We start from the raw sequence: 71352 nt of genomic DNA on the forward strand, positions 1-71352 counted from the left end.
TGCACAATAAAGAAAGTACTGATGCTTTAGAGTGCCTTTCTCTCAAACATTCATTGTTAAGGCTGTTTACATCATAGTACTCAGAGTAGGAGAACAAGTCCCCATATTCATCATTATACAGACTAACTGAATATGATCATCAATGATCCAGTCTTTTATCATGGGTCACAGAGCAAGGGAGACTATATATGAGGACCTGTTTCTGTGTCAGTTGTTGTTCTGGAGAACACAAGTGACAAATAGCAGATGCAACTGCACATTTGTTTAGGAGTAAATGAGAACTCGTGTAGCACAAAGCAACCGCTGCATGGTGTCAGTGTAGAGGTGGTGGGCTTGTCGAACCCTGTTCTGGGCTTCAGCGCTCATGTCGTCCTTGAGCAGGTGAAAGAAGGTGGAGTGGAACTCACTGCCAGGGGCAAGTTCAGGAGAGAAACTCTCACTCCTTTCTTTCATCCTCAGCCTCTGGTTTCTCTGAGCTCCCAGCAGGTAGACAGACCACGCCTCCTCAGCCACAGGCCCTGCCTCCATGTGCTCACAGGCCTGGGAGGGACAGTCGAAGGACAATGCTTTCAACAAACTGCATACCTACACTTTATGGTAAGATCTGAAAAACTGCTGCTGCTACTGATAGTTCAGTTCAGTTCAGATTACTTCAGTAATGACTAAGCAAATTCCACTGTGAACTTGTCTTCCTTGATCATGATTGTCATATTTTCTACCTCTTCCTCATTCTCTGTGAGCATATGAACTCTACTGTATGTCTGTGTACCTGCAGTACAAGGTGCTCCTGTGCACACTGAGCGTTCCACTGGCTCCAGGTGAAGGCGACAGCAGTGGACAGCAGGGCCATCTGCTCATACACAGCATGCTCAATCAGAGGATCCTGCAGTGTAACAGGAGAACCCCACCCAAGATGACACACACACAGCACCATGAACAAAAGTATATCAGCAAAACACATCACTTCAGTCAAATGGAACTGTTGCATATCTATGGCCCTTACTTTTGCATTGACACTGACGTACTTTTCCGAGTGCTCATTGACGAACACGTTTAATCCGGCACTGCGCATGGCTTTCTGTATAGCAGAGAGACTCATCCATTTCCCTGTTATGTGTGCCAATTCACTTCTGTGCTCTGTTTGGAGCATACACTGATTATCCTAAAAAATACGCACACAAATACTTTAAGAACATATAACAAAAGCCCTCCTGCTGTGTCACTGGTCATACACAAGTGTCTGTTGGTTTGAATTCTGATCCATGAGTGCTCTGAGTGTGTGTGTGTTATCTTAAGCTCTGATAAATGACTGTGTCTGTGTTGATACTCTTGCCTGGACAGTGATGCTAAGTTCAATTAGGGCCCCTGTAATGGTGAACAGGGCAGAGTCTTTGCCCAGCGGGCGGAGCTCCCAGCTCTGGAAGGGCATGTTAGCGTGAGCTTCCTGTAGCAAAGTGAAGGCACAGAACTCTTTCATCCCAAAGGACACACTTCTTGCTGACGCATCATACGAGATGTCACTGATATTGTCTGTCCTCCAGTGCTGACCTGCAGTCACACCACACATTCATGACATATAATCATCTGATTAACATATACATAGAAAAATATATGTGGGACTCATTGAGTGTTGATTTGAAAGCACTGAAGTATCACCATCAGAGTCCCAGTGAGCCACCAAGGGTTCTTCTAGAAACAACACACACTCAGGCAGGGTAACAGTGACCCCTGCAGGCTGGCTGGAGACAGTGTTTATCTCATCCAGCTTCGCTGATGCAGAATTCATGCCAGACGGATCCGTGGGGTAAGGAAAGATCTGGAGACCTGTTTCCAGCAGCTGTGAAGATAAGACACACATCACAACTCACATTAAATATCTCTCCATTAATTATCTATTCCTAAATGAGAACTGGCCCTTACCTCTCTAATTTCCCAACCATTGATGGTCTGAGACTGGGGTGGCAGCCAGAATACATCAAAGTAGAAGACTCCACCCAGAGGTATATACTGCTGCAGGTCCACTATGTGCAGGTCTGCGCTGCTGTCAAACTCAGGTTCCGCTGCAGAGTGGACGGACTCACCTTCACCTGGTTAAGATTTGGAAATTTCAGAACCATTATATAAACACCTGCCCATTCTATACTGAAATGTTTATCTTCACAGTGAGGAAGCAGAGTCCTCTATGTTTCTAAATCACATGTCACTTTTAAGCCACAAAATACATATTATGTGCTAAACAGGGTTAAAGTATACTGCTTGGCCAAAAAAAAAAAAAAAAAAAGTTGCCATTTGGATTTGGAGCCTCTGGAGGCAGTGTTGTGATTTGGGGTTGTTTCATTTGGTCAGGTCTAGGCTCAGCAATGTTATGTGGCAATAACATAAAGTCAGCTGAGTACCTGAATGTACTGAATGACCAGGTTATCCCATCAATGGATTTTTTCTTCCGTGGTGACACAGACATTTTCCAGAAAGACAATGCCAAGATTCATTGAGCTCAAATTGTGAAAGAGTGGTTCAGGGAGCATGTGGAATCATTTTCACACATAAACTGGCCACCACAGAGTCCTGACCTTAACCCCATTGAAAGTCTTTGGGATGTGCTGGAGAAGAGTTTACGGAGTTGTTCGACTATGTTGTCGACAAGATCTCAGCCAAGATTTAGTGCAACTCTGGACGGAAATAAATGATGCGACGTTGCATAAGGTTGTCGAAACAATGCCATGGCGAATGCACGCCATAATCAAAGCTAAAAGCGCTCCAACGAGACATCAGAGTGTGTGACTTTTTTTTTGGCCAGGTAGTGTATATGCATGGAGAATTTTAAAAGAAACTTTTTCAATGAAATGATTCGACTAAAAATAGGCTTTTGGCTCTAAGATGCCAACAGAGATTTCAGACCTGTTTCCTCCTCAGAAGCAGTTGCTGTCACCATTGTCTCTATCTGACTTTCGCCTCCTTCCTCATTCTTTCCCACAGAACTTTTCCTCTCCTCTTTCCTGGATGACACACTCACAGCACTCTGGCACACACACACACACACACACACATACACACACAAACTGCTCTTATAATACTTCTACAGCACAAACATCTAAAATATCTAACACGCATCTCTATCAGCAAAAACAAGGAGCCACTTTTAATTAAAAAGCCCTCACATCACTTCAGAACATGCTTTCTTATGCCTAGTTCAATGATAGATTTCCTTCTCATCTTATCTTATTTGTCTTTCAACAACATTAGGATGTAGCACGAGAAGTCTTTTATGTAGAATGATTTTATTTGCCTATTCTCCTATGTATTCATTTGGTCAAACCTGATAGGTGAGAGCAAGATAGGAGAGTGAGATGTCATGTAGCTTTCAACATGTCATGATTATATAGTTAAAATATCACTGCTTAAGGAGCAATGAGCAGTTATGATTTCCAGTCTCACCTTCCTGCCCTCTGAATGAGTGGACTCTTCCTCTACCTGTAGATTGCTCTCTCTCCCCTCCTTCTCTACCTCTATCTCTCCTCCCATTTCTCCACCGTCAGTTTCAGATGTTTCTGTCACAGAAGTCCTGTCCTCACAGTCTCTCATGGAACTCTTGCTTTGGGACAGCGTCTGGCGGCTGAGGTGGGAAAGGTGGTCGTAGCGGGTGTGCAAGATGCGCACGGCAATGTCACTCACAGCCAGCTGTTTTGGTAGTTTAAAACCCAAACCCACCTCCTCAAACTGATAGCCCTTAAACCTGTTAAACCAAAAATCAACTGCTAGTAGAGAAACATAAATGAAAGAATCATCTTCCTTGCTGTGTTTTGACAAGAAACAAAATGACACACATACCGCGGGTTCTTTTTGAGGTTAGCCCACAGACACAGGGTGATGTTCTCATCTTGGATCACCATTTGCATGTTGCCAGTCTCAGTGTCTGAATGAGCTTTAGCCCACTGTAAGCACAAACAACAAAAAACAAAACCAAAGTTCAGTATTAGTTCAGCACGCAATTACCATGGCTATGATAATTCATCTACTGAGACAGTTCTGTCTAAAGATGGCGAAATCAGAATGTGGAAGTGTCCTTGCCTTCAGGAGCTCCTCAGTGGCCTGGTTGTGTTTACTGTGGATGAGGTTCTGGAGGGACAGCAGGGTCTCCTGATATCTTTGAGCATCAGGTACAGAAGGCTGGTCAGTCAAAAGGTCATCCAGTTCATCTATTAACTAAGATTAGGAGATCACCTTTGACACCGCACCTCATACACACACTATTTGAGTAAACACACATCTATCATGTATGCAAAGCCCAACACTAACCTGCAATGCCAAGACACACTGCTTCAGGATGGGTTTAATCTCGACTTCTGGGTCATCCATCCACAAGCTGATGAAGGTATTGATCTCTGGCTGCACTGATGGATCTGGGCTACCATCACATCGCATGTACCGGTCCCACTGTGGAGAGAGCCCCTAAAGACAGTGATGTTCTGATTCCATATACAAACCACTTCAGCGCACACTCTGTTTTTTCATTTTTATCTTCATTCATCTTATCAATCTATTTTCAAATGGATTTATTATCTCTGAAACTGAAGATCCATTCAATGCTGGTGGGTAATTTTGCATGTGGGACCTTGGCTTTCACCCTGGTTGCTTCCTCCCATGAGTTTACTGCCGCCTGGTTCTCCTCCAGCAGACGCCGCAATTCGTTCAGCTCATCCTCTCTGCGTTCCTGGTCCTGTGGAATCAGGACTATATTTACACCATCATATTTTGTGTGTGTGAATGATAATGAGAGAGAGAGTGAGGTCAAACCTTAAGCTCAAGTCTCTGCTGCTCCTCCTGCTCCCTCTGCTCCTTCTCCATCCTCTCCTGCTCCTCACGTTCTGCCACCAGTTGGGCCTCCTCTGCCATAGATACACACATTTAAAAAAAGAGACGGGAATCCAAAGATTAGCTCCAAAATCTCCAAAGATGAAATTTCTACCCTAAACAAAATAGTTCTTCATTGTGTATGTGTACAATTACTTGGATCATCTTAAGCTTGGGCACATAACAGCGATAACAGTTACAGTTTCAGGCTTAACATGGTAACATTACATATCTCTGTGAACAGCATTAGACAGGCGGCCTGGTTATCATGATCATACCCTCCTCCTTCCGTCTTTGCTCATCTTCCTCTTTCTGCAGCCTCTCCTTCTCATTCTTATTGATCTTGCTCCCTTTCCTTTTGGCTGACTTAGTTCAAAGAGACAAGTATCATCACAAAACCAGGAGTTCCACACTTCAGTCTTAAGCACTGTTTTGGTTGAATTAACGATTTAAAAAGACTTGTTTCTAGTCCTAATTAGTTAATCAGGCCTGTCTCTTCTCCCTCACTCATTCACCTAAATTAGCAGCCCGCAGCCTCGTACATTAGAATAATTCAGAAGCTGATAGAGGAAGATGTAACATAAAGGTTTAAAGAAACATTAGAGTAAGTCACAGTATGATCAATCAAACGACACCCTAGAAGACAAAATCTGCAATTTTAGCTAAGAGCGAAACAAATTTAAGAGAGTTAACTGTAGCTTGCCATACCGTACTGTCTACCTACACGTCTTGAACAAAGATTATTTCGAACCAACGGTAGGAGATGCATAAAATAAAGCTTATGTTATGTAACTGTATAGGTGCTACGCAGGTTTATGTCGCTTACGCTAAATGAACCAAAAATGTACCTGTACAACATTTACTCACCATCCTGACACCAACAAAAACGTTCGTTTAGGGCGTCAGAAATTACCATAGTAACGACGCGTGCGCACATCTTTCTCAGAGTACAAGCCAAGTTATTGAGTCACGTTAAGGTGTCGAAGGAGGTCTTTCAGTTGAGTGTCATTCGTGAGAGTTTAAAGTATTATTATTATTTATACATTGTGCCGTAAAATTATCTGAGCAGTGTTAATAAGAAAAAAATGCTTGTCCATCTTGTCAATCTTTAGGAAAAACATAATGACAAACCCTCCTCAACAAGTGCTGAGAGTAACGGGCTCTTGTTGTATCGTGTAGGTTGAGTATTGAACATTGAGAAACTGTAAACATAACATCAATATATATGAATGTGCAACAAATGAAGGTAAAATGTACGTTTCGTTTTAACATTTTACACACGTTTAGCATTTTTAACATTGCAGGAATACAACTTAGGTTATTCATGATTACTACTATGAACATTTACATCAGAGAGAATCTGCAAAACTATAAACAAGTTGGGGTAATGGGTGATGGGTGTAACTGGGTAATGGGTGTAGACGTGTTCTCATAGGTGTGCCAATAAATATGAAATAAAGATCTCTCCTAAGTAAGTATAAGTATAGTACCTATCTTTACCCAGCTGGAAACTGTTCGGTCAGTTAATTGTTATCAGCCCCTCAGTTGAAACCTCATTCATTTAAATAACATGCTAATATTAATGAGAACTTATCAATTTATCAAACAGATTTTTCAAAATAATGAATCATTTCAAATATTATGGAAACATTTGGTTTACTGCGCGTTAACTGGAGACCGTCAACAAGGACGAGCACTGCTCAGACTATTATTTTGAAATACGTTCTCGTCGACGATTTCTGACTTCTCGCTGGCTTTGACAGATATTCTTACTGACTCCGGCTTCACGGTGCCTGCTCGCAACAATGTTATTGTTTTCTTCACATGTAGCCATCGGTAGTAAAGATTGATATCTTAACCAGCTGTCAGTAAGTAACTGTGTCGCTCTACGGAATAATATATAAGTGTGCGATATATATCTTAAACTGCAGTCGTGGGTTTTGTTGTGTTGAACAGTGTTCAACCATAAAGTACCTGACTAGCGCTAGTCAACCAGTTGGCTAAAATTGCTAGCTAGCTCGCTAGTGATATAAACGATGGGAAAGCAGCGTTCGTGAATTTGAGAATGGGAATTTCGCATAATGTACATGCGAGTGTAACTCTGATGTTCTTATGATTTCATGTACATTTCCAAAGTTAGCTGCGTTAATTTACACTTCAGTTAAACGTGCAAACTGGTCAAATGCATAGCTAGAAACAGCTTCCTGGCTTGTTTGCAGCGAAAAAAGTTCTGCCATCTGGTCTCTGTGAAGCGAGCATTTTAAAATTATAATGGGCTTTTTTTTCTTCCACGCAGTACGAAAATGTGTCGTGCGAGATGTCATAAATGACCAAAATCTGACAGGTAACTTAACCCGCCTTTTGTCCGTCTTTTATCATAATGCTCTAACAACACGTTCTTAATGATACAGTTTTGAGTCTGAAATGGTCGACATACTGTTTCTCGCCTTATCAGCATGAATGACATGAACCTCAGCCCAGTGGGCATGGACCAGCTTAGTGTGCCCTCAGTGAGTGCCAGTCATCTGGGTCTGCCTACCTCACCAACACACAACCCCATCACCACTCCAGGTCAGAGTATAAATAAAACACATAGCATGTACTTGTTTAAATGTAGTACATTCTTAGGAGCATATAAATCTTCATGTAAACTGAAAGCCTTTATTTTTTTCAGGCATGCCAGTGGCCATTCCCAGCCTTGGTCCATCCCTAGGGCCTCTCCCCTCTGCCCTCTCCCTTATGTTACCAATGGGTCATTTAGGGGACCGAGGGGTGATGTGTGGTCTTCCAGAGAGGAATTACACCCTACCCCCTCCTCCTTACCCACATCTGGAAAGCAGCTACTTCAGACACATCCTCCCAGGTAAAACTAAAATACTCAACTTGCTAACTCTCTCACCCCTGCGCATTAAAAATCCATCAGAGTCTCATGTATGTTTCTTTGCTCTTCTGTGCAGGCATTTTGTCTTACCTGGCAGACCGTCCCCCTCCTCAGTACATCCATCCCAGCAGCCTTAACATGGATGGAACTTTATCAGTATCAAACAACAACCCCTCTGGCCTAGACCCATACACGGGCCCAGGAGGCCCTCTTGAGCAGGGATTCCAGGATTCCAGGCAGGTGGGGGGTCAGGCTGATCTCCATCAGGGTGGTGCACATGAGGTGCAGTTGGATGCCACCACAGGGCTGGCCATGGAGTCCCGTGTCAGCAGCCCAATGTCCCCAAATGGGATGGGTGAGGAACTAGCCACTATGGAGGCAGTGGTGAGTGAGAGCCAGCATCAGCTTGGGGCCAGAGCACAGCAGCCACACGAGGGCCTACCTGGAGTGGACTCTTCTTCTGGGGTGATGCCCTTGCACGGGCCAGGCCTGGAGCTGCCGGTGGTGATGGAGCAAGAGCACTTGGGGGGTGGCCGAGTGGGTAACGCATCTGGAGGAGCTGGGGGAGGGAGCACGTTGGGGGAAACAATGCATTCAGGTGGGGAACTGAACTCTGGGGTGGTCAGTGTGGTGTTAACTGGTTCCATGGCCCCACAGGGCCAGCTTGAACCCGTGTCCCTTCATGGACCTTCAGGCATGGGTTTAGAGCCTGTGAACGTGTCGCCTATCACTGCAGAAGTGTCTTTAGGGCCTGACAGCAGCCTGGTGCTTGTGAACTCCACTCTCCAGCTAGAGGACTCCACGTCTAATAAGGAAAACATGGCCACTGCTTTCACTATCTGTAAGTGCACTGGTCCTACGGCAGTTTTTGCTGGCTTAGTATTACCAGTAGTAGTAGAACTAACATGTTTGGAGTGGTGAATTGTGTTGTTTGATCATGTTTAATTTGAAACTCTGTCTGTTTGAGTAGGGTGCACCCTATGTGAACGCTCATACCCTTCAGACTGCCCCGAACATGGCCCTGTCACCTTCATTCCCGACACACCCATCCAGAGCAGAGCCCGCCTTTCACTGCCCCGCCCTCTCTGCCTTCGAGTGTCTGTCACCGATGAGCCCATTGGTGGGTGAACCACAAGTCATTCTGAATTAAGAGGGATACCCTCACTGAATCAGAATGCGTTCACTGAGCAGATAAGTGAGAGACATCTGAAACCCTGTTCAAGTGAAGGCCTTCTGATCAGTCAGTCTTAAGGATACAATGAGTCTGAGAAGGGATGAGAGATGTGATATAAGTGAACTGTCTGAGGAGGATCAAATGCACTAACTGAATCATCTTCTCGGTTCTTTTCAGGTGTGTTTGCTCGAGAGACCATTCCTGCCCGTACCTGCTTTGGGCCAATGGTTGGGCAGCACTGTAGCAACGTGGACCTCACTGATTGGTCTGACAAAGACACGCCTCAGATATGGAAGGTCTGTGCCTGTAACACAACTCATTCTGTCAATTTCAAATGACACCCTCATTTACCAAAAGCATTAATGTGTCGTTAGGAAAGTCTCCACTTTGTCCTCTAGAGGGTGGTATTTTATTGTAAGTCATTGCTATTGTCCTGCCTACATTTTGGTACTAAGCCTAGCGCTAAATGGTGAGCTTTGTTTGCTGATTTGCCTTAGATGTTCCACAATAACGTGGTGGAATTCTGCATCGTCACCACAGACGAGAATGAGTGCAACTGGATGATGTTTGTTCGGAAGGCAAGGTAATTCCCGCTGTGTGTGGACCCACTAAATAAAATCCACTTCCACTGACTTCTCTTTTCCTCTGCTCTGGTGGTCCAAGTGAATGAACTGTGAATACATCAGCATGGATATCTAAAAACAAAAACAAACTCTGTTTTCAGGAGTGGAGAGGAGCAGAACTTGGTGGCGTATCCAGACAATGGGAAACTTTATTTCTGTACATCCAGAGAGATCCTCCCTGACCAGGAGCTGCTTTTCTACTACAGCAGGGACTACAGCAGGCAGTTAGGTGAGTGTTTACAGGAACATACAGGAGAACGATATTTGCGGAGAGGAGCCACTGGCATGAGAGAGCATTTTCCACTGGCAACTATCGTTCCTATTATAGAGACAGTTAATCTTGACTGGCCACAGTGAAATTGAGGGTCAGTGTGGGGCTGACAGACCGATAGTTATTAGACTCTTCTTGGACACTGTAATATACACAAATGGTCTGGTCTGCACAGATTGAGGGTTTATTGTATTGTGCGTGTCGTTTATTGTTTTTTTTTTGTTTGTTTGTTTTTTTACTTTTTCAGGTGTGCCACAGGTTCCAGAGGTTCAAGTGTGCCATTGTGGGAAAGCGTGTGCTTCTTTCTCCGAGTTTAAATCCCACCTCAGCAGCCACGCCCACTGCCACAGCCCCGCTCAGGAGCATCCCTCCCACCCTACCCACAACTCTGCCAACCAACAGGCCAAACTGAGCAGTGGGACATCCAGCTCCGCCTCCTCCCCATGGCCCTGCCCCTCCCACTCCCATAGCAACAGCCACCCTCACGGCCGGGAAAGGAAGCATAAGTGCAGCATGTGCTCGCGAGCGTTCACCACGTCCACCAAGCTCAACGTTCACTTCATGGGTCACATGGGAGTGAAGCCACATAAGTGCGGCTACTGCAGCAAAGCTTTCAGTGACCCGAGCAACCTGCGCAAACACCTGAAAATCCACACCGGTAGCCCAGCCTTAGATATACAGCACACAAATGGTTGATACAACTGTGTTAATAAGATACTCAGAACAGCTCAGTGAAAGTAAACAGATGTATTGTGATAAAGTGTGATGATGAGGAGGAGGAAGGTAGCAACATTTAAAGTACATACTGCTCTCTGCACCACCCCCATAACCTGTTCCTGTGAGTAATGCCAGTGTTCCTCTTGTAGGTCAGAAGAACTTCCGCTGCACTGTGTGTGAGAAGTCTTTCACTCAGAAAGCTCACATGGCCTCTCATATGGTCATTCACACGGGAGCCAAGAACATCAAATGTGACCACTGTGATAAGATGTTCATCAGGAAACAGGACCTAAAACAGCACATGCATTCACATAATCTGTAAGACTCAAAATATTCATTGTGCTCATTTATTCAGGAATTATTAGCAATGGCCTTTGTGTAATTATAGTTTGTACTGACTGATTTATAAAACTGCGAGATTTAAGGATGATGGCCCTCAAACCAAAACTGTACAAAGGAATGAAGCTCTGATAATTGCTTTATCGTTTTAAAGTTTCTTCTAAATCCATTCTGTACTGATGCAATTTTTCACTTTTTAACGCCTGGTTTTGTTCTATTCTTCCATCCTTTTTCATTTGACTTTGTTCCTCTTTTTTGTGTTTCAGAGAGCGACAGATCCACTGCCCGAAGTGCGATAAGCAGTTCCTCAAGACCAACCACCTGAAGAAACATTTAAACTCGCATGAGGGTAAGAGGGACTACATCTGTGAAAAGTGCCACAAGGCCTTCCTCACCAAATACCACCTCACACGTCATCTCAAGATATGTAAAGGTCCAAAGAACGAAAGGATGGGGCGTCCACGGGGGGAGGAAGAGGGCGATGAGGATGAGGAGGAGGAGGAGGATGAAGAGGAGGAGGAAGAAGAAAGAGGGGAAGAGGGACACATAGACCCAGCTGGCAGAGAGGACTGTGGCATGAGAATAACAGAGTACGCCTCAGACAAAACCCTGTCCCCTTCACTCTGACTGTGACCATGCCACGCCGAGCCTCCCGTCTCCTGATTACGAATCAATGGTTTCTGACAGAAGTTCATTTTTGGTTGTGTTTCTGTCTGCAGATTCATGTCGTCAGTATGTTGTTTTGTATCTGCCCTGCATTAATATGATCATAAGGATGCAGTTGAGGACGCTGCAGACGGATGTTGTGGCGCACCACAGAATGAACTAGTAGTGAGTCTGCAAAGAAAGAGAATCAGTGCAACTCACAAGTGATGATGGCACTTAACGTAACATTTGTCAGTGCAGCTGAGAGCATTTGAGTGAATGAGTGAGTGAGGGATGCCCTCTGTTTCTTGGCCTTTTCTGGATGGTGTGAAATGTATGAATGAGTTTGAGAGTATTACAATTCGGTGGCAGTGATGTAACAATGAAGACAGCAACCATATGTCTTTTGGTTGGCTTTTTATATTTATTTTGTAAATATATGAATATCTTTGAAATGGCTGATAAAATATATGTTGTTCCTCTTGCACTTGTTATGTCTTCTTTCCATGGCGATTCAAACTGACGTTTTCGATACAAAAAAAAAAGTCAATTATTCATTGCTTTTTATTTGTCCCGATTAAACTGAAATCAGTAAAGAGTAATTTGTTACTATTGCTGATTATATATCGGGAATTAGTTATTATTTTAAAGGGTGTGATTTGGGTTTCATCTGTGTGCATACCATGTAGTTTTATTCCAAAACGAATTTTCTATTATCGTCACGTGATGTGATAAATTCAGGCAGAAGCAATCGATATAGAATCAACACGGCGAGTAGCTTTCCATTAGTTTTGCACGCCACTCCGGGAAAACTCGAGAACACTCCACCGGCATACAGCCGAACTGCTTTAACGCTTTACACACGCACGCACACAAAAAAAGAAAGAACAAATTACTCTCGTTCATCATGGCAACTTCTGTTAAACTGAACACGGGAGCGAATATGCCAATCGTTGGACTTGGAACGTGGAAGGTAATGTGCCAATTTAGCCTGCCAGATAATGTGTCAAACCGTGTATGTGCAGAGTTCAGCAAGGACACGCAAGAGCTACGCATATAACCTATTGTAAATAAGAAGTTATTTAAAATATTGCATTTGCATAATGTATGATATTGCGGGAAAACACCGTTGATGAGCAGGGTTGCAGGACAGACCGTAACTTCGCGCTGACAGTCTGCAGCGTAGTCATAACTTGTCACAGAAGTTTAAACTATGTTTGCAACCTACGTAAATCACCACGGATTAACGTCTACATATGAACCGCTGTAGCAGTAAGACCTTTGAGGGATCCTAGCATGACTGTTCACACGAAGTGTTCTGCTCAAGTCACCTCTCTCTCAGTCTCTTTCTTTTTTGCTCTCTCGCGCATTCTCCAGTCCCCACCGGGTAAAGTGGCGGAAGCAGTGAAAGCTGCTATTGCTGCGGGCTACAGGCACATAGATGGCGCCTACGTGTATCAGAACGAGGCAGAGGTCGGGGAAGGAGTAAATGCAATGATTAAAGAGGGAGTGGTCAAAAGAGAGGAGCTCTTTGTAGTTAGCAAGGTAGGATAACCTTGAACCAAATAATCTTGAAGGCTACACTGTTCCTGCGCAAAGTCAAAAACTGACCAAAGTAACTGTGACTCAGCAGGAAAGGTTTATAATCCCAGCCTTCTGTAAGAGAACTATTTTCTATGAGGTCTTGCTGTAAGCATAAATATGCATACAGAATTATAATAATACTTTATAATAATAATACTTTATTTGTATAGCACTTTTCATACAAAGAATGTAGCTCAAAGTGCTTTTACATATCAGTAGAGAGAAAATAAAAATAATAATGATAATAATAAAAAGTAATAAAATAAATAAATAAAATGGTAGTAAATAGACCACACAATAAAAAAAGCAAGGATAAACCACATAATTCAAGGTACATAAAACTTCCTTTTCTCTTCAGCTTTGGTGCACCTTCCATGATAAGTCAGCAGTGAAGGGGGCATGTCAGAAGACCCTTAGTGACCTGAAGCTGGACTATCTAGATCTGTATCTGATCCACTGGCCAATGGGCTTCAAGGTGATCTTATGAACTTGAGAGAACCATGACATTGCAGTGTGTTATCTGTGCTCCATTTTGTTATTCCTAACTGAGTTTATTGTGCAATACAGAAAGTAATAACTACTTCTGCATCACTTTGGTCTGTAATGTGGTCTTTCACTTCTGAATGTCAGGCAGGGACAGAGTTGTTCCCTTTGGACAGTGAAGGGTTAACCATCAATGATGACACCAATTTTTTGGACACTTGGGAGGTGAGTTTATTCTTTGGCGTGATATTCATCATCTGATGTGTCCTGGTTCAAATGTTGATTGTAAAATACGTCATCTTTAATCTTGATCTGACGCTCAGGGCATGGAGCAGCTGGTGGATGAAGGACTGGTCAAAGCCATTGGTGTCTCCAACTTCAACCGCCAGCAGATTGAAGCCATTCTGAACAAGCCAGGCCTCAAATACAAACCAGCCAACAACCAGGTATCAAACTGCACTCAGTCACATCAGGAAATTACATAGAGCAGATATGACCATCTTATCAGAATCACGTTGGGTGATAGGTTATCTGGTATTATGTAACTACTAGCAACTACTATGTAACTACAAGTGCCAGAAAGATTGGCAGTCTGCCTTCGCTGTTATGACTGTTGGCAAGACACAAACACGTTTAAGGTTGGTGACGTTAGCACCCGTAGAAGGCACATGACTTATGACACTCCAGAACTTTCACTGAGCGTCCTCCACACAGATCTGCCCCAGGCTTCTCAAAAGAAAAGTGCATCTTTCTAACTAAATTAATGGGTAACCACTGGCAGTATTTCAATGTTGTTCACCTAGGAATGTTCATAAAGAATACTCCCTTAGTATTTAATAGAATATTCTCCAGTTTAATCTGGATGTTTTGTTATGTTCTTTGTAAGAATCATGGTAGCTTCAGGCCTAGGAGCGCAGAACAATGCTTGAACATCAGAGTTTGGTGTCGTTGGATTGATAAATTAATGACATGAATTGTGAAATAGGTTCTGATCTTATCCATTTCTGTTTATTTCTCATGTCTCATCACTGGACTGTACTTACCTCACTCCACAAATTCCTCCACATCTTAATTATTACCAAATTATATTTGCATTTCTGTCTAAATGGCCTGGTTCCCTGACTAAAAGTAATGATTGAATAGTGATAGTAATAATTGTTTTAGATGAGTTACTGAATTATTTATTATTAATTAACCACAGACTGCTTAACATCATGCAGAATGGAGGATGTGGATGTTCATTTTTAAGTCATGCTGGACAGTTCCACTAGATGACCTTTTCTGCAGGAATCAATTACTGCCCATAGGGCTCCTAGACACTATCTCTCTCATCAAAGGGCAACTTTCAACCATAATATAGTTATTGTGCTCTTAAAGGCTAATGCACAGTGACATATCCGCAGATAATGGCAGTTTTACCTCTATTAAGAAGCCTGTTGCTTCTGGCAGTGTGGGAAAATGGGCAGTGTGGCCCCAGTTTAGCACTGACAAGTGATTACCAGGATTACATATGGAATGAAGATTGCCTTAAGAAACAGCTTCTTCCTTTACTCAAAATACTAGTGGGGCTGGTTACACTATTTCCTCCAATCACTTCCCTATCCTATCCTCCAGTTTTGTTTTCAATATGTGTTATAATAGAGACATAGCAGAGCACTTGACTCTGGGTGTAGAGTGTCTGTCCTCTATGGGTCTTTGTGGGAGAGACGGTTTAGACACTGACAGCTGTCCAGTCAGGAAAATGCACAGCAGCATGTGCAAAACCAAGAGTAATGCAGGGAAATTATTATTATCGAAATTGCTGCAGTAACCTGTAGCTCTTTAATAAAAATATAAACAATTAAAAAGAACTGTTTTAACAAAGCCTGAATGAGGGCTAAATACGTAATGTAGGGAGAGAAAAAGGCAGTCGTTGCATGCTTGTAAAAGACTAATTTAAATACATAAAAGGATGTGTAATAAAGATTACAAACCGTGTTGTGTCTTACTATGACTTAGTTTTTATTTTGCTGCGCTCTGATAGAGCTGTAAGGGCAAAGTTCATATCATAATTAGCATGATATAGACTTTTCATTATATGATGAGGAACAAACAGTTTTGTATCTGTGAAGGAGGGTGAGCTGCCTGGGCGTGTGAGGTAACACGTTTGGATTTGTCACCTGCTCTTACAGGTGCTTATTAATGACGCTTTGAACAAATACCCTGCAGACATCTGGTCCATACAGGCTGTCCACTAAATGAGCAATAGGACTAAACAAGTTCTCAATGAAATGATCTGACGCCTGCGAGTACTTGATCCTGCTGGGAAAGGGAGAGTGGGTATTTATAGATCCCTCCACCCCCTGTCTTTATTGGATATGAATCAGTGGTGTGATAGTCATCGGTAATGGTGAAAGAAAGGGAAATGGTCAAATTTATCGGGGAATGCTGAGGATTGGTTAGATATGCAGACACCTGTCTATGCAGAGTAGGTTGGTGGCTTTTAAGGGAGACTTGAAACTTGTTTTGGCCTCATGTTGGGAGTGATACCTAACCAGACTGACTAACATTTTAATGAGCTGTAGTTCTGTGAAGTAGGTATCTGTGGCAGGGAGGCTCCACTTGGTCTTTTTAGTGTGTGTTCGGTCAGTCAGAATCTCTGTATCTGCAGTTAAATATTTAGCTCTATAATAATTTGCTATATTTTTTGTTTTTTGTTTTTGAGTCTGTAGCTTTAAATAAATGAATACATGTTCAGTGCTGTTTATGTGTTAGAGGCATGTTATTGTTTTAGATCTCACATGTGACACTGCATGATTTCTGTTTTACCAGATTGAGTGCCATCCCTACCTGACTCAGGAGAAGCTGATTAACTTCTGTCACTCTCATGACATCTCAGTGACAGCATACAGTCCTCTGGGCTCCCCAGACAGACCATGGTAGGCAAACTCATAATCCAGACAGACCATGGTACGCAAACTCATAATCCAGACAGACCATGGTAGGCAAACTCATAATCCAGCCAGACCGTGGTATGCAAACTCATAATCCAGATAGACCATGGTAGGCAAACTCATAATCCAGACAGACCATGGTACGCAAACTCATAATCCAGACAGACCATGGTAGGCAAACTCATAATCCAGACAGACCATTGTAGGCAAACTCATAATCCAGACAGACCATTGTAGGCAAACTCATAACCCAGGCAGACCGTAGTAGGCAAACTCATAATCCAGACAGACCATTGTAGGCAAACTCATAATCCAGACAGACCATAGTAGGTAAACTCATAATCCAGACAGACTGTGGTAGGCAAACTCATAATCCAGACAGACCATTGTAGGCAAACTCATAATTCAGACAGACATGGTAGGCAAACTCATAATCCAGACAGACTATGGTAGACAAATTTGAGAAGTGCCTCACTGGTTTTAGTACTTTATAAAATTGTTACCATTTTAGTGGTCTCTCTACTTTGTTCTGATGCTGCTGAGTTGAACAAAATTACTCACGTTCCTTCCATCACTACATAAAATACATATTACTGTATTTCATGGACAATTACCAACACTAATTGGATGCGCCATTCTGCACATATTTACTTGGTGAACTAGTTTTCCCACTGTGCAACAGTTTTCTTGCTTTGAGTATCTTATCAACTGTCTAAACAACTCCATTTATAAATGTATAAATTAAGTTGTGAAAGCGCTCTAAACCTACTGGTCATTCACAGACCAACATCTTGCTCTTGGATTGTTCTCAAAAGAATCAGAACTGGTTAAGTGTTAACAGAAGATGTTGATGGTAAAGACCTGCAGAGGCTTATAAGTTACAACATTCATATTATTGCCCCAGCTCTGCTAAGAGATTGTAAAGTTGTAAAACATCATAAAATATTTCTGCTTTATCATGGTGATGCATGCAGAAATAAAAACGTTTCTGCCTACCTCTGACTCAGGGCCAAACCTGAGGATCCCACACTGCTGGATGACCCAAACATCAAAGCCATTGCAGACAAGCACAACAAAACTACTGCTCAGGTAAGGAGTGAAGCAGGCTGCCCAATTTATCTGCAAGAGCTGCACAGGCATCCTTCTAATTGGTCTGTCTGCTCTGTCTGCTGCCAGGTTCTGATCCGCTTTCACATCCAGAGGAATGTGGTAGTCATCCCCAAGTCCATCACCCCGAAGCGTATACAGGAGAACTTCCAGGTTAGGTCACAGTGATGAGAAGGCTCCCAAACCCAGAACTCAGCGGCCCTGTTAGCCCCTCCCTTCTGACAAGGTCCAGCTCAACAGAATCGGCTAGTCAAGCAGCCATCGTGCTCTAGATTGGTTCACTGAGTTGTATGCTCCAGCAGAACATATGGACTGGAATGAGGGCTGTGTTGAGCATTTCCACAGGGATAGGCAGTTCTTTTGCAATTTACTCCTGTTTACTTTAATTCTACTCAAGCACAACTGATTCTCCTCACAAGGGTGCCAGTGAACATCTGAATTTTCACTTATAGATTTGGTCAAAAGTCCATACTGTTGGACAGAGGGAGAAAGATCGCCTGTCCGTCCGAGAGGAGAATAAATTAAATGAGAAAAAAGGGCTCAGTGGTTTAATCTGCCACATTCTGCGTTTATATCCCCGTCACATAGGTCTTTGACTTTGAGCTGAGTGACGAGGAAATGAAAACCATCCTTAGCTTCAACAGGAACTTCAGAGCTTGCCCAATGCACTGGTAGGTGTTGGTGTGTTTTGTTTTGTTTTATGAGTTGTTGTTCTTCCTCCTGTCAGGGAAAACTGAAACTGATGGGAACCTTTTTGTCAAAATTACATGGACTCCCTTGTTTGTGTTCTCCAGGGGTGTTAAACACAAGGATTATCCCTTCAATGCTGAGTACTGAAGAGGACGACGCCTTCCATGCGATGGCCCTGTGCTACATCAGAATCCACACTTACTCTTCTCTTGTCTGTTACATTTTCTTTCCTTCTCTTTTGCCAAATTACCATAACATAGCTTAGCTAAAAAGCTGCTCTCAGTAAACTGAAATATTGCTGTGAATGTTGGGTACCACTGATTTTTTGTGCATTTCTTTCAGTGGAGATTTGGGCTGCAGCTCTTTGATAAGTGTAAGCAGAGCAGTTAATGTTAGAGGGTGCAGTAATTTTCACTTTTACTCCAGTTGTAGACTTACTCCAGTTATCTTGACGCTTTCTCTATGCAGTAAATTAAATGAATATGTAACACTGCATCAGGTTTAACTCTGGTAGAATCAAGTGCTCAATGACACAGAGCCCAAAGCTTGTTTGGTCAAAGTCTTGATGAATTTTCTTTCAAGAATATATGTTACATGTGATGAAACTATCGTATTGGAGTTACTGAAATGAAAACAGAATCAGTTCATATTTTGGAATGTTAAGTGACTTTAATGTTGAATTTAGGCCACATAACCAGTACACTCAGTTTTTTGAGAAACAGATGAAATGGAACATATGGTTGTAACAATGCAACATTAAGCATTTCTTTTACAGGACTCAACACTCCTTACCTTTCTGACAAAAGCATTTGTTTGCTTCACTGAATCGTCATGGAATTATGCAGTGTCTAAGTCATTTTGAACTGTGCTTAAGGCTTTCATTTCCTGTACATTGTATCCTGGGATAGATAAAGCATGAGCCGGCTGCCTGTGTGCTTGTTTTTAATCTCTGCAGAAAAACACTCCTGATATCGCACGCTTACATAAGTAAAATGTATGATGGTCAGATGTTCTTGTTCAGGGGCCCAGCCAGGATTGTTAAACCCATGCTGGACAGTGAAGTTCACTGTCAGTAAATAAGGCAACTGACCTATTCATCTTTACATCTGTTGGTATTACTGGTTTCTGAGACAGGATTGACTCAGTGGAATGTGTCTCTAGTGCAATTGGCAGGATGGTGCAGGATATTGTATAGAATATTAAAAATGAAAAATTCTGTGAAAAGATTGTATATATGATTTGTACATATGAGTTATCAGGAAATGGTCTCATCCCCCAAGGCACTTTTAGTAGTTTGATACTTTGACAGAGGTAAACAATACTTTTAACATAGTTAACATGTCAACATGTCAATGCCTTATATAAAATGTTAGTAGTTGAGAATTAATGGAACACTGCTGCTGGTCCTCCTATTGCTCCTTCTTCTGCTGCAGTTGTGTGTCCAGAAACTCAATACTCTGCATTTAGAGGGAAGTCTTTGTGTTTGGTCGCCCTGAAGGAGAGGATGGGAAAAGTCAGAGTTTGTCATCTATCACAATGCCTGCAGCTGCTCAGTAAATCAAACCAATACAAGTACACACACACACACACACACACACACACTGACTCACCACTCCATGGCAAAACCTCTCCAGTTCCTGTTGAAGCCCATAATAGTGTTCATATCCTCTTTACTCAGTTCAAAATCAAACACCTAGAAAAATAAACATTTTTCTTCTCAATGTCAATTTTGCCTGTGTCTTGTGAGTATATTACTACTTTGCTATGGCAATGAAGAGATTACCTGAAAGTTTTCCTTGATTCGGTTGGGGTTAGCGGATTTGGGGACAACCACTACATTCCTCTGGATAAGGAAGCGTATAAGGACCTGAAACAGTACATGAGCTGATTAGCACATCATGTGACAGAGCACTGGAGGGGGAAGCCTTTGGACCTCTATTGCATTTTATCTAAGGTGAATGGCAACATGACCCAGCAGTGACACCACTATAAATACTATACCTAACCAAATAAATTCTCAGACTTCTTCTTTTTGTGTCATTCGGCTGAAAGATTTCCAAATTCGCCTTGTGGGTTTTTTTTTTTTTTTTACAGTATTGAAACAAGTTAAAATCTCTGTGTGTTTAACTGTCATACTTCTCCATTATGTGTTAAGATAGGTTGCTTGTCATTGTTCATCTGCTGATATCAATATCAACGGGTTTCTTGTCTTACCTGAGCAGTGGTCTTTTTATGTTTTTCAGCAATGGCTTTTATGTTTGGGTCCTCCAGCAGAGTTGGTTCACCAGGTTTTGCCCTGAGACAAAGAGTCTTGTTTTTAGTTTAGAATTTCTCCTTCATAATGGGCTGTTCTCGTTGTTTTTGTTTTGATTCATCTGGGTTATGAGTTTGCGTACCATGGTCTGTCTGGATTATGAGTTTGCCTACCATGGTCTGTCTGGATTATGAGTTTGCCTACCATGGTCTGTCTGGATTATGAGTTTGCGTACCACGGTCTGTCTGGATTATGAGTTTGCCTACCATGGTCTGTCTGGGGAGCCCAGAGGACTGTATGCTGTCACTGAGATGTCATGAGAGTGACAGAAGTTAATCAGCTTCTCCTGAGTCAGGTAGGGATGGCACTCAATCTAGAGAAAACCATAAAAATATCAGTTGTTAGTGGTCGAACAGTATGACAGCGTTTCGTTGCATTTTAAAGGGACAAGAGAATCCCCTCATTCAGGCAAACTACCTGGTTGTTGACAGGTTTATATTTGAGACCTGGCTTGTTCAGAATGGCTTCAATCTGCTGGTGGTTAAAGTTGGAGATGCCAATGGCTTTGACCAGTCCTTCATCCACAAGCTCCTCCATTGCCTTTAGAAATGAACATCAAAGTGTCTTTGCAGATAAAAACAAAATCACGTTTTTTTAATCTTTGCTAACACATTAGAATCAATGTTGCTACAGTATTTTTTTTTACCTCCCAGGTGTCCAGAAAGTTACTGTCATCAGGAATGACTTGTTTATTTTCATCCATGGGGAACAAATCGTCTCCAGGCTGCAGTTTCAAATGAACCAATCAGTTCACATTAATTTGGTACTATAGGTACATTACTGCACATTTATAGTTCTTTTGCTTCATGTTAATACCTGAAAACCCATAGGGTAATGCATTAGATAGAGGTCCAGATAGTCCAGTTTCATGACACTCAGGGTCTTCTTGCAGGCTCCTTTAACCAAAGACTTCTGGTGGAATGTGCACCACAGCTGACAAAAAAAAAGAATGCTGTTAACATTTAATGCAACACAAAAATATAACAAGTTCAGTGAAACCATAAGTGAAGTAAATGATTATCTTGAGACCAAGTGTTAAAATGTCCCTTAAGTAAAGGACTATGAGGATATGGAAGTCATAATGGTTTCCCCAATACTTTGTCACAGAGGGCATAGAGCAAATGTTACATGAAACAGCTACAACATCACATGTGTGGAAATGGGAGTTACACAGAAATAATCAATTTCACGGAGTGGCTACACATGCCCTCGAGACAACAGTGCATGTGACTAGGTCTTATGTAGGTTTGCATGTTGATTTATTCCCTGGCAAAAAAAAAATGGCAATGAGGACAAACACAACTGTCTACCTTGCTGACGACAAAGACATCTTCTCTCTTCACCACACCCTGCTCTATCATGGCACGCACACCCTCTCCAACCTCATCCTCGTTCTGGTAGATATGGGCAGCATCAATGTGGCGATAGCCTGACTGGATGGCTGTTTTCACAGCCTCTGCAACCTGACCCTTTGGTGCCTAAACAGAGAGAGAGAGCGCGAGAGAAAATTACAGAAATTTGTACAACCTTATCCTGTGTTTTCTATCACTCTCAAAAATTCAAAAATTCTTTGTCCTATTAGGTGTAAACATGTAACCAGTATGCTGTTTACATTCTCATAAAAAAAAAAAAAAATTAAATGACATTAACCAGCATGAATACAGCTTTGACTTTTACTAAACAGTATGATTAGGAAAAGCTTTGTATAATTTGTTTGTGGCTTTCCTGATTGTTTTTCTTCTTATAATAAATACAGTATTTGTCACAGTGTGACAGGTCTTGTTCTCCACTGAGGGAAAATGGGGCACCCCGGTAGCCCTAAGAAGAACTACTTGTTAATCATTTAGTTATCATTTATACTCATTGGGCCTCATTCACCAATATCTTCCCAAGTTTCTTAAAATTGTTCTTGAGAAAGTCTGCGTCAGATTGATGACGTCTTCGTAAACCGCAGAATTGTTTGTTCATATAATGATGAATCCCATTGCCTTCGTATATTGCAATCGCGTGCCAGTTGTTGCTAATTAGCATAGGCAAACGCCTCGCCAATCCCTATAAAAGGGTATGAGACTACAGGGCGGTGGGCACACACAGAAATCTGAGGAGGACGCCCGTTTCGGCCATATTAAAATGCTTAATTCCGTCTTTATCTCGAGGAATTCAAACTTTATGTCTCACAATTCCGATTTTATTTCTCGGAATTCCACAATTCCGTCTTTATTTTTTTCCTAATTCCTACTTTTCCCCTCGAAATTCCGACTTTTTTAAATTGCAATACTGGCTTTAGGCCTGTTTCCCGTAGTTCTGAGTTCTCTTCTAACAAACAACAAGTAGCCTGAGCCATCACTTCTGCTCACGCTTTAATGGTTCAATGCAACGCACGTACAGTTACTTTGATATTTATCTATATGTACAAGTAAAACTGACTGTTTCTCACACACCTACTTTACAACCTGTCTGGTTCCAGATCGGATAACTGACAAGTAGTGTATGTAAAACTACTGCTCACTTATCACAGTCTCCATCAACAGTTGTATTCTCATGTTGCTCTTTTTGTTCATTGTACAAAAGTATCAATAAATATGCACTTCACTGTGGAGTGTTACATGAAGTGTTAGTGTAGTGTTTATTTATTTTAAAAGACCATAATGCCTTGTAAAATAATGAAAACAACTATTTAAATATATTATAAATATTATAAAATATTGATGTAATTTAAATCCTATAATATTATACAACAGTAGAATTGAAGAAAACGCAATAAATAGTTATTTTGCACAAACATGTCAGAACTCAAATGTGCGTAAGTGTGCTTCTGGGTGTGCGTAGATTCTGTTCTTACCTCAGAACAAATCCCAAAGAAGAAAACATTGATGAATGTCAGAAAACTGCGTAAGTGGGTTTTAAGAACAAATTTCTTCTCAAGAACGGTTGGTGAATGAGGCCCACTTTTTTTTTAACATAGTGCATAATTTGTGTAAAATTCTCTAACCCTAACCCTTAAAAGCAAGCAACCATCAGGTAACATCAGAGGACTGTCATACTGTGATACTGACATATTCTCCTTGAAATCACAAAGGAGGTCAGAAGAATAAAAAATCACTTATGCAAGCATGCCTGTATGACTAGGCGTAAAGTGTTAATTTCTCTACAAGAAAGTATCAAGGTAAGTTTAGATATCAGGTGTATACTGATTTCACACGATCAGACCAACCTGTCAAATGTCTGCAAATGCCCTTGACCACCACTGATACAGATGCTATTTCTATTTCTATTAACTGCGTATTCAGTGACTGATACGACATGTCATTTAAGGCAGTACAGCAAACGTAGAAAATAGCGTCCAGCTACAGTAACTTTACAGCTGTGTGGTACTCAATGGACACGAATAGGACACAATCAGCTCTGGGTGATTCTCTTTTTATTACTGATCAACGTCATATTCATACTGTGTGCAACAGCATCGTGAATACAGGTTAGAAGTTTCAGTGTCGCATCAAAAATGAAATCAAACTACATAACGATTTGTAATCAATCAAGCTTTTAAAAAAAGGAAAAATTACCCTCCATGTTCCCAATCCAACTATCGGAATGCGAGCTCCTGTACTGAGTTTTATAGAAGTACCCATGACTAAGGGTTTTTTTTTTTATTCTGCAGCGCTGTAAACTGGAGTTCTCCGAATAACTGTCGCGACAGATGGATAAGCATCTGCTTCTCGTCCAGCCGTCTGGTTATATTGTCAGTGCGGCATCGGCTTTTGATTGGTTATGTCTTTACCACGCCCCTTTCTCTGAGCAGTGAGATTGTAAAAGATATTTTAAAAAGATGTGATGTTTTCCATAAATCGGGACCAACTCAGCTCTAACAATGCAGAGTGCTTTGAAAGCATTTAACTTGATTGTTAGAATGTTATTATTGTTAACTGTTAACTAAATACGTTAACTGTTTTATGTTGATACCCATTCTTGAAGTGCTCTTACATTTTATCTAGAAACAGTCCGTGAAGACTGGTAGAAGTGTAATAACAAGTGTAGACAAGTGTAATATAACTACCAGTATTTCGTGCGGTTTGTAATAAATAATTATTAGAACAAATTGTTTTACTGACAGCTTGCTATTATTATTTTAAGTTAACCTTAGAGACTACGTTAATTATGAAATATCTTCAACTTCGCAAGTTACTTTTGCCAGAAGCTTGTAATATAGCTGGCTACATTTCTCTGAGGAATACTTTTTATCCAGCTTTGCTATTTTTTTTTTTTTTAGAGTAACTGGTAACTTGGCTTGCTGCAGTCATAAGTAGCTCGCTCAACTCTATATAATATGTTCAGAACTGACATGGTTATGCACAAACAAAATACAGTTTATGCGATTAAAATCTGTTTCAGAATACATATACTGTATAACCTGCAGTCCAAAACAGTCCACGTTAGTACTTTTTAATCCAAATCCTGACAGGAGCGCCACAATTCTTGCTACAGAAGCATATCACACGTGGCAAGCCAAATACAATCATCATCATCATCATCATCATCACTGCTGTCTGGGCTGCGGATTTGTAGTTTTATGTTAACCCATCTTGGAAATATGGAGATGATGTGACGAATGTGTCTGAACTGGGTACAACATTGTCACAGCAGCTGCACAGGGCTATTCCACAAGCATTATTTCATTAATTGCTGTGTTAAGGTGAAGTGGGTTCAGTACTATTTCTATTACGTTGCAGTCATTCTGTAATTGCAACTCCAGGCCAGTTGGTGGCGATGGGAACTATTAATGTTCGCAAACGTTACGTATGTGAATGGGCTGCCTTTTTAAAAGACCTGAATGGAAGTTGATTTCTAGCACACAACACTGTAATTTTTTATTGTCCTCTTTGGAAGTTTGATTTGCAGGGAATACGGTCACAAAAACCGAAAAGGCACAATTATGATGCAATTTCTGGTGAGTATTTGCATCATTCTATTTAAAAATACTTAGCTTTAGCCAGGTTTTGTGTATCCCATGGCAGTGTTCCGGGGTTATTCGAGCTATATGGCTAATGTTACGCTTTCCTTTTATCAGCGAGCTTTATACATTTTACATGTCTCATATTTCAAAGCAAGTCTTCACATTTAATTAATTAAGCGCTTCATCCCTTTCTGAGTGGAAACAGGAGTCACGATGAGATTAAGCTCCACTGAGTCAAAGTGTGTGTAGCATGTTCACGACAGCCATCATTCATAGAAGAACATTCTCAATGTCTTGTTTTGCAGTTGGGCTTCACTTTGGGCAATGTGGTCGGGATGTACCTCGCTCAAAATTATGAGGTTCGACAAGTCTTTTCTTCATATTAATTTATGTCAGTTGATCATTTACGTTACAGGTGTTCTGCTAACGTAGCTGCAGTTGTGAAGGAAATTAGCTTAGCTTCCCTGTAAAACTCTGCTGCTCTTCTTAGACTACACATGTACTGATGTTTGGCCTGGCCTGTTATGCCCTGTTGCGGCCCTGCCCTTTGGAAGTTTGTTTTTCAGTTATTCGTTTTCATTGTACTGTCTGACTTCTGCACACCTAGTATTTCTCGCTATTTCTTAACTATCTCTTAATTTCTTAACACGTCCTTTACTTCGGTTTTCTCTGTAAGGTTCCCAACATTTCAAAGAAAATTGAAGCTTTTAAAAAGGACGTTGAGGCAAAGAAAAAGCCCCCTGAGTGATGACTGCAAGTGGCGCATGGCAAGAGGACTTGAGTACATCATTCTCCAATCAAGAAAAGCACTTTCCCAGCTTTAAAACGCCATTTCAAGTCTGCCTCAGAGTATCAGACTTCCCATACACCATAACCAGTGTATGAAACAGTGCCTAAACAATACACGTTCCTTTTGATCTGATATTTAATATTTTTAAGACTTGGATTTTTTTTTTCATTTTGTTGAGCAAGTTATATTTATTAAAATTTGACCATTAAAGACAACCATGTAATTTCAACAACATGTAATCCCTAAAATCTCTACAACATGGAAATGGTCTGTTGAAAGAATACCAAAAAGTTGAAATATGATTAAGCTCTTCTCTGCAGTTGTGGCACAGTTATTCTATTAAAGGAATCTGATAGATTTGTTTCCTTCTTTTCCTAATTTACTATAGATTAAAATATATCTTATGAAAATGCAAAGTGTTGTTACTGCACATTTGTGTTGGGATTGCAAATATTCAAGACTGTTCAATTCTGTTTTCAAAACTCTCTAATGCCTCATTTTGCCAACAGAGAGGAAAAAACGGACATTTACCTAAATGACTGCTGTGAGAATTCATAGTGAGACGGGAGTGATTATTATGCTGGAATAAATGTACTACTCACAGTTTTGAATTTGAAGCCTCTGTGTCTTCACTGATGGGTCGTGCACTCACCTTGTGTCTGAATTTTAACAGCCTGAAAATCCAGCCACACTAGAGAAAATCGTATGTTTTGATCTAATGAGATCCACATTGGTATTTTGTTCACTGGGAACATAAAAGCATATTGAGTTCTATGAATCTAATGTCAACATGTTCTTTTTATAAGCTCTTTCACTTTTTAAAAGCTTTTTGCCTTGCACTAATCATTATTCAGTAATTACTAATAATAACTTAATAAATGTTAAGTGCATTATTTGTTTTTGAACTTTGATTCCAAGACCATATATGTTGTAAAAAAGTAGGTTCACATGGGAGTGTAATCAAGACTGATATTAAATAGTCTAATATCTCTGTTATTTTGCCATATTGGTTAATTCAAAAACAGCAGGAGAACCCTAAATCTTTAAGTATAGGTTGGATCCAATGCTCCATCATGCAGTCACTTTAGCACTCTCATCATAGCTCCCGATCTCCTCATACTGCAGCACTTTGTAGAACTAAAGGGATGTACCCTGCTCTGCACACTGCACATGTCATAGCAGGGCAGGGATGGGTGCAGAATCATAGTTACAGGTGGAGTATATTGAGCTATAATATGTATATAAGTGACTGTGTTGGAAAAAAGTTTTGGTGTTTCGAATGGTCTGTGACATAGCTCTCTACTGATATCTGCTGGTCCAAAAAAATTCTCCTCTGTGACTCCAAGGTGAGAAACTTTATGTAGCCACGCTAATCTCAGTGTAAATACAGGCACACAGTAATTATCATATGACCTTTGATTTTATAACTGAAAAATCATGGCCCAACCTGTATGGCATGTATGTTTGTTTTATAGACATAGTCTAACCTTGTCCTTCTGTTCACTCACAGCAGTATAAATAGAGGCTGGAAAAACAATGCAATGAAAAAATGATACTCAAATTAATTAACAAATTATTAATTATTAAACAGTCATGTCCTATGCAAGTTTTGTTTATTTTTCATTTGATATAGGACAAGATAAACTACATTGCTAGCACAGGCACCACTTGACACTGCATTATATCTCATTTACAGAACAACTACTTCTGTTGTACTAAACAGTAAGTTGTAACACTGAAAAAGTCCTCAGCCTCTTTCTCAGATACTAGGCTGGACAGTTCTTTGAATGTTCTTTCCATAATAGACCTTGAATCTGGGGCATGTTTGGAGTATGAAGAGTTCATTTTTGTTACCCAATGACTTAGATAGTTCCAACAGCGTTGTTTTCAATGAAAATGCAAAAATCCCATTTAAAAAACCTAATGTGTGAGAATTACCCTGAAAAATAAAAGATACATTGTAACCTATACGTAGTCTATACTATCTATATCACAGTTACCTCCTATTTGAAACATATTTGATTTTTTTATGATACTCAAACTGATTGAGTCTGACAGGTGAGGCAGGGCTACAGGGCAATGTATTGAGACATTTCGGCTTTTCAAGGTCAGCAGTGCCAAGCATCACCTTCTCTAGAACATGGTTTGTATCAGTATGATGCCTTGATGAGGGAACAAGTGAGAACTTTGAAGGGAGTGTGGCATGGCAGTTTAAGAATGATCTGTTTCTTGTTTAGGCCCTGCACACATCTATATAACGTGTTGGAGCAGATGGCATTAATGGATTGGTTCCATGGAACAGGCTGTAGCTTCATGTTTAGCGTTGAGTTCTTACACATTGAGGACCATCAACTATAGCGGTACATTAAAACCCACAGGCTTATTTTATGGTTATATTCCCACTTCCCAGAATTTCTAATGATCTGTTTTCATATTTTATTCACAGGGTTTAAACATATTCACCAATACTAAACTCGTTTCAGTAATTTTGTTTGATTATTTTGGCTCACAATTTTGTTTTATCGGTGCACGAGGCTCCTTCGCCTTTAAGAGGGAAGTCGTTTTCAGACACGTGATGCGGAACTATCTCCATGACCAGAGCATGTGTATTCTCCGTTAAAGCGGTGAATGATCAACATTGGCATGTTAAGAACAGTAGGATTTTAAGTTACTACCTGTAAGATTTATTTCATTTTTTGTCCATTTTAATTATGCAGTTTGTTGTATGTATGTGTGTCAAGTTGTATGAATTGCTCATGTTCTAAGCTATTATAAATTCAGCGTTATTAGTGGAGTTCAGCAGTCGGTTAATTTTGGACGTCAGCAGAATCGCTGTTTGTACTCGGACAGGGCTTTACTTTTCTTTTACTTGCAGGTAGTAACGTATTTCCTGTTCAATAGAATTCTTTGCAACTTTGTGCAAGTAGCCGTGCGTGCAATATTCGTGGTTGCAAATAGTCGCAGACGGTGCCTGCCTACAAACTCGACTGAAGTTTTTGGTAGTCGTTGTCACTGTGTCTCTGAACGAGTCAGTGGTTGCCGTAACAGGACTTATGCTGGTCACCGGTTTCAACTGTAAAGTCGGCTTTGCAGAATTTTGTCAAACATGTAAGTAATTGTTCTCGAAACGACACGATTCCTTGATTTGAAACTAATATGACAATACTTTATATTCCTTTACAGGCATGTTCCTTCTAACTCGGACAACAGCATGGACGAAGAGACTCCGGGCTCCTCATGCTTCATGTCTGACCATCCGGGTTTTTATGGCACCATTAAAAACTCAACCAGCGACTTTGTGGTGACTGAGAAAGACATCAACGGACAATTTGTAAATAAACTGAACTCAGACAGAGACTGCGCCCTAAACGATGAATTACCTCAGTATACAGTAAAAGGTGATAATCATTGCAACTTCCACCCTGATAAATTAACATCTATAGAAGTCAGCTGTGAGAGTGGTGAATCTGACATTCAAAACCAGGAGTGTTTTGATTTGAGTATTATCCTTGACCCCTCTGTTAATGAGGCATTAGAACATTTCACTCGCAGAATTCGAGCAGGCTCTAGTCCGAGAGAAGGTGAAAAGCCTGCCGCTGTTGAATTATCTCTTGGCAAATTCCCAGACAAACACCAGCGTGCCAGTGTGCACAGAGCAGTAAGGCACAATTTCCCCTTTCTGATGACTTTGACCAATCAAACCGAGATTATCGTGAAGGAGGACCCAGATTTCAAAGAGCTGTCCAGCCTTGTATCTGAGGAAGAGGCTGAGGACTTTTTCAGATTTGTTGATGCAAAAAAACCCATTTCAGTGTTTACTTTCATGCCTGATGGCAGCAAGGAACACCGCACGGCAGTCCACCATTTTCTGAGCCGGAGGTTTGGGAAATTAGTGGAGACCAAGAGCTTCACAGATCCACAGCACGGGACGGCTATTACTGTGAGGTTAAGGGAACGTGGGAGGACATCAAAGAAGAGAACTGCTTCAGACCTCCAGCAGGAAGAGGTCACTTATACAGGTATCAGTGCACTTACACAGTCAGTTATTTGTCATTGTGTCGACTTGTGTGTGTGTGTGTTAATAACAGTTTTTGTGATTCTATTCTTCCCCAGCTTTCACTCTGAGAAAAGAGAATTTGGAAACTCTTGAGGCCATCAGCTACATGGCCACAGCTCTAGGAGTGCTACCTTCTGACTTCACTTATGCAGGCATCAAAGACAAGAGGGCCATCACCTATCAGTCAATGGTGGTGAAGAAGGTCCCCCCTGAAAGGTATAGTACTCTAAATTACTCTACTGACAATGTTACCAGAAGGGAAAATGTTTAGAAGCATTCCACTTCTATTGATCCACCTCTAACCGGTCAAGGGACTGAACTTGCTGTTTATCATTTGCTTTGCTGTTTATCATGAGCTGTCTACCATTTGTTTTCTTTCTCAGACAGAAGATTTAAAGAGATGAAAGGGGGTAAACACTTTAACATTCAGTTTAATACCGACTAAAGGGATGCTGTGGAACTATGCTTCTTCTTAGTCTTCTTCTTCCTCTTCCTCTTCCTCTTCTTGTGAAACCCATATAGTACTTACAGATCTTGGAAAGAAAGGATGGAGGGCATGTTTTCTCTTGATTAAGTTTAGCACACAGTCGTTTACTCACAGAGTGTCTATGTGATTGCGTTTGCAATCGGCAGGTTGACGGAGAAGGTTCCAGAATTTGAGAGGAGGGGAATTCAGCTCTCTCTCATACGGCGTGTATCTGAACCCCTCCAACTTGGGAGACTTGGGGGGAACCATTTTGACATTATTATTCGGGACCTTAGGCCCCATGCCAAAGGTTCTCAAGCAGACCTAGAAAAGCTTGTGTCTGAGGCTGTGGAGAATGTGAAGGTGAATAAAAGAGTGCACTGTTTTGTTCAAGTGACCATAATATAAAATTTAGTAGGCGTATGGCATATATTTGTGACAGAGACTTATAAAACCATCTTACCATGCAGGTTAGAGGCTTCGTAAATTACTTTGGCCCACAGAGATTTGGAAGTGGACAGAGTGTCCAGGCAGACCGAGTGGGGCTTGCTCTTCTGAAGGAAGAAATGGTACTGATTACTGAAATGCTTTCTTACCTCACTTGTCATTTGTTTCTTTTCCCATGAAAATGATGACTCCAGCTACAGTTTGTGTGTGAATTTACTTGCAGGTAAATGCTGTCAGATTGTTCTTTACACCAGATTCAGGGGACGACCTGCAAAATCAAGCAAAGCGTCACTTCCTCGACACAGGTAAGCATCTCTAAGCAAGACTTTTTTTTTATCATGAATACGGTCATTGTTTTTACTTTACCATCAAGTCTCTGGTGTGGATCTGTGTGAAGACATGGGAATCCCTCTGGTGGGGAAAAAAGAGAAAGAAACAAAGGAAGGAGATGCTATAAATGGTTGGGCAGACAGGCTGGTACATCACACATGACAGTCAAGAATAAAGGAAATGGTTGTGAAAGGAGGAAGATTAAAACTTGGAAGAAGCAGCTAGAAATAAAACTACATCATACAACAAGTTGAAATGTTCTCTCAGTAATAAAGAAAAAAATATTTCTGTCATCATAAAACAAAACAGTAAACATTATCCATAGTTTACACATCTCTCTCTTTTAAAGCTCGTAGGCCTGTTTTGTATATCCTGTACTTAAATCATGAATGGGAAATAACATACACTTTTATTCAAGCACAGCACATGGCTTAACAAATATAGAACTGCCTCTTTAGCTGATGAGTTGAATCAGGTGTGGGCTAGAACATAACACAGAACAGCACAAAGTTTTAGGAATCATACATGTAAAAAACATTTTATGAAAAATCAGACTTTGCTCATTGCTCTGGTCTGGTTCGGCGCACTTAACACACGTTAGGCAGACTGGAAAATGATAAAAAAAATTAAGATATAATATTCTTTAGAATATCTCATATGTTTATGGGCTTAATTTGGCTGTTTTACTGAGATTTGAATGTTGTGTAATTTAGATGTGAATCTTTGGTCCAGTCATTGGTTTTAGCTGAAGTTTGTCAAAAGAATCTCATGGACTTTTAAGTCCTTGTATCTTAGCCTCTTAATTATAATATAAGCACCATTACAACTCTCCCGCAGCTTTCAAACAAAGCATCAGGATTATCAGACTGGCACCGCATCTGAAGAAGGAAGTTTAGCCTTGCTGACATGTGGGATCACTTAAAATGCTGACAGCTTTTTTGATGCTGTGCTTCTGCAAAGCAATATTTTGCCATGATTTTGTTTTGTTTATATTTTGTAAATATTTTTTTTATATTTGGTTTGTTGTTTACATTTTGAAATCTAGAGTGTTTGTCAATGTGTGATTTTTGTGGATTAACCAGATGAAAATAGCATCATCACATCTTGTTGAGCAACTTCATCCTCACTTCTGTGAGAATGACTGAGAACTCTCTGCTAATTACAGACTAATTACCCTATCAACATTTAAAAAATAAAAACATTTGTTTGGAAATTCACAGACAGTGAAACCACAGCAGTAAATTACACTGTATTTGATTTAAACATCCATCTGAGACATGGATAAATACCAAAGTAAGGGTAATAACGAGGCAGCATGTCAAAAACATTGAGCTCTCCCCAGTAAGCTTCTCTTGAACAGAGCATATGTCTCGCGTCCTCTGTAGAAAATGCCAAGGAGAGCCTGGTGCTCATGCCCGCTTACAAAGCCCGGGAGAGGCTGATGTTGCGGGCGCTTCACCGATATGGGACTGGGCACGAGGGAAGCGCCCACGCCTGGCTCAGTCTGCCCCATGGCATGCGAATCTTCTACCTCCATGCCTACTGCAGTCGGGTGTGGAACGAAGCAGCCGAGGCCAGGCTCCTAAGGCTGTCTCACCGAGCAGTACAGGGAGACCTGGTCCTCAAGTCCAAGACATCAGAGCAAACTGGTGAAGTTGGCGTACCGCAGGTATTGTAAACAGCGCACTGCATTGCTATATATAGAGGAATTAAGTGTAGTTGCTGCTCTATGAGATATGACACATGGTCTGTTATTTTGTTCCTCCACAGATCCATGTTGTGTCTGCAGAGGAGGAGAGGGACAATGTCTTCACACTCGGACAAGTGAGTAGACCCAGCTTCGTTTCTCCCTCTCCACGCTACACAGTTTCCTCAAAACCAGTAATTCCACTTCTTGTGACGTGCTTGACCGGTCATTTTTACGTGTTTTCATATTATCCTAATATCTCACATCATAATTAATTAATCACTTATCTTTCTGTGAAGCAAATAAATAAAATCAGTAAATGAGGCCAAAATGTGGTCATCTTTACAAACTGGATTGTTGACATGTATTGATTTAACAAAAAGAACTGGTTGCTGGTTTTACACACAAACGGTTTTGGTCATTTTAACCCTCGGTGTAATAATTTATTAAGTGCTATAGTGTTCTGTTTTTCTTTTTTTGTTTTTTTGAGCAGTGAGGGCTGGATAGTTTTACTGGTTAATCTAACAGACTTTACTGTTGGTTTGTAATGCAGGTGGTTCTTCCAATGCCTGGCAATAGTGTGAAGTACCCAGAGAATGAACTGGGACAATGGTACAAAGAGCGGCTGGCGGAGGACGGGCTGCAGTCCTGCCGTTTCCGAGTCACAGCCCTGAAGCTCAACGTCCCAGGCTGCTACCGCCCCCTGCTGGCCTTCCCCCACAACATGACGTATACATTGCACGGCAGTAATACTGCCCAGACAAGCGGCCAGCCACAGGACTCTGGATTGCCATATGTGTCTTTGTCATTCAACCTGGACGCATCCTGTTATGCCACTGTATGTCTCAGAGAACTCATGAAAAAAGATCTGTAACAAGGTTTTGAATAGTGACCGTTTAATTGAAAAATTAGTTTTCGTTTTCAGACATTTATTTTAATGTTTTCCAGCGACTCTTTCTGCTCCAGCACAAATGTTATAGTTCTTGATACTTTTTTGAGAATAGAGTTAGGTTTGAGAGAATTTCAGTTTTTCAAACTGACCACCAGGTGGTGAAAACACATCAGAAATGTCAGCAAGGCTTTCACTGAACTCAAGTGCTTGGTTCAGATTGAAAAATATGAAAATAACATGGAAGGACACTCAGTTATATTAATTGGGCTTCCTTTATAGAGACAATGCTATTTTTTCTATTGTTAACTTTTTTCCATGATTCTACCATGACTCATTCTTTCTGAAATTACACAGAAAACGGAATGGACACCCACCATCTCAGACTGATCTCAAATTATATTAATAGTGAGATTAAATAGGCCTTCCTGTAACAAAGGCCTTCCTGTAACATGAAAAAATAAGCTAATTGAAAAAATTAAGCTTACATAGAAATCACAAAATGCTTGTGAAAAAGAGGCTCAGAGATATGATGTGTCCGTCAGTGACGGTGACTAGGACAGAAGGAATCCAATTAAATGGGTAGAATGTATCCATGGCTCCTCCCAGCCTAATATGCAGTTTGTAACATAAGTTCTCTCTGATGGTCAAACAGTATGAAACTGCTGCTTAGAGTACTGATTAATCTCTTAAATATTAAGTATTGTTAAGTATTAAGTAATTTTTAGGCTTGTGTTCCGGTTGTGGGGAGTGTAGATATAATCTGATTTGAGTCTGGACCCTCAACACTTTTTTTGTGCTCTGGAAAAACAAGCCTCAAGCATGTTGTATCTTTTGTTGTCTGACAGTCAGACAAACCAAATAAACCAGTTTTCCAGACCCAGTGGCTCTGCATAGGTAATTAAAACAGGTATCAAGTAATCCCTGTATCCTGCTTTCCTACAAGAAATTATCTCAGAGCATGTGAAGATAAATTCAAATTATTTTTAATAGATGAATCAGTGCAGTGGGACACGGTTGGTATTTCTTATTAGAGTTGTACAGTCAGAGAATAGATAGTGGTTTACTCAGGGTCACACACAGGGATCCATTCATCAGCAGTGTAAACACTGCAGTAACCTTTGACCTCCTCTGATTTCCCCCCTCCTTGCAGACGCTCCATGGGTTTGTATGGTGGTAAAAAAACCAGAGCTGACCTTGCAGTTGGTAAATCCACTGTTGCCCTGACATAACTGTTAGTTGGAATTGTCTTTGACGTGTACATTCATTTACTGCTTCACCGAGTGATTAACTACTTCAGAATATTGTTAGCTAAGGCAGCAAGTTTTTTATAATGTTATTAAATGTGTGATATTTACTGCCACTGTTTTCTGATTATTAGTTAGTTTGTGTATTTGACTCACAGATGAGCAAATGCAACATTGTTTTGATTTGTGTTTGTTTAAGTGTGTTCTAGTGTTCACAAATCTGTTTTACCAAATCAATTTTGGCCATTGTTGTCACATTTATGCCAATCCACGTGTCTTCTGTTCTAACATACTCTGGAGATTTAGCTTTGATTCTGTGTCTCTCATATATGCTCATATTTATCAGTTATTGACTTAAACTCACTGATATGTGTCAGCTTAGTGTAGTCAAAATTTAACAAACTGGTGGGGCTGTACTGTCAGTTATGGTAAGCAAAGATAGCACAAACAAAATTTAAGGCTGAATGTCCAAGCATGTTGAAATGTATCGATCAAAGGAAATATGTATTTTTGTCTCGTCTGTCCTCTCTGACTCTGAAACTCCAGGAACCAAGTTCTGTTCAGTTTGAGTTTTGAGTCCCTCCTGTCTCAATGATTCATTATAACAAATTCCAGTCAGTTTTTAAACATGAATACAGCCCCCCCCCCCCCCCCCCCCCCCCCCCCCCCCCCCTTAGAGGGAAGCCCAATCTCCTATCAGCCAGATGAAACTGTCACTTTCTTGGCACATGTTTGCTCACCTTGTCTCTTGGCTCCTTTCAGACCTAAAATGAGACAAACATTAGTACACGCTCTCATAATCTGCCACTCTGCACAACGAGCTTGAAAACTCTGATTTTGCCGAAGGCTCCAGAGACTAGCAATTAAGCATGTAATTCCTTATTTTTACATGGCAGATGTGCCACTTTTTGGGTCTATGGAGACATACAGCCAGGGAAATGTAATTGCTCCTATTTAGTCAGATGCCAACATTTCCTGTGCATGACACTAGCATGAGAGTGCATCATAGCTTTATAAGATAATATATTATAAAGTTGACAGATTCTGTTAGACATTTACATGATATAATCTTCAAGAATCAATACTTTTTTTAATCTAACTCTTACAGATACTTACTTTTAAACAGGGCTAGTTAAACAGCTCATCGCTGTTCTACATTCCCTTGATTGTAATGACTAACTGGATGTCTGAGAGACAAACTGAAAAATTGATGCGCATGACTCCTAAACAACAAATGATTCAGTGTGTGAATGCTTAGGGAAAGCTATCGAACTGTGGAAAAGGGCTTTTGTGGGACATTCAAAGCTATTGATTTTTTAATGCTGTGGGCTGGAAACTGGGCTGTTTGTTGGGTGACAGTATGCATGATTCTTTCATGGGACTGGTTTTCCAACACTGCTGCACAGGGAATTGAACCAATGCTCCAAGAGCAAACCATTCATCCAATGTGCAGCTATATGCACAGTAGCCTATTTCACATTTTACAGATTAAATCCATCATGTGTGAGTGCAAATTTACTGATTCAGATCCATGCTGATGTAGAGGATGCATTATGGGCTTTCAGTACTAATGGCATGGGGGCTGCAAGGGGCTGAGAACCAGAATAAAACAAAGGTAAAATCACCCACAGTAAACTTAAAGTAGGACAAACATGGGCACACATGAAATTAGGCCTTTGTCAACGATCCAGAGATTACTAAAAAAATGCAATAGAAATATCTGATTATGCCCCACTGATTATGCCCCAAAACTTCCATATAGCCATGGATGCCTGTCTGTAAATAGCATTTTGATGTTTAGGTCTATGTCTCACGGAAAAAAAGGGAGAGAGACTGAGAAAGGGGAGGGTTGTACCAGCTGTGTTCACTGACCTGTAGGACGACTTAAGTTAATCAGAAATTAACAAACGTCCCTGAGCTCCACTCTGTTACTGCCTGCTTTGACAGAGGATAGACCCCATCCATCAACCCTTGGACGGGAAGGGGAAAATCCAGCTCCATTTTGTCTCCTCCTTATCTTCCCTCTCCTCTCCTTGTCTCCCCTTGAAACTCCTTTGCTTCAGACTCTTAATCTCCTATGTCATACCTCCTCTGATACAACTACACGATGAGTCGAATTTTAGTAACACGGGTTTGTGTCAGGACATTGTTTCAGGAAAAACAAAAGCACTTCTTCACTATCTCAAAAATATGTCCCTGATGTTAGACCTGAGGTGGTCCAGCAATGACTGTTCCTCCCATGTACATGTCCTGCATGTACAGGGTCAAAACTGAGACAGAATGCTTCGCTATCCGGACATGCCTGCTTCTGTCGGAGCTGCGGCCATATGGTCTTAACATTCAAAACAGGTCATACTACAGCTGCGTCTGACAACTAGATTAGAGCCTCCGTCAGTGTGGACTCAGTGGCCCATTGCACGTCGTATAAAAGAAAAGCTGATCTCCCTTCAGCAGGAAGTGCAGGGTGTTTCATTTCGTTCATTTCGCCTTCCTCTTGTGCTCCAGTGAACTTCAATGTGTCTTGAAAACAGACGAGTGTGAAACAGGGCCAGACTCACGGAGGGGGGAGTGAGTCATTCTAGGCTTCTGGCATGACACTGATGTTACATACTGTGACAGCATGTTTGTTTTAGCACAGTGCTGTTTTTCAGATGTGCTAATGTTGAACCGGGAGGAAACCTCGGAAGACATGCACTTTATTCTCTGAAACATGTGAGTAGAATGACTGTAGAGTGAATATGAGTGGTGGTATGTGATATGGTCTAGCTTTAATATCGCAGCCGTGTCACAGTTGTCATAGACTTCCTGCTCATGACTTGTGATATTCTCCTAGCTTTTGACATTATAGGAAAGACAACCAAACACACAGCAGGGGGAGATAATAACGACTCACAGCATGCCTGATGTGAGGAAATCTGACAGGGAAGTATGCCACTGACCATGGGGGACATGAAAGAGAAACTGTCAAACTTATAAGTTTTATCATCTTTATGGATGATTTATGGAATGACTTTTCTCACTGGGAAACTATTTACAATTTTATCTTGATCTGGAGATAATGCCATCTCATGAAAGAATAAATGAGAGATAGAGAGAGAGAGAGAGAGAGTACTCAGGCCACACAAGGTGTACACTTTCCAACTGTAGATATATTTACTGATTGCAGGGGTAGTTGTTGCAACACAATGTAATCTGTAACTATGTTTTTACGTGGTTTCCCAAACCTCTTTCATCCTGCCCCATCGCCCATTGTTGAGCCTGCTATCAGTCCTATGCTTCAGTTCTCTTCTCAGTGCATGCACTCAGAGAGCTTTGACTGTTTATTCTCCTTACGGTCTGAAACGCAGACAGCTGACGAACTCCACAAACAAATCCCGCTGCTTGGGGTTCTGAAAATGGAACGCAGGAGATAACTCGCTTCACTGAATCTTACATGAGCTGAAATTAGCAGTGTGGTTCTCAAGAACAAGCTTATAGAGGCCGAAAGAGAAAGTGGACAGGGTGCTTGCTGATATCTCACTGAGTAATTGTCTCAGATATTTTTAACTTCCTGTAACATTCAGTGCTGGCAAAGGAAAAAGATTTTTCTTATATACAGGGCAGTGGGTGTGTTTTGGTTCACTGAGTTATTTAACTCAGTGTAGTCACGCACATGTATAATATAATAGAGGGGGAAAGGTGTGGTGTTTGATCTTTGCAGACAGATTCATTAAAGCAGTGAAGCATACTTATTACCACTGAGGTTGGAATTTTTTTCTCCTCCTGATTTACACCAGGTATAATCAGGTAGCGTCAATGGTGATTTAATTCACTAAATTTAAGAGCACTGATATGCAAAATACCAACTGCTGGGTTTCATGCTTGTCCTGATGAACACTTTTCTTTTTCTTGATTACACTGCACAGCTTTATACATAGTTTTGGGACCATCAGGTTTCCGCTATTTAAAAAGAAAAAAAAAAGATCATAAAGTTACAAATATGATGTAACCTTCTGTGTGCTAACATGAGGTTATATGAGGTCTGGAGTGATTGCATTTCATTCTACAGCATAATTAGGGAAATTCATTCTTGAGGACTGCAGTAATGCAGTATGTTCTGCATGTGCAGTAACCGTAAAGATTCAGGTTTCTGTCTGAGATGTGTTTAAAATGATGATGAATAGGAAACTGAGAGGTTGTCCAAAGAACATGCATACATTTTTTCTCTCCAGCAGAGGGATCGAGTATCCCAACTTTAGTATTGGAGCTGTGCATCTCAATTATTTCAACACACCATTTGATTAAGGGTGTTTAAGGAAGGTGCAGGGTTTGTTTGGCATATACTAATCTTTTGAAACGTATGGGTTTTGTGCTGGTTTAAACTCTTTTTGTCAAATTCCCTGTTCTACCTCTATAGCATTCCCTACAAGTCACCACCGTCACACAACCAGTCTACAGTGATGCATGCAAAACTAATTCAGTCAGAGAAGAAAGAGCTCTTACCCTGTAGTACATCTACTACGATTTACTGGTTGGATAATTCAGTCTTGGCTCAAGCTTTACAGAAAGAGAAAATTTAAACTGAAATGATTATTTTGCTGGAAAGATTTAATCTACTTACAAAGTCCTTCAGGGGAGAAAAGGCCTCATCCTCCACAATCCTGTCTGCAGACAAAAAAATTGCCCTTAACCTCAGATTATATCTAATCTGTCATGTTAGGAATTAGTTCATTTGATAGTAGAACCAAGTCACATGGCTAATGGCAACTTTTTTAAAAAATAAATTAATAAATGTCTTTTTGTCCAAGCCCTTTATATAGATACACACCTGTGTGTGTGGTACATTGTGTCTGCAAATTATCACATGCATCAGCGGTTTTGTTCACCTGCTTGACACAGATGCAGAACTTGCTGACCTGCTTCTCTCCCTCTCCATCTCGTCTTTACAGTGCAGGGGAGCGGGAAAGATGCGGCTATAAGGGTGACCACGTTGTTCATGTGGCTGGCATGACAGATGGCCCTTTGAAGTGCCCTCTAACTGTGGATTTGGTGACTTAGTAGCTTGGACGACCATCTTCACTTGTTCACACACCTCCTCTGTTTCCCTGACCCTTTGTATTTTTAACATTCATTCATATACTTCAGAAGTTTTGATCATTTTCCAGCTTATGTACTCCTTTTTACGTTTCATTTCACCACAAATACCTGAAGCATCAACCTCTCAAGTTTTTAGATTCAGGTTATGGCACTCACTTTGATAGCGTTCACTGTGCTGAGTTTGATAGATTGAGATTGTGTGACAGCTTGCTTATCTACTTGGAATTTCATAACTGTTTGTTTCTTCTCCAGAAACTGCCTGTGTATCTTGTCCACTGTTATCAGATGAAAATTTTTAGAGCATGAACATTCTGCTGCCCTTCGCAAAAGACAGCATGGAACAACGCTCAGCATGCATGAGAAGAATATGAAAAAAGCAAAAACATATATAAATACTTATAAACTTGAATTTCTCATTTCCCGTCCTGGAGACCCAGTTCACATTTTCGGGCCCAGCAAAAGCACAAATGATCCTGGTAGTCTGCTGATCCACTAGTGTATTTGATCTGATTCTTAGAATTTCACAGTAATCTAAATGATCAAAAATACTAGGCTGTGAGCGTAACCTCTATGTGTGTCTATTAAATGCCATGGTTAAGAGTTTTTTTAATGAACTATCAATTATGTATGCATTAAAAAGTTAAGCTTCATATTTACTGAACTTTTAGGTTATTTGGCCGCACATGGTTATTCACGGTCAGAGCTATCATCATGTTCTTCCTGTGTTGTCAGTGTGGTTGGCCTTGTTTATGCTGAGCAGGGTTCGGTGGAGGGAGGTGTCCCACTTGAGTGACCGTGTCTATGCTGGTAGTCTGGCATGTGAAGGACAGCATGGGAGTCCGTGTACACGTGCCTGAGCTCGCAGCCCCTCCCTCCTGCACACAATCAGACTGGAATCTCAAGCTGAGGAGACACTGGGGAGATCAAGACTAGCGATGAGATCTCTGTGAGAACAACTGAAAGCAGCGTCCCTACAGAGAACAGCGGAGAGGTAAAGAATCCAGTCAGAGAGACAAAGACACTATATTGTCCAGTAATGCTGAATAATGGTTCATGATAGCCACGGACACTGAATTCTGATAATGTTAATGTATGGATTGCATGTCAGAGCCTTTTTCCATGCATCACTGGTATAACGACAGTCTTTTTTTTTTTTTTTTTTTTTTTTTTGATGTGGGTGTCCCATTTTCTGCCTGTAGACTCTATTGTAAAATGATTGCTGTTCCCTCTGTTGCACCCTTGGGGTGTACATGAAAAGGTTTACTGAATTAAAGCTGAAAGGTTAGGTGTCTCAGCTGAGAGCAGTCACATGTACATATTGACAGTCACTGTTTGGTGGGTAGAGAAAACAAGCTGCTTTCAACAGTTGGTTTTGCGAACGTCATTTTTCTGCTCAACTGAATGCATGCAAACAAATGTTGAGTGGGGTGATATTTAAGCTCTTGAAAAGATTTACACATACCTTAATTTGAAAAAAAAAAAATCTAGAAATAAGTACAGAATTTCATGACTAATATTTGCATCACTCCAGGCCAGACTGTGTGCTATTACACTAGCAGCACACGCTTTAGTCTAATACCCTCTTTTATCAGATACTGTACTGCCACAATCCAAGAGCCCAAGTGGCAAACAGCTCTTATTTAAAAGGTTAACCCTCCAAATATATACAGTATGTGAAAAAAAGTGTTTAATGACTTAAAGAAAAAAAATTGACACATAAGTTAACTAAGCATAAGAGGATTTAAAGAAAATATCTGTCATTCTGTGGTACACTTGGCGCCAGCTTGGCATTGGTATTTCAGCCTTCCAACATACTCTCACTGCTTGGCATATAGGCTAAGTCTATGATATATAAGTCTATAATATAAATTCTAACAACTATCACTAACTGATGAACACATTGTTAACAGATACACATCATAAGATATTTTATAAATATATCACCATTATAATTAAATGTATTTGGTAAAAGCTGAAAACTGGGAAGCTATACTAACACAACTATAATTAACCTAATTCTAATTGTCTAATAACCTTTTAATATAGCATTTAGGGTAATAAATATATATCAGACTGTCAGCTGACACTAAATGTTAAACTATTCAACAATATATTGTCCTGAAATGTATTAAGGAATAAAGAGGATAGTTTATTACTCTGAACTTGTTTGATGAAGAATAAGGAGAAATATACACACACACACACACACACACACACACACACACACACACACACACACACATACATACATACATACATACATGTGTGTATTATATATATAGAATTTTTTTTTTTTACCATATTTAATTTACAGCACATCTTGTCTTCATTATCAGACTTTCCTCTAGTTTCAGACCACGTGAATCTACCCTGGTGGCCTGGAATCCCCTGGTGGCCGTATTAATGTCAGAGAGTATCACCTTCAAGTCAAACAAAAGCTCCTAAAGGCCAGTGAACAACATGGCAGATTGGACTATGTGCCATAGGATTTCGAGTAATGCGACTAAATTGCCATGTGATGGTGCTTTAATGCTTGGTTCTATTCCTTGTGGCCATGTGAATTGACAAGCTAGCCAATTAATTTGTGCAATCATTCCACCATTTTATAATTCACAACAATTGTTATTGATTTTAAGAAATTGGTGACTGAGAAAAATGCATACCTGTAAAACATAAATGAAAACATAAACCTTTCTTTGAACAGACATTACTTGGAATGTCTTTCAAACCAGTAACTTGTATACAAGTATTTTCAAAGAAAGCCAACATGTTCAGAGTACAATATCAGTGGACATTGACCTTTGTATGCTGTTCTGTAAAATAGTTTTTCATCGCTGAGAGATAAACATGAAATCTGTCTAAGGTCTTGCAAAAAAGGACAGAGATATGTGTAGAAGTAGACTTGAGGTCACTGCAGTGTTTGATATAACAGACATAATGTGAAATGCTAAACCCAGTTGAAGTAGCTTTCTCTCCCACACTCCCCCAGCACTCTTAAGGGATTGACATGGACAAGCACACAATAGCATGGTCAGCTACTTAGTTAGGGGCAGCATGTCACAACACCACTGCAATTTGTCAAAATGTGAGCAAAGTGTAGATGACAGCTGTGTCTCTTATTCATGTCTGTGGTATGTGTAATGTGGTCATCATTTAAAAAGTTAGTTGTCGTTCTCTTATTAAGTTCAAATGCAAAACCATATTCACAAGCCATAACTCTTAAGTGATGTTTGAGGGAGGCAAACTGTACTTAATTAGAAGCTATGAAAGCCTTCCTGGGACAGAAAGTTTAGCACTTTGTCTTTAATCTCAAACACTGGCAATATGGTGAACTACAGTGTGCCTCTGATTTCATCTTGTTTTCTTCCCCTTGATCATACTTGTGAGTGTCAGGTCCCTGTGCTCCCCCCTCCGTCTCTTTGTCTCTCTCTCTCTCTCTCATGTCTCAGGCTAACCAAAACAAGGTCTCTAATTAAATACGTAAAGCATGCACAGTCAGTCTGTGTGAAGGAGGGGTTAACTGTCCCTCATCCCTGTGGCAATGTTTCATTTCCATATTTCATGTTGGAGAAGGGTAAGGGTGCCGCACTGTCTGATGTTTTATTCATCTTGCCTGATAGTTTATCTGCTGGAGACCATGGCGTTCCAAAGAGATTGAAGGACACAGCAGAACCATCTGCAGTCCCATGTCTTCTCCAACCCCACCAACCTGGTCTGTCATACAGGCCATCATCAAAGTGAATAAAATGAACGAGGATGGTGGCACAAATAAGCAGAGTGCAATATTATCTTTAAAGCAGACCTCCATTTTGATTGCGAATATTATGTCTCATGGAGTCCTGTTTTTGTGTACAGAAGGGGGCAAAGCAAGCCTGTGCTGTACTGGAAAAAAAGTCATACTGTGGATAGTCCCAGTGATACTGTCCCCAAAATATTCTCTATTATTCTCTCTAGGAGGGACAGGGCCAAAGGTAGTTCATGCTGGTCTGTGCAAATCATTTTCCCTTTAACTTTGGACAGGTATGTCTAATCCAAAACTTGTGGAGAAATTCCATCGCCAAGCTGTCACTGCTTGATATTCCTTTTGCACAACGCTCCGCAAGCACGAACATGGAGCCTGGCGTCTAAAGATGATGCATTCTGTGAGGAAGCCTCATTTATCAAGACACCTGATATTGATCAACAGCAATTAGCCCAATGAGATATGCAGCCTTCCTCTGAGTGGAATGGAATTTAATGTTTCCGCCACAAGTCAGTACAGTGCTTCCTTTCATTCCACCATTTGCATAATGTGCTTTGATGTCTTATATAGGAATCATGCCATCCTGAAGTCATGACAGGTTTTGACTGCTTATACATGAAATGAATATTAAATAGCATTTTAAATGTGTGTTTAAGATGTCTTGCCGTGAGGGTTGTGATAAATTTGAATGAATGAGAAGATTAAGTAAACATTTGCTACAGGGGAATGTTTACACTAGTAATACTGAAATCTATGATAGATAGATAGATAGATAGATAGATAGATAGATAGATAGATAGATAGATAGATAGATAGATAGACCACTAAAACATGCTCTTCTTAAAATTTGGTGAAAAACATGTCATCCATCATGATCTCATATTTGAACCTGACATTTTAAGGGTAACTGTGTGAACACAACATTATCTACAATTCACGTTGCAAATTAACATTTGTGAGAGGAAACCACTTAGACATCAGAGACAAAATACTCCTTCGGAGGCCATTGCTTTGCTTAATGCTTGCCCTTGACCCCGAGTAAAGCGGTTTTGGAGCAAGACACTTCTGCAGAAAAGATCTTCAAAATGGTTTACAGAGGCAAATGATTGATTGCACTGGCACACTAAACTGTCCCAGACCTTTTTCCCATATTGCAGCATGCAACAACAGTTTTGCATTATCAAGCACATCTTGACTCTAAATTGTCAAAGGGAGGGAAAAAGTCATTGTCATTAGTGGTGATGAGCCTTCCGATGTCACATAAAATATGAGTCATACATGCAGAGGTGTATCACTATGCACTGTACATTTCTTAGCTCCATTAAATAAAAATAAATAAAAATGCAGAGCTGAACTTCCTCTTCCAAGGGTTTTCTGTATATATTTCATTTTATTTTATTTTAGTTGTGTAAATAAAAAAGTAGAAATACTTCATTTCTTTACTTAAGTATAAATGTTTCTGTCAACTTTTAATTTTACCTCACCACATTTTCAAAAGCAAATGGCTACTTTTACTCTAATACATTTCCTCAGATACGTTCATTACTTACTGAAAAGTTAAGTCAGCGAAAAACAACAAATGCACAAATACGCACTGTGCTTCACTCACTGAATCATTCAGCTATATTAGTTCTCCAGTAGACTTAATTAGCTTCCTTGAGGTTACCATGGTTCATAGGCTCTGACGGACCCTATTTACTGGGACATGAGTCCCAGCGAATTTTGCTGTGACCCAGTATATGATCATGAAAAAACGCCTTTGTAATTGATTACAAACTGCAAGTGTGGCAAATTCAGTGGGGAAGACCTGTTTGAACATTTCTTTGACCTGTTTGAACAAAAAAGTTTGGCTTTGTTTTAATCTCCCCTTACACGAGCTGTCAGTGGCTACATCATGCCTACTAACCCGAGGGAGCTTTCCACGAAGTGCAGTGAATGAATGAATGAAACGGGGACACCATGTTTGGATCTGCATTTAGACTCAAAGTAAGTAAGAAAAAGATGCTCAATTTGCCACAAGTTTCAATCCCCCAAAACAATATTTTAGTTTATAGATAAACAAAATGAAACTTATATTAACTCAAAAATGTGATCTGCTCTATCGCAATGTCGAAAGTCACATCTTCTAAAATCAGATAAGGGCAGTTTTAGTCAGAAAATTCATATTTGTGCTGTTTTAGAAATGTAGTTTGATTTCATTTGAGTAATATGTTTTCTATAATAGCTCATTTTCTATAATGAGCATGAAACTAATAGGCAACGGTTTTATGAGGCCATCTAGAAAAGTTACATTTGGTTACCTTGACAAGCTGAGTCAGAATCAAGTGAACAGCCGCTTCACCAGACTCAAGAACAGACGGTGTAGTTTATCTCTCCAGCTTCCTAAAAAAATAAGTAGGGCAAGATGACCTATCTCAGGTGTAGAGAATCTAGAGACAGATTAGAAAGCCTTCAAATATTTTATAATCGTTCATATTAAATATTAAAGACTGTTGTCTTTTGACTGTTTCTGTCTCAGGGAAGATGATGTCATAAGGTGTATATATCTGTCATGAGATGATCATAGTTTGGGGGATGTGAGGAAAGAGGACCTGTGCACCAGTTGTTCTTTGAGTTTAACAACACCCCTGCAATGGTCATGACTAGCTGGCCCTGTATGGTTGGTATGAATATGCCCCGACCTCTCTTTGCATTTACTTGTACTTTTGATACTTAAGTACTTAATATGAAGTACTTAAAAAACTTCAGCTTGATGGGTTACTTCAAATTTTATTTAAATACTTTCCCAGAGAGGTATTTGTACTTTTACTCATGTATGGCTGTTGCATACTTTATACAACACTGGTTTCTTCATATGTTTCCAGTCAGTTGTTCAGTATGAAATGTGAATGAAGCCAGAGTTGGTCAGAGGTAGAAAAGGGGACATTATACATGGCTAAATTATATCTACATACATTTCAATCCTCTGCTGTCTTGGGACGAAATCATACAGAACCATTCCACTTCGTAAGAGTTAAGTACTTTACTATCACACACACACGAGGAACAGTGAGCAGTGAAACTCAACCTCTGCATTTGGCCCATCCTATGGAGCAGTGGGCAGCTGCAGTGCAACACCCAGGGACCAGCTCCAGTTGCTCTGCCTTGGTCAAGGGCCTAACATACATGTTTTTGATGGTGGGAGGAAACCCATGCAAACACAGGGAGAACATGCAAACTCCACACAGAACCCAGGACCTTCTTGCTATGAGGCAACAATGCTAACCAGTAAGCCACTGTGCTGCCAGGATTGATTCCTAAAAGAAGAAGTGCAGAATTGGATGTTTTTATGGGAAATTTTTCAGCATACTAGTGTCCTTGGCTCTAGTCCTAGCGCAGAGCATCTCACTTTCATTTTTTTAATCTCTCCTTTTCTCTCTCTCTCTCTCTCTCTCTCTCTCTCTCTCTCTCTCTCTCGGGAGCTAAGCCTTCCTTGGGCAATCCATCTCTTTTGTCTGTTGGGCTGCCAAGAGTGAGTATGCACTCTAAAGATCTCTATCTCCGCGTGCAGACTCTCAGCTCAAGTGTGTGTATGTGTGTGGGACATCAGGGCCACAGCCTTGTTTGCATTTCTTTGTTCTTGGCCACCAAAAAAAATCGCTCTCAATCATGCAAAACACAAACCCACAGCGGTCTGCCACTCTTGATTGATAAGATGGCTCCCAAGAGTTCTATCTGCTTATCTGAGGTAGATGTTCTCTAGTTTGAACAGCAGTTTGTGTCTTTTCATGACGATTGAGTCAGGTATTTGGCAAGCTGAAAGAGGGGTCTTTGCTGCAAACTGAAACTCACACACAATCACTCACACACAAACATACACACATACACATACAAACACGTGCCCATACTCTGTTCTGACTGTCTGTGGGTTAGCAGAACTCTTTAGATTCTCTCATACTGAGGCAAATCTTGTAATCTTGCAAATCTGGTACGTCAGCTCCTATCTGTGTTTACAAAGCTGTGAGAGGTTGATCGTTAGGCTCAGGGAGATTTTTTTTTTCTTTTGTGTTTAAGTGCGTGTGTGTGTGTGTGTGTGTGTGTTTGTGTGTATGTGTACTTGCACATGAGGATATGTAGCTCAGATGTCTCTGTTTACCCTCTATGTCTAGAAATCCCCTGGCATTCTTTTCAGGAAGCAAAAAACATGTGTCTTGCAAAAAGAAGAACTTCAACTCTCAGATGCTCATAAATTAAGTATTCTACTTGCCTCAGTGATGAAACCATTTTATGTATGAAGGAAGCAAGGACTTTCCTTTGGTAACCTTCAGTGTTTTTCCAGTCTTGATGCTGTGAATAGTTACAATCTGCGCATTCACAATTGATTATGTGCATTTTCCATGGATTATGGGTGTTTGTTAACAAACTAAGCACACATGCTCCATTGCACTGGCACCACGCTGAGATGAGAGTTAGAGGACACAGTGATACCAAGCTGCAGCGACCACGGAGCTAAATGGGATTGAGTGTCTTGCTCAAGAGCAGAACTACAGCAATCAGAGAAAGAGCAAAGGCCTTAGCCCTCCTTCCCACTAAGTCAGCATCCCCAGGTGACCGATCTAAGCTACCAACCTTGCAATGTCATTCACCCAGTATGGTTCCCTATGTTAACCGAGTGTGTGTGTGTGTGTGTGTGTGTGTGTGTGTGTGTAGGAAGGGGGCAACAAGGGGCAACAGTGATAAACACCCCCTCCACTCTCACAGCCGCCTCCAATCTCTGTACTTCCCCACAAAGCGGATTAGCATTTTAATCTAAACATGTTGTGTTCCAACAGAAATACAGAAAGGCCACAAAACTGACAAATGTAAACATTGTACCCCAAACAATGGATATTTGGTAGAACACCAAAACTTAGAGGTTGTTTAAATTTAAAAAAAAAAACACACCCTGGGTAAAACAATTCTTGAGAAAATGAATGTGTTTTCGGTTTTACTCTCTTGGTTTTGCCATGTTTACGCTTTACATTGGCTTTTGACCACCATCTTTTGAACCTAAGCAGTGCTGCTTGATACATTTATAACAAAGGTTTTTCTCTCGATGACTGATTAGATTAAAGAAATGGACATAGTTGCTACTTTCCCATGTCGAAATTTCATTTAAAATCACATTAGATATATGCAGACACCTCATCAGAATGAAAAGGCTCCAGAGAAGCTATTTTGTCATTATTGTTCTGGACGATGAAACACATAACTCATCTGACTATCTGGAGCTTTACAGAGGACATCTATGATGAGGAGATTCAGCTGGGAAAAAGTGTCACATTTGAGCCAACAAAACATTCACCTTCATGGGAGTCTGCTCAGGCTTTTGGTTTCCAGTGCAATAGTTACTTCAGAGTGTCTTCTGCAATTATTATGCTCTTGGGTTTGAAGTCAGGTTCTAAAGTCCAAATCAACTGCAAGTTTTACCTTGCTGTCCTCTCTATCCAGCTATCTGGACTATTCTATCCAGCTCTCAGGAAATTTCTGTCACAACTCCATGACAAGGTGAAATGACTCTGAGATCCCCAAAATGGAAGTAAATCCACACCTCTGGATCCCAGTTATAAGGCTTGATGCTCACTAAGTGCCAGGATACAGCTTAAAACCGAAGATTTAAAGTCCTTCCTCCTTGATGCTATCTCCCTCCTTCTAAACTGTTGACTCCAGTGAGACAGACTGCCTTGCATGAACTGGACATTGTGAAGTGCTACTTGGCCAAATGCCCTTAGACATAGTTATGACCATGAGCTAAGGAAGGGACTTAAAATGCAAAAACCTCCCTGTATACAGAATGCTGTTAATAGATTATTTGAGCAAGTATTATTATAAATGACTATGAAGATGTTCCTGTGTACAGTGTTTCATATCTGCACAGATTAGTTCATTCATGTCTTTTTTTAAAGGAAATGCATCTACTTTGTTTTGATAGATTGAGGGATTAGTCTGTGGAAGCATTCTTGTATTCATATGAAAAAGAATGAACAAATGAGCAAATAAACCCACCTATAAAAACTGATAGCTGGTAGAGGTCCAATATTTCACTCTTCAAAAAGAATTTTGGTAACTGAACAACAAACTTCCTTAGACAGTGGCATTAGAATTTTGGATATGGCCATCAATGGGACGGCGAGGTCTATGAGTTGGTGTGGAGAGTCAAGTGCTACGGCTCTATGTGATCCTTGGGACAGCACAAGACGTTCCATATTTGCCTGATAATCCGGTTGCTAATGGCCCACAAAACTCATTGCTGTGGCAACAATGACGGAGGCGACTGTGACATCCACCTGGCTTCACATTCCACACATTCCAGACAGTCAGTCAGGCTGGACAGCAGTCACAAGATGGACCCAGCAAGGGCCTCAGGCTTAGACTGACTCGCCCTTCCTGGAGACCACAGGACCTTTTACACAGCTTTCTGATTGGCTACATGCGACCTCTCACTGTGAGCTCTCAGAGAAGGATAGAGGTTGAGTTGATGGGAAACGCTGGTGTGGAGCCTTCATTGCAGATTAAGAAGACATGACACCATAGTTGGCTTTAGAGGGTGGTGTTCTTGTTGGAATGAGGAGAGGTTGAAAATGCACAGATTTGGAGGCTTTAGTATTACTGAGAGTCTGTCTGCTTTCTTTGAGACTATGAGGGCGTTGAGCCTCTCTGCTTTCTAGACTTTTCTTGAAGTTGGTATCTTAAGACAGTTAATGGCTGATGAGCAGTAGAGAGGGATGGCATCAATGACAAGAGAAAATTAATCCTTCAGAGGCCAGTGTCTTGCTCAGAAAAGCCAAAGATATGGAAAGTGTAGCTTTGATTAATTTGGCTCTAAAACAACTTCCTAAAACACTCACCTTTTCCCTAGCTTGTTCTGTGTGTAACATGAGCCAGAATCCTTGTGATCAAGAAAAGAAAAACAGCACATTCCATCCACCTTGAAGCTCTAACGGCTGATTTATGTCCTGATCTCAGATTTCATGGTGACAAATGATGGTACATAGTTCTGTGAGAGAAAATGATTAATACTATTTAGCCAATAAAGCAAAGAGGAGGTAGAGCAGTTACTATGCGTATCTGCTGTTGTCATTTCTATGTAGCCTATCAGTATACAATCAGGAGCCCCATACACTGCATGTTCTTGGTCTTCAGAGGGGATGAAGAGCATTGCCTCATTTAGTAAAATAATTCTGTTTCAAACAGATGTGGTTCACATATTTTTGTCTGGAGGAGAAATCCTGGTCACCCTCTCCACGTGCTGTAACTGCTAAGTGATTTAAAGTGCCCTGAGGTCCTCCGTTCTCCCCAGTGGGCTTACTAATAAAACTTTGCTCTCTTCCCAGTGGAATGAATATTGACTCTTAAAATCAAACCCATAAACCTCCTTTTTGCTAGTGAGCCATTTTCTACAAAAGAGCAATAGGCTTTGCAATTGTTCAGGATACTCATAGAGAGGCAAACAAAGAAATGTTCCGCTCATGTGTTTGCCAACTGGTCTCAGAGCAGACCCTTACAACCCTTAATGTCTATGGGTGATACATTCCTCTTTTTTTGTGGTTTTGGAGCTTTCTATTCATAAGTGAATTCCCTTGACCTGCCTCTTCTGACTTTTTCATTGGAAGATATGTCTGAATGAGCATTTTAAGATGAAAATGAACCCCTTGTTGTTTTGTGATCAGTTTTTTTGAATTTCAGTCTTATAGGGACATGGAGTGCAAAGAGGACAAATCTTTCTTTCTGCCTTCGTCAAACTGTCAAAGTTTCCCTCCAGAGCTCTGAATTACTGCTTTTTCAACCCATTCCCTTTTTCCTTCTTTTTTGGTCAATAAAGAATGGCTCACAAACTGTGGATCTGCCTGCAAGCCCTTCTTCTCGACAGTGACTTGATTGGTAACATCTGGAAGTGTAGTTGAGGTTGCAGCAAGTTAGCACTAGTGGCTATCTCTGGGAGTAACCTCTGTAACAGCATGGCATCTGCCACAGAGAAAAAATGGTCATGGTTAAACATGAATTTCTTTTTACCAATCCAGTAGCTGATTTAGGCTAAGGTCTTCTAACCCTGGTCTTAATTTTAACCAGAAGAAACATAGTTGAAGAAACATAGTTGCTGAGTTCAGATTAGCAGTTAGGAATGTAACTGAGATAACATCAGTCCATTCCCTCAATTGATAAGAGTTTAATGGACATTGTAGTATCCTTTAGCTTCACTGATCTGCAAAGGTCTTTGTCTGACTCTTGCACACCACCTTTCTCTCTTAACTGGCATATTACACTTAAGGTGTCCTTAATAAGAGCAAAACTACAGTACATTATTAAAACAACCTAGCATGAAAAAATACCACAACTGAAGTGTTCTTATATTGCAGTTCTCATTCAGCAAGACTTTTAAAATAGAGGTTAAGCTTAGCTATGTTTCCAATGCCAGACCAATGAAGTACCCCAAAGAATCATGAATGATGTATCTGAACCACTGGTTACAATAGGACAATCTGAAATTTTAGCAGCTTCTTTCATAACCATGATGGCTGCGTACAAATGGGAGTTGGCACCAGTATAAAATCACAAGTTATAAAAAGTTACACACTATGTGTAGCCAATAGACAGGGAACTAAGGATCATGTGTGTAAAAGGCACATCGTCAATATTAAAGCTGCCTCAAAAATACACAACTCACACACTTTTCACATACGACTCCTTTTTTAAAATGTATTGCATTTGGAGTCTCCTCTTGTTTCACATTTGTTGAGCAGGCTATCCTAGTCAATTGCAGTGGATTCTGGAATGGTAATTAAGGATAGATTAAATAGTGCACTCAATGTCCACTTGGCATTTTTCAGTAGTTAGTCTTTCTCAGTGATTAGCCCACTAGAGCTTTTGAAGACTGCTTGATTTTCTACAGCTTTATCATACAACAACCTGAACTGTTTATTAATGTAATTAATGTACACTAATTAGCTGATCTATAAGGACACACAGGAGATAAACATAATAATGGAAGCATCATCAAAATATATTTTATTATTATGGTCCTAATGAGGAGTAGGACTACCCTTTGCCTGTAGAACAGCTTCAGTCCTTTCTGGAATGCTCTCATACGAGTCCTGAACTACGTGTAATAGCATATTGCCCCATTCCTCAAGAAGAAAAGCCTCCAGTTCTTTGGGGTTTGAAAGAAGTGGAAATCTATTTCACACTCTGCACTCTAGAGCGTCCCACAAAGGTTCAGTGATGTTTAGATGTGGTGATTGGGGAGGCCACGGAAAGCCTTTGACTTCATCATGGTGTTCATGAAACCGCTCCTGAATTTGATACCCATGATAGGGTTGCCCATACCATTACAGATCCCCCACCATGTTTAACAGTTGGCAACAGACATTACGGTTTGAAAGATCTTTTGGCTTTTATCAAATGTGAACCTGTCCAGACGTAGGAAATAGGGTGAAAAATGACTCATCAGAATATATTACTTTTTTCCATTGCTGAGAGGTTTAGATTTTGTGCTCCTTATCCCAGGTTATGCATCTTTGTGTGTTAGCCTGCTTGGATACAAGCAGTTTTTGAATGGTAGCCCTGACGTAAATTCCAGCTTTGTGAAGCTCACAATGCACAGTGTTTGTTGAGGCTGTGTCACACACATGCTGATTCAGTTCTGTTTCGTTTTCTGAGACTGTACTTTCACAGCATGTAGCAACTACCCCAGTAAGTGTCCAGCACTCCCTGCAGGTCAGTTTCGATTTGTGACCACTGTTTCTCTTTGCAGATACATTTTGTACATGTTTGGTATATGCTGTCATGATTTTTGGGACCGTTCCCCTAGACACATTAAATATAATTTATTAGTTTTTGTGACTGATGTATCTGCAGTTTGAAGACCGAGTGTTTGGCTTCTTTGGCACTCTGTTAGTTGCCCCAATTTGCTTTCAAAAGTCACATATCAAAGTTGTCGTGTCAGACTAGTTGTCTGCTTGTGAGACCTCTTTTATGGCTGACACTGTTGCTAATTGGCAGTCAACCTAATATGACTCATCTTTGCAGCTGCATTTGTAATTGTGATTTAGTTACTTCAAAGTTAAACTCCTTTTTCATGTGGTGTTCCTGTTATTTTGTCCACCCCGTGTGTCATTTCAGGTACAGCCTAAGGCACATTAGTGTATCGTGTACAAGTAATAATAAGGTTCCTCTGGTGCATAAAGAAATATTCTGCCATAATTGATTCCATTCAACTGAGATCAGTGTGTCCCAATAACAGGTAAGCAATGGTTTGAAAGCCACTATTAATACTAAAAAGACAAAACACATGAATATTTGAAAAGAGCTGTTTAAGAGAAGAGTTGTGCTGATCACTGTTGTGACAATGTAATTACTCAAACAGAAATTCACACAAGGCTAAAACATAATGAACTATACTCCAAAAGGGAAGCAAATATACGTTCAGTCGTATAAAGTAATAAACTGGCCTTGAAGGTTCATTCTCCTATGTGGTAATGAAATTAAGGTTATTGAAGATTCTGGTTTTTGACTGATAAAAACAGTATCTTGCAGTGACAATGACAGTGTTGGCCAGAGTACTTTTATCCTTATCGTTCTGCAGAAACTTGTCACCACTGACAAATAAACCTGTTGTCTCTCAGTTTGTGGAGGTCTGAAAGTTCTGAAGCAACTTCAGCCCAAGTTGAAATAAATTTCAACAGCAGCAGCTGTCCAGTCAGAACACATGGTTTAAACCGCCATTGGTGGACTGCAAAAAAAAATCAGTTTGCATTTTAGTCAGATACCGGCATGTGATGAGAAAGATCTACTGCAGTGCTTTTCACCGAGTGGTACAGAGTGAAAAATGTTTAAATATTAGAACAGTTGTTGCATGGCAGTTATTTTGAATGAAGCTCTGTGTTACTTACAATTCTGATCAGAACCTCCCCCAGAGGTTTAAGTAATTGGCTGTTGGATAATACTGGATGTTAGAGCCCAATTTCCTGACGGTAAACACATGTTCTCCAAGAGAAATGCCAGATGAGGACATGAACTGGTCACATGCCAAATGGAAAACAGACTCGCTTTAGCAATTAAAACAAAATCATTGCCTAATATCAAAACGAGTAAGCATCATTACATCATGGTTTGCTGATGGTTGCAGAAATGAAATCTACTGAACACTTTGGAACAATGGAGACGTGCTAATGAATTGTCGTGGGAGTTTTATACTGATGGTGATTGAAAACAGTAGGAATTAACTTGAAAACAGGCAATAGCTTAAACAGATTCTGTACATTCTGTTTGCTTAAATATTATATGCTGCTTAAGCATTTTCATTGCCAAAAAATAGTACAGTGAAAGAAACTCTCAATTTAATGTCAGCTCTCATGAAGCAAATGTTGAGTACTGGAAATTTCCAGAAAGCTTTTTAGGCTTTTCAAGAAATTTTTAGACTATCCTATAACCTATACTTAACCTCATCTGATCCTTACCCTGACCTTTGGCTAGACCATTCTCTAAACTCCCAGCCTTAGTCATATTCCACATCTAGAGGCAGACAGGCCAGACTGGGAGGCCTGAGGCAGGGCCGTAATCAAGGGCCCAGGGGTGAGGGGTGCATTATGGGTCTCTGCTGTCTAGGGGTCACAACCTCTTGTGTCACGCTCTAATTATGATTGTCACATTGATGGGACTCTGGTGGGACTTGTAAATGATTTGTGGGCAAACATTTCAAGGAGGTAGGAGTAGCCTCAGGTCTGAGTCTGCATGTCAAGGCATTTCAGTTCATTTCCATTTGGCAGTAGAACCAAAAAAATGAGAAAATATGTATTTTATTAGAATGTACAGTGAGGGCATACAAAATCTGCCCTGTAGAATAATGGGTATGTACTCCATAACATACACTGACACAAACTGCAGAGCTAGGATGAATTTGCTTTTGGCCTTTGCTTTCTCATTCGAGAGTGTTAGAATATGTCATTATTGATACTACGCTAATATCACACAGATACATTTTGGATCAGTGCCTCTTATTATAGATAATTCTATTGTGTATGCAACTTCTAAGTTTCTTTTCCAAGCATTACATTATTATGCACAGCACAATGTGTACTCTAACTGACTTGTGCCCAAGAACCAAAAAGTTCTCATTTGTTCTGCTTGTACCGCATTTGGTTTTTGCTTCCAAATTCTCCTCACTAAACCCATAAACTCAAAGTCTCCATGATCTCTCTTCAAGGATCTGATCCAAAATCCCTCTTTAAAAACATGTACACCCCCTCAGGAAGAGAGAGAGGGGGAGGAGGAGAAGAACTCCCCATGTCTTCCATCCTCGGGCCACCCTTGTTCCCAGCGGGTTGTGTTTCCTTCGGATCGCCCCAGCCTCGGAATTTACAGTCCGACAGCACTTCTAATAAAACACATGTGGACACAAAGAGGGATGGGAAGAGACCAAAACTGGGGAGGAACTTCTTTTTTATACTCCTCTTGTGCACATATATCTAAAACATCCAGATCTTTTAAGTAGTTTTAGACCTTAAAGCTCAGACAGAACTAATGGCAAGCTGATCTTGATTTTCGAACATCTTAAGCCTCTATAATAACAGGACCAATTTTGTGCACATGTCTGAAAAATTGTGACTGAAAATTATTTATATTAAAGTTTGTTCCTATTGTATTGTAGAGGAATGCCACTGTCCATAGGAAGTCTGACTGAATAATATGTGTCTATGTGTCAGCTCCATTCTACACCTCACCCTTTCTGTACAAACAAACATCAAGATTATATAGACTCAAAGTCAACTGTGAAATCTTCACTCTGTTGTTACCAGATGTTTATGATATAAAAATGTCTTTGGTTCTATAACCCTGCTCGCATCGAGTGAAACTCAATATGCCAGATTTGTAAAGTGGATCACTTACAGATTACACTACAAATAGCTAACACATGTAACTAATTTTTGGCAAAAGACAAAAGAGCGCTTCCCTTACCCTTGTTTTTGCTGAGTTCAGTGATGTGTAACTTTCCTCTCTTCCCAGCGAGTATAAAACACAAAAGTACTTTGACAAATGCATAGGCTGTATCTGTTTATGTTGTCTTGACTACTTCATCAGAATTTCCAGAACAAAACAGTTAAAAGCAAGCTGAGGCTTTTTCTCATTCCTTTTGCTCGATCCTCTTGATTCATTGTCCAGCTGTTCTCAGACATGTCTGTATTATGACAGACTAGAAAAGGGAGTCTTCCCAATACAGCCAGTTAAATATCTCTCCTTTATTACACCTGAGGACTGAATGTCTGAGTGCTTTGTCGTGTAAGTGACTGACTGATTGTGGCTGTGTGGATGTCTGTCTAAAGAGAAGAGAAGAGACCAGAAGAGAAGAGAAGAGAATATGCATATGAAGAAAAATGCCATTGAAGACCTATCCTAAAGCTTTATTTAAATACATACACAGAACCTTTAACGTGGTAGACATATAGTCTACATTATGTCCCATTCTGTGGGGGTATAAATATTTCTAGAAACCCAGGCTATGTGATAAAGTGGAGGTGTGTTTCAGGGTGTATAGTTTAGGATCAGTGACATTATTGGCTCGGAGTCTGGCTTGGAGTAGCGTAAGCCTGACTTAGTTAGGACATCATACTTAGGCAGCAAGAGATGTAGGAGGAGAGAGGAGAAGATGGCTGGCTAACATGGTTGACATGAAAGCTCAGGTAAATGGCACTGATGGTATAGGCCTATTTAGAAAACTGCTAGGTGGGTGCATCGGAGGATCACACAAATTTAATATCAAATTCCAGTAAAAGGATTTTTGTTCAGTGTATGAGAGCATTTGAATTAGGACTTCTTGAACTGTGACAGTTTTATTTACTTCATCAAAACTATTGTGTACCTCCTCCACAGAGAGCACAGCCGAGACTGTTAACAGCTTTGTCACAGCATTAGAGGACTGGTCAGTCATACAAGGGAAAGTCACAGGGGAAGTTCCCTGGAGGTGGATGTTCCCTGCAGCGGCACATAAGTCCTATAAATCTTACCTAATGAAGACAAGCTATTGTTAATGAGCAATACAGCCTGAGTCGTATTTCTTTCTTTACCAATTTAATGGCCAGTTATTTAAGACCTGTGAGTGAGAGTGCATAGATGAGCCCATGAGTACCGAAACATGCTCTTTCCGTGTTAATTCAACACTGAAAACCTTGTCGTGAAATAAATACTCCTCACCCACCATTGGTCATTTGCTGATCCGATTTCTTTCAACCCCAGTATTACTTTGCTCACTAATCTTTCCTTATTGTTCAGCAAAAACAGAGCCTCTTTTATATCAGCAGCCACAGTAGACAGGGTGGGAAAACATGATGCCTAGAGTAGCCCAGATATTCATCAGAATTAAGTATTACACGTTACCCTAAACTCTGTGTAGTGAGAAAGTGTTTTGTCTATTACACAAGACAACAAACCATGTAAAGAACTTCATGTGTGAGTGTGAGCACTGATCCGCTATTGACCATCATTTCTCGTTATCCGGTTCATGTTTACAGATAAATACATTCATGGGAAAATAGAAGCAGATACATCTCAAGTGGCTTTAGTCATTTTGTGGACATGTTGCTATGGACCTAGCTCATCGTTTTCTGTTGTAGAAATTACATTTAGCATCTGGTACTTTTTTGTCATTCAAAATCAAAGATATTGAAAGACAATAACCGCACCCTCTACCCTCTTGCACTCTGATACTTCTAGGTCTATACATCAAGAAACCTTTTACTTTACCATGGTTAACAGTGCATGGAGTTTCCAGATAACTGTTCTCTGATCAAGTTGAGCATCTTGATGGCAGAACAGAAATCTGTGATCAAGGGAACTTGTGAACCATCATTCTTGACAAATCATGCTCAATTCCATTAATGTTATCCTATGTCTCACACATACGGGGCACCAAATGAAGGCCTTGAAGCTCAGATCAATTAATGTGACATTGATGGCCCATGTTCTCATCACAAGTCCATGTCAATAGGTGTGAGCTTAGTGCATGTTATTGATCTATTGGCCAATGATGGCTGTAGTTCCTAATATACTCAAGCTAAGCTGTTGTTATGATCAACAGTGTAGGTTTACACCCACTGGCCAAATGCCCTGGATGCAGATTACTGCAGAATGCATCCACTCTCTTTAGCTTCTCAGAGTTTTGGCAACAACAGGAGTGCTTTAAATTTTGAAGTATCTCTATTCCTTATTTCCCAAAAAAGGGAAAAAAAAACAGTGGCATTGGAACCTGTGATAATTGTGCAATCTTAGATAATGGTAAAATGATCTGACTGGGTGTGAATAGATTCAGTTTGAATACATTAGAATATATTGAACCAGTGTGGGTTTTCCATGTTTGATCTCATGAATAATTTCTTAATGAGGGGTATACATAAATCATTTGAATGTTCCTCCCTCCAAGCAGTACAAAGGACCACGATGGCTTGGAGATTCACAACTTAATGATATGTGATAAAACTTGAGAATGTCGGATTTCAACAAGACAGGGCCAAACTACCATGGAGGCCTCAGCAAGGAGGCACGTTTAAGCGGAGTCAGACAGAGTTCATGCCGACACATTTACCTTTCTGTCAGTCAAAGAGCGCTCAGAGGCAGGTGAGGCATACTTTGTTAGCTCAGTTCCTGCACTGCTTTCATTGAAACCTGATTCTCAGTAGAAATTTATGAGCTCATGTCATACCACAAATCCATTTCTTGTTTAAAATGAGTACAAATTTTAGGATGGATCCCTTCATTTGGGACGTTTGCTATTGATCCCATTAGTGCTATAGTGTGACCAGAATTAGCAGTAACAGTCAGGTTCTTTCCTTTAACATAGGGGGCCACCTCCTAGCTGATGTGATACTGAAAAGAAGATTTAGCCTAATAATTAATCACTATTGTATTGCAACTTCCCAAGGGTTGAGCACAAAAATATGACAAAAGCACACTCCGATACCCCAATATATTTGAGAGAGAGAGAGAGAGAGAGAGAGAGAGAGAGAGAGCGAGAGAGAGAGAGAGAGGGAAAAAAGAGAGAAAAATAGGGCAATGAAAGGGCCTATGAAACTTGTCAATAAAACATGGCTATTTTAGTGTTGTGAAAACTAACTGCAGATATGATATCAGGACTTTTAGTGTTAGGCCTGACTCTCCCTTTGTATGTGAGTGTACAAAGTCATGTTCCCTGTGACACTGTTCTGTAATCAATCCTGTTCTCACTCAATGACACATGTAAACACTCAATAGTTTTTCATCATGGTGAAGTCGGTGCGGATTATTGATGTGATGCACTGTGCTGAGAGCTTTAGCTATACATTACTCTTCTCCACTGTGCATTACCGTGCTGCTAACACAGTTTTCCATATGGACTACGGACAATTTACAGGAAGTCTTGCCATGATTTACACCTCTCATGGTCCTACTGTGGCCCATTTGCTTGTAAGAACATGAAATAACCCATTAGACATAAGATGTGTTTTTCATGGACTATGCTCATTAATGTAGGGTAAATATCTTTAATGAATAGTGTACATAATAGACAATCGTGCATTTTAATCCCTCTCTGTCATGAATTTCAAATGATCTCTACTCCATACATAAAGATGCATACAGAATAACCTGACCTTGTATTTCTGTTAATTCCTCATCTCCGAGGGGGGCTAAGCAGCCAGCACATCTTTAATCACCACACCCAGAGCCCTGTTCATGGTCAATCAAGCAAACGAGGTTAGTTGTGCCCCACTGTTTTTGACCGGCATCAGAGTTTTTTAACGAGTCCACTACAACCACAAGAGCTCCGTCTTCCATCCTGCCCCTAATCACAACCCACCCCCCACACGCTTCTTTTTGGGCATCTGCAATGATGACCACACACGCATACACACAGACACACAGACACACACACACACACACACACACACACACACAGACATGCACACACACACACGCACATACACACAGACACACAGACACACACACACACACATGCAGATGCACACACACAGAAGTACATTCTCTCAAGTGCCAGTCCTCCTGAAGCATCCCATAGGGGTGTGGTGGCCTCGTTGCGGTGAACATTGGTCCACATTGTGAATCAATGGGTTGTTAAAAATGACAGATATGTGTCTATATGGGGGCAGATGCGAACATAATCCTGGATGATGATTGCTCTAAACAAAGACCATTCCAGGCTGTGCCCCTGGGACGCCTGGATGTATATTTACTTATGGTGCCTAAAGACCACAGTGAAGAAAGAATGGTACCCATACAACAGTCAAACAATAATCTGTTCTTTTAAACAGTGAGATTACTGTGAAGAATACAAGAATCTCACAATGAGATTACTGTGAAGAATACAACATGGGTACGTGCAACGTGGGCAATAATGGGAAATTTTGAGAGATTAACTAGTGCCTTTATCTTTTTCATATATAAAATGTTTTTCTGAAAAATTAACTTCTGAAAAACTTAACCTCAGTGACTAAGCTTAAAATCTGTAACATCTTGACCATCTTTTTTGCTTAGTTCCCCTGTAGAGGCTTGGCCTCTTGATGTAATTTTTTAATTTTGCAAAGAGTATAATTGAATTATCCACAAACAAAATTGACTTGCTGTCACGTTCAGCAGCAATCCAAATGTTAAAATGACCTGTGCCTGTGAATCCAAAGATGTGTTCTTTAAACTCTTTATCTTTCCCTGCTCCAAAGATTTACTTAATTTGGCTGTCTTCCATGACAAGTGCAAGATTGAAAGGGAAAGAATGTCTTTAGTAACACTTGTAATTACATTAGAGACTGAAAAATGATTATGTAAGAAGCATTACAGCACTAATGGCAGATTAAAGATGCAGCCATTTGTGCTGCTCCATTAGTATCTGTGAGGAGGCCATTAAATTTTGACTAATAAAAATGATATATGGCGGTATGTCCAGGGGAGATGTTCTCTTGAGGAAATGGACATCCATCAGGCCAACAACTCATCCATTTAACTCTTTGACATCACACGTACAAAACCACTTAATCCAATTGCTTGACGTTAAAAAACAAGTTGGGGTTACCAAGGTGACAGTTGTTAAAGAAATGGAGACTGTGGTTGTGTTTTGGCTTTATGCTCTGTGCTAAGCTTCATGAGCAGGCTTTTTGCCTGAAAACACAATTGATAGCATATGAACATGAGTTTGTGTCTTTACAATGTCATAAACTCCCTTTAACACCCTCATGATTGTAAAATGAGGACGTGATCACTTTCCAGCTCATACTATAGTGGTATTTTTTCAACGTTACAATGTTTTGTCGGTTTTCAGCCACCATCAAATCAATTAAATATTTCTGAATGAAATACAACCTATACAGCAAGGACAGCAGTTCCATAGCACAAGCATTCCGTAGTATAAAATTTTTGGCTTTCCATGTCAATATGTTTGATCCAAATTCAGACTAAATATTCATTAATTTATTTGATATAAATATTTGCATTTCTGTGCTCTTAGCAATAGTTCATTTATGTGAAATATAAACAGTACTGGCCCCCTATGTGTCCTTATTTGTAGATGTATATGCGTTAAAGTTTGGCATTCAGATGAATGTTGTCAGTATCTGTAATACAACGCAGTAATCTGTACAACAGAGACAGACTCACTAAATCTGTGGCACAGGCCTTGTCTCCCCAGCACTTAGAGTGTCGCCAGTGAGCCCTTGCAGAACTGTTGACCTCTGATCTCAACAGCCTAGAGGTCATCGCCATGGTGAAACCTGTGGCTTTTTGGTGGGGTGGGGGGGTATGTTGTTTCTAGCGACAGAACAGTGCATGCATGGGGGCAGGAGGATTGTTTCTGTGTGAATACAAGGTCAGCGGTTTGTCATAGAACTTTCATGCAGAATGGATAGATTAGTCTGAACTCCAAGAGAGTCCTTACATAGAGTTATGTACTGTTTAGCTGGAGATACACACTGTCTAGTTGGGCATACATTCTGTCTAACTGGAGATACATACTGTCTAATTGGAGTCACATACTGTCTCACTGAATATGCACACTGTCTGACTGGAGATGCATACTGTCTAACTGGTGACACATTCTGTCTAACTGGGGATGCATACTGTCTAAGAACTCCCTGCCTTGCAGTTTGCAGCCAAAGTCAATACAAATGGATCTGAATTGTGAAACAGGACTGTAACTAAGGATTATTTTTGAGTCTTACTCATGAAATTCACTGACTGAACTATGCTTGTAACATGTGGCAAAGTGTTTTAAACGTCTGTAACTCAAGAGCTGCTACTTTGTGATGTGATACTCTGTCCATGTGTATTTGAGTGTGCTGTGACTTGCTTTCCTTCTTAGTCCACTGTCTCTTTCTCCTCTCTTGAGCAATGAGTCCTGAATTTTTATTTTTGATGCACATGGCTAGTACATATAACGGGGGAACAGCACCAGTGAAATTTTAAATTTGATTTTATCTATGCATAATTTAATGGGACTTTTAGCCTCACCAAGTGTGTTTTCATTTAGTCCTTCCAGTGAGTTCTTTAAGATGTCTCCCAGTGTAGTCGGTGCTTTATTAGTTGTAGTAATGAGTAACAAGTAATTTATGGTTTAATTCTTGGGTGTCAAGTTTAGTGCTGTAAACCAGGTAAGATTAGCCTGGTCTTTTTCTTAAGTGCTGGCCATATAAGCATAATGACATCTTTCTTTAAGAACCTGTAAGCACAGTCTTACTCTTGTAAGGCCTCTAATTATTCTTTGTTCAGCTCATCTTCCATATTCTTCATCTTTGTAAAAAAAAAAATACAAATCATGTAGCATGTAACTAAAAACCTTTCATTTATGACTAAAAGAGCAATCGCTCAGTATTAAGCTCAGCACAAAACAGAACTGCCCCAACAAATTACACAATTTAAATATAGTTTCAAGGCATAACATGAGGGATTTTGTGTGTGACTACACAGCAGCTTATTTTCCTAAAATGTGCTTCTTTAAAGTGCATCCAGTTTCCATGACATTAGTGGGAAAACTGGTTTTTAATGGCTATAGTCATCACTTCTAGGAGACAGCTGCTCAGGTGTATGAGATAATAGCTGTGCTTTAGAGATCATATTAGAATGTTTGTTTAATATTTCTTTCATTTGTTTGACAGACCAACATTTCCGTGGGTTTTTTTTTTTTTTAACCCTCTCTTGTTTGCCTTGTTTTTGAAATCTGAAAGCACCATTACAACAGAACTGTGCTCTCTTGCCACATGTGAAGTGAGGAACATAAATGTGTGCATGTCGATAACTTTTGCACATATGACCACAGGGACTTGCAACCTCTAATAACCCTGATTCACTGACGCACCAATGATTGAAGTCATAGAGCTTTTGTTTTCATGTCATAGTGTGTGCTAAGGTACATACTACCGGTATTTACTACCAGTGAGCAAGCCAGCATACAGTGAGCCGAAAGGCGCCAGGCGGCGAGACTTCTCCCACCCCTCTGCTTGGGTGTCCACTGGGCATGACTTAGACTGACGAGACGTGTGTTTCATAGGGGTGTCTCTTCAATGATTTCATCGAAACACTGTCCTGTTGTGGGAAATCTGTCAGCTTCTGTGAAACTGTTGCAGCTATTAAACTCATTGGGTAATATTTTGATTGGAATGGGGTTACATTTACTGTATTTTGTAAAGGTTTTGTCAGTCAATGAACTTTGTAGATCAGTGTTTTCAAAATCCAATCTTGGGAACCCACTGGACAGGACTTCTTTTCAAAAGTCTATATTTTCTATTTATCTCTTTCTCTCTCTCGCCCCACCCCCCGTCATTCTCTCTCAAATTTGATGACATTCAAATATTTTGGAGTCTATTGCAAGTGTTTTGCAGATGGAGTTCAACCAAGTGCAGCATCACCTTTTAAGCAGAAGACAAGCCGTAAGCCAAATCTGTCACTTTGTGTCTTGTCAGTTTGGCCACAGGAAAATGTGGCAGACAGTCAGTCAAGGATAAGCTTGCCTGTCTGTTGACTCATTACATGTCATTCAGCCTTATAGTATCCTAATGACCAAAGCTAACAGAACAGAGAGAGTGTACATTTTTCTCTTTGTTCTTTTTTGTTCTATTTTGAAACAATATTAACTCGGTTTTCAAGAAATGAGTAGTGTACCATTCTCAGTCTCGGAGAATGCTGCTATATAATGATGACACGTAATCATTCCCATTGAGACAGTGTGTATATGTGTGTTTCTGAGTTACAGCCCATCAAAATGTCAGGCTGCTGCACTGTTGGCAAAAGAATGTTAATTTGTTTAACTGAGTAGAACAGTGTTTAAAATTACAACGCTCTACTGACTGCACACTCATTGCTGCAGGAAGATGTCACATGCAATGTGGCTAATCTAAGAAGACAGGTAGTTGTAGGAGCATTTCATTTGATTGTTTTTAGGCTAAGATATGCAAGTAAAGAGGAAGTAACGACATACTTCCAAACATATATGTACAGATTAGGCTAGTCTGTATTTCAATCCCAGTGGATCATTTTTGGGTTTCGGACAGGGTAATGTAACAGAGATCTCCTCAACGCCTCAACTCCTTGTCAACTGCACTTATAAACATTCTAGAGTGTGACCTCCCATTTTCAGAAATCTGAACAGATATTGGTCCTTCAGTACTTCCTACTGAAGGACCAATATCGGTTTAGTCCCTCATCTGTTGATTGCTATTGATTAATGTTGAACAAAAAAGAAAAGAAAAAAAAAGTTGGAGGAGACACAGGAGCCATTGTGGGTAATAAAGAAGCTATATACAGATATAGCACATCTGCAGTGGTTGGCAGAGCCACACTTTGGCTGCTATGTGACGGTGAGTCATATTTAACAACAACATGATGAGTCTCTATGACACCATAGCATGAGGTTACGTCACTGGCCAGCCTTGCCAAATTCACTGGAGGGACACATTAACTGAGGAGACCAAAGACACTCACACACCCATGTGGACACACACATGCACAACTACCTTAATTAATACTACAAGCACAGGCCAAGCACACTATTATCTCTTGTAAATCCAGCATTAAATTAAATCAGATTGGGATTGCTGGTTCTGCTGGGATTTGGCTGTAGGCAAGCTACAAACTGTGGATTTTATTTACAATTTTTTTGAGAACTGCTTACCCTCTTGCCTCTGTTCAAAACACAGCACACAATTGTCAAAAACAAAAGCAAGATCAGAAATAAGGGGGAATCCATTATAGTGACACTATTAACAAAATAAAACTGGTCAAGTTACACTAAGGTTAATATAGCATACGCTTTAAAGACTATGCAGCACACATTCTCCTGTGACATCACTGTGAAAACTGTGAACATCTGGTTGCTCTGCATGGGCAGCATCCCGTGTTCATATACTTGTGCTGGTGAGAGATGAAACTGTGGGACAGGGAGGAATCTGAAGCTGCTGTGTCAAAACTGCCCAAAACTGCCCATTCTAAACACTTGTGTTTAGAAACTGCCCATTCCAAACACAAGGAGATTTTTTAGATGTATGAAACTGCATGTGATTCTGTGAATCTTAAGTCTTGATGTGAAATGGCTCAGTTCCACTGGTTGCACAAGATGGCATTCATAAAACATCCGTTTGTCTGATGAAGTGGAAAATCCTGCAAAAAAATGGAAGAGAAGTGAAAGTTTAAGACATTGCATTCTTCAACACTTTAATTGTAGTGTCCATGACAGGAATGCTGGAGAACTCTCTTGATATGCCTCTTCAGTAAGTGCTGTTCTATTTCTTTTTAGCTCTTATTCATCTAAAAGTCTTTATCTTTGGTTTATAGGTTTGAGAAGTATGGTCTCCAATACGTGCATAAGGCAGGAATTCAAAAGTTTTCTCATGTGATTCTGTTTGTCTGTTCTGCACAGCATAAAAAAATGAGGAGGCATCACTCAACACAGAGATTAGTTGGGGGAGGAAAGCACCTCTGTCAGTAACTAGTCAGGTCTTCATGGCAAGGACAGGGACACACACACACACACACATACACACTCACACCTCTACATGCAAATGGGGAACATTGCACACTGAATGTGAATAGCTTTAGGATCACCTTGGCACCATCATCTATCAGGAGACAAAGCTAATTATGTTTCATATGTCTTCTCCAGGGGCTCTCCAAGACATGATACTCTGTAGATGGCCCCTGTGATTCACAGACCTGAAATAGGTGAAAACCCAATGGAGTTCATCTGATACCTGAAGTTGAACTATTCTCAGTAGCTACCTAACACACCAAGATTTGCAAAAGAAATGAAAATGAAAAGCAAAAATGATGACGCTGAAGAAAAATGTTTTAAAATGACAATTCTTTACAAAATTATGCCTTCAGCTTGGTGTCAATATTCTAAAATGAATTTTCCAATATTCTAAAATGAATAGAAATGAACAATGCCTCAACACCATAGTTGATTTCATTAGAAATGTTCTGTTCAATCCGAATGTGTCTTTTTTCAACATATTCGGCTTTAAAGCAGTTCTACAGGATGCAACAGCAAATGACTGAAGTTGAAGAAGAAATTTCAGTGCAGCTGATGAGAACAGACCGATGGGATTTTTTTTTTTTTAAGTCTGTGCCACCCGCCCATGCTAAACTATACCCATCTGTGCATCATTGCTCATTACCTAGTCAGGTGCTCATTAGCAATGACATGGACCCCATCTGCTCATTAGAGAGGGGCCACAGCTGGCAAACTCGCTGGCTTCCTAGGTCTGAGCTGTAGGTATGGTTATGATACAGACCCTGGATTGGCTCAGGGAGGCTTCACCAAAGTGTATTAGGGAGTTAAGCTGTCTGCAGCTGGAAGGCTGGGGTGGTTGCTGGCTGTCTCTGGTACGGTGTGTCACTCCCTGGTGAAAGTTGAGAGTGGGGGCTGTCTCGCCTAGCAATGCGGTGCTTAACTTTAATGGCCTGTGGCAATGAGAGTATGCAGATTTTTTTCTCCAGGCTACTTCTCCACACTCTCTCTCTAACACGCATGTTCAGATAGTGATAGTGTAGACCATGAGTCCCCTGTTGGCCAGTGGGGAGTGTCAGATACACTATCAGTGACATAGTTTTCATTCACTGCACTGCAGCAGATCCTGCTCACAGAAGTGTAGTTTTATATGTTAATGTGATACAGCTGTATGTCTATGGAAATGAGCTTTTGACTCAAGTCGTGAATTTCCCAAAGCACTGACAGTGTTGCTTTAGAGAGAGGGAGAGAGGGAAAGAGAGAGAGAGGGGGGAAGAAGGGTGTGGGGCAGGGGGAGATGGCATGAAAAGATTAGAACATGCTCTCACAAAAAACTCAAGTGGAGATAAAGACTCATGGTAAGACCTACTGCAGACTATGCCATAAGAGAGAGAGAGAGAGAGAGAGAGAGAGAGAGAGAGAGAGAGAGAGAGAGAGAGATGAATGGATTATACATGTAAAGCGCAGAGTGAAAGCCAATAGGTGAAGTGAGACTTTCGAGAGGTAGCCAATATGGAGGGAAAGAGTAATTTAGCTATGTGCTTTATGGCCAAACAGAAATATTTAGGCTTGGAAATTACAGAGAAGGAAGGGTAGTTGAAAGAGAGAAATGTTTTGTTTGAGGATGAACAGAATTGGGGGCTGAATTGGAGAAAACTCTTGGAGGAGGTCCTAGAATGAAAGGAATGGGTGAATCCTACGACAAGGCCTTGTGCGTGTGTGTGTGTGTGTGTGTGTGTGTGTGTGTGTGAGTCTGTCTGAGCAATGATTTCTCTCCGGGTATCCTGGGAGCCATCTGCTGAGCATGTGCCAGGAGAACTCTGTCTGCACCTCCAGGAGGAGAGAGAGAGAGAGAGAGAAAGGGAACAGTTTAGCCGCTTTCCAGCCCTCATGGCACCCCGTGGAAAAACATTAACTCTATAGGAGGGGAGGTAATCCTAAATCCATTTGTATGGTTGGGCACATACATCTTATCTATGCAAACATTAACCACCAAAAAAGGATTTGTAGTAATTTTTGGGTAAAATCGTTTAATTAAGTTCAAAAGGCATTGATATATGTCCCTTAATAATGAATAGATTTATGCAAATGATTTGAATTGGTCATTGAAGTTATAGAGCATGGTTCAATACATAAAAACTATAAACTAACAAAGACTGCATACTTCACTAATCCATATGAGGCTAAAACAGATGCACTCACCACCATAAATAACTGCATTCTCTGTTTTTAGAGTCTGTTCTCTTTTATCAGTCAACTGAAGCCTGCTTATTTGTATTACTTGATTCCAGGTTACGCAGGGCTTTGCTTTTGATATGTTTTGTCATGCACATGTTAAAACAGCCTTGACTCATAGGTTCATGGATGATTCACAGTAACCAGTGCAGCAGGGATCTGATTAATACCAGCATTATATCTTGAACTAGTCACTGATATATGAACAATGGAGATCCAGCTTCAAGTCAGAACACATTTCTGGACATGTGACTCCTTCTGGGTCAACCAATCAAATTGAACAATTATCCTACCTAGCCCATAAAATTTTATTTAGGACAGGAGAAAGGAAGGAAAATCATTGTTTCCTCAGAAAGTAAAAGAAAGAGAAAAAGAAAGAAAGAAAGAAAGAAAGAAAGAAAGAAAGAAAGAAAGAAAGAAAGAAAGTCAGTATATCTAGAACTTGTTCTGCTTATCCTTCTCAAACTTGAGTGGTACATGGCGGTCAGTGGAAGTTCAATGTCATGGCTGCCAACTGTAAGCAACTCAAGCAACTTGAACACCTACCCTCTAAGGTGTCTCACGTAGACAGGATGAAAGGGGGCTGGGTTTGGGGGTAGCCAGATCAGGGGAGGGGTGGTGAGAGAGAGAAACCCAAACCTGCTCCAAGTGAATGGGGGAGAGTCTATCTCCGGCACAGTCATCCAAGGTCAGTCAGTTTTCCCAGACCAGCTTATCTCTGCAACATGAGAGGAGCATAATGTCCAAAGGGGGCCTTTAGCTCAGAGCTGCCTGTAGGAACCCCAAACAAATCTGCTATGGATTTCACTATCAGAACTAGTTCAGCATTTTCTCTGTTTTCACTCCTTGTGCAGGTACAACTGTTGCTTTAGCATTGAGAAGAATAACAAGATTTTGTGGTTCTAGTCTTTATTCAGAGGATGTTCCAGTTTGATCTACCACCTGCCATTGCTTCAACGTCTGCAGTCTTCTTACCTTAGTATCGACTTAACCATCCATGTTTGCTTTTCCCCCTGTCATAATGATCCAGTTTCAGATCTTTAGATTAAACATGGATTAAATAATACCAGCTGGTGCAGCATCAATAATGAAAGTGTCAACATTGACTGTCAGCACAACGCCCACTTAAGGAACCGGAAAGAATTATGACAGAACTTACTTTTTGCAGTTTTCCAGTGAAGAACCCAATCACCTCTGGATCGATATGGTAAAATGCACTCAACAAAGCTAATGAAAAGAGGAGACAAAGTGTGACCATCAAGCCATTCAGCCCTCTTGCACCATAACAAACATTCTCAACAGGGCTTGACTACAGAGTTCATGCTACATGAAAACTTAGTCTGGGGCTCATTATTCCCTGAGTGGCATGCCATTTCATTCGTACTCAACTGGAACCAGGGAAGAAATCTTACAGTATAAGGAGACCTGTCCTTACACATTCGACTCCACTTCAACATGGAAAAAAAAAATCTCATCGCAGTCATTTTAACCTGGCATTCCTAATTATTAGTGGGCTGTAAACTAGGGTTTTCCCCACATTGCTGAACTTTATTTAACCAGATAAAAAATGTTAAAATTGTAAAGTTTGTTTGGCTGTTCTGACAGTTCTCAGGACTTGATTAAATGGCCTTGAAAACATTTGATAGAACCCTGCATGAGTTTCTTTTGTTAGAGATCTGCCATTGGGCAACAAAAAGGAAAACTGACTACAGCTACTGAAAACAGCTACAAGAAACTTCCGTCCAGTTAATTATCATTTAAAAAAAAGAAAAAGCAACAAAACCCCAAAACCCTGACTTCTGCTAATAGGGCAAAGAGTGAACAATGCAGAAACAG

The 71352-nt window shown here is 40.4% G+C and overlaps 6 protein-coding genes across 8 annotated transcripts; 4 read left to right on the top strand and 2 right to left on the bottom strand.

The window, feature by feature from the left end:
* Window positions 1-264: 264 nt before the first annotated feature.
* On the bottom strand, window positions 265-5223 carry dnai7 (dynein axonemal intermediate chain 7; the record flags this gene model as incomplete). The annotated part of the gene is made up of 14 exons (XM_030783595.1): window positions 265-540; window positions 770-883; window positions 1004-1162; window positions 1334-1548; window positions 1657-1837; window positions 1921-2087; window positions 2899-3019; window positions 3436-3733; window positions 3829-3932; window positions 4069-4203; window positions 4297-4434; window positions 4613-4717; window positions 4795-4886; window positions 5130-5223. Coding segments are annotated over 14 exons (2199 nt in total), but the record flags the coding sequence as incomplete, so codon positions are not given.
* A 1924-nt stretch (window positions 5224-7147) lies between these two features.
* Window positions 7148-11848, top strand: prdm4 (PR domain containing 4). Its single transcript, XM_030782552.1, has 12 exons — window positions 7148-7195; window positions 7307-7422; window positions 7526-7714; window positions 7809-8573; window positions 8703-8852; window positions 9084-9202; window positions 9404-9489; window positions 9631-9758; window positions 10048-10160; window positions 10257-10458; window positions 10667-10835; window positions 11123-11848. Exons 2-12 carry the CDS (start codon window positions 7308-7310, stop codon window positions 11481-11483), a joined length of 2397 nt encoding a protein of 798 aa, XP_030638412.1. The 5' UTR covers window positions 7148-7195; window position 7307; the 3' UTR covers window positions 11484-11848.
* Window positions 11849-12324: 476 nt separating this feature from the next.
* On the top strand, window positions 12325-19151 carry akr1b1.2 (aldo-keto reductase family 1, member B1 (aldose reductase), tandem duplicate 2). Of its 2 annotated transcripts, XM_030770291.1 has the most exons (10): window positions 12325-12474; window positions 12879-13046; window positions 13444-13560; window positions 13716-13793; window positions 13892-14014; window positions 16380-16486; window positions 17509-17590; window positions 17678-17761; window positions 18197-18279; window positions 18403-19151. In XM_030770291.1, the coding sequence occupies exons 1-10, from the start codon at window positions 12409-12411 to the stop codon at window positions 18443-18445; spliced, it is 951 nt and encodes a 316-aa protein (XP_030626151.1). In that variant the 5' UTR covers window positions 12325-12408; the 3' UTR covers window positions 18446-19151. The 2 variants fall into 2 exon arrangements, with proteins under 2 accessions (XP_030626151.1, XP_030626159.1); XM_030770299.1 differs by lacking the exon at window positions 12879-13046.
* A 596-nt stretch (window positions 19152-19747) lies between these two features.
* LOC115809700 (aldo-keto reductase family 1 member B1-like) lies at window positions 19748-24241 on the bottom strand. Of its 2 annotated transcripts, XM_030771467.1 has the most exons (10): window positions 24176-24241; window positions 21923-22090; window positions 21429-21545; window positions 21259-21336; window positions 21030-21152; window positions 20819-20925; window positions 20513-20594; window positions 20082-20165; window positions 19909-19991; window positions 19748-19790 (listed from the first exon to the last, which is right to left on the bottom strand). In XM_030771467.1, the coding sequence occupies exons 1-10, from the start codon at window positions 24239-24241 to the stop codon at window positions 19748-19750; spliced, it is 951 nt and encodes a 316-aa protein (XP_030627327.1). The 2 variants fall into 2 exon arrangements, with proteins under 2 accessions (XP_030627327.1, XP_030627336.1); XM_030771476.1 differs by lacking the exon at window positions 21923-22090.
* Window positions 24242-25431: 1190 nt separating this feature from the next.
* Window positions 25432-26960, top strand: stmp1 (short transmembrane mitochondrial protein 1). The gene is made up of 3 exons (XM_030781810.1): window positions 25432-25557; window positions 25869-25922; window positions 26240-26960. The coding sequence occupies exons 1-3, from the start codon at window positions 25543-25545 to the stop codon at window positions 26309-26311; spliced, it is 141 nt and encodes a 46-aa protein (XP_030637670.1). The 5' UTR covers window positions 25432-25542; the 3' UTR covers window positions 26312-26960.
* A 2604-nt stretch (window positions 26961-29564) lies between these two features.
* On the top strand, window positions 29565-34214 carry pus7l (pseudouridine synthase 7 like). The gene is given in 8 exon segments (XM_030788348.1): window positions 29565-30372; window positions 30467-30626; window positions 31044-31258; window positions 31321-31445; window positions 31547-31628; window positions 33039-33322; window positions 33424-33477; window positions 33894-34214. Coding segments are annotated over 8 exon segments (2049 nt in total).
* Window positions 34215-71352: the final 37138 nt, after the last annotated feature.

Source organism: Chanos chanos, chromosome 1 (genome assembly GCF_902362185.1).
Source record: "Chanos chanos chromosome 1, fChaCha1.1, whole genome shotgun sequence".
Classification (NCBI taxonomy): domain Eukaryota; kingdom Metazoa; phylum Chordata; class Actinopteri; order Gonorynchiformes; family Chanidae; genus Chanos; species Chanos chanos.

Bases quoted from the DNA above. Each gene is read 5' to 3' on its own strand.
- LOC115809700 (XM_030771467.1), bottom strand. From the start codon at position 24,241: ATGGGTACTTCTATAAAACTCAGTACAGGAGCTCGCATTCCGATAGTT. The intron at 21,546-21,922 runs GTAGACAGTTGT...TTTTTTTGTCAG, and splicing joins ATGTCTTTGTCGTCAGCAAG to CTGTGGTGCACATTCCACCA. The intron at 19,992-20,081 runs GTAATCTCTTCA...TTATTTTTCTAG, and splicing joins GAATCAAGGAAAACTTTCAG to GTGTTTGATTTTGAACTGAG.
- akr1b1.2 (XM_030770291.1), top strand. From the start codon at position 12,409: ATGGCAACTTCTGTTAAACTGAACACGGGAGCGAATATGCCAATCGTT. The intron at 13,794-13,891 runs GTGAGTTTATTC...TCTGACGCTCAG, and splicing joins ATTTTTTGGACACTTGGGAG to GGCATGGAGCAGCTGGTGGA. The intron at 14,015-16,379 runs GTATCAAACTGC...CTGTTTTACCAG, and splicing joins ACAAACCAGCCAACAACCAG to ATTGAGTGCCATCCCTACCT.
- prdm4 (XM_030782552.1), top strand. From the start codon at position 7,308: ATGAATGACATGAACCTCAGCCCAGTGGGCATGGACCAGCTTAGTGTG. The intron at 7,423-7,525 runs GTCAGAGTATAA...TATTTTTTTCAG, and splicing joins CAACCCCATCACCACTCCAG to GCATGCCAGTGGCCATTCCC. The intron at 9,203-9,403 runs GTCTGTGCCTGT...GATTTGCCTTAG, and splicing joins ACACGCCTCAGATATGGAAG to ATGTTCCACAATAACGTGGT.
- stmp1 (XM_030781810.1), top strand. The intron at 25,923-26,239 runs GTTCGACAAGTC...TTTCTCTGTAAG, and splicing joins ACCTCGCTCAAAATTATGAG to GTTCCCAACATTTCAAAGAA.